This window comes from Ascaphus truei, unplaced genomic scaffold (genome assembly GCF_040206685.1).
Source record: "Ascaphus truei isolate aAscTru1 unplaced genomic scaffold, aAscTru1.hap1 HAP1_SCAFFOLD_894, whole genome shotgun sequence".
NCBI lineage: Eukaryota > Metazoa > Chordata > Amphibia > Anura > Ascaphidae > Ascaphus > Ascaphus truei.
In genome coordinates, this window is record NW_027457233.1 from 1 (window position 1) to 72,089 (window position 72,089).

General features: G+C 53.1%; 1 protein-coding gene across 1 annotated transcript; it reads right to left on the minus strand.

Annotated features, from left to right (window-relative positions):
* Nucleotides 1–3,577: 3,577 nt before the first annotated feature.
* Nucleotides 3,578–43,733, minus strand: LOC142486477 (calumenin-like). The gene is given in 10 exon segments (XM_075585065.1): nucleotides 3,578–4,001; nucleotides 7,211–7,271; nucleotides 10,209–10,375; nucleotides 20,606–20,645; nucleotides 20,647–20,694; nucleotides 20,697–20,751; nucleotides 20,753–20,773; nucleotides 33,441–33,455; nucleotides 33,539–33,771; nucleotides 43,476–43,733. Coding segments are annotated over 9 exon segments (1,023 nt in total). The 5' UTR covers nucleotides 33,757–33,771; nucleotides 43,476–43,733; the 3' UTR covers nucleotides 3,578–3,603.
* Between the last annotated feature and the right edge of the window lie 28,356 nt (nucleotides 43,734–72,089).

Genomic DNA, 72,089 nt, shown 5'->3' on the forward strand with positions numbered 1-72,089 from the left:
TGAGAGAGGATGGGAGAGAGGATGGGGGAGAGAGGATGGGTGGGGGAGAGAGGATGGGGGAGAGAGGATGTGGTGGGAAGAGAGGATGGGGTGGGAAGAGAGGATGGGGTGGGGGAGAGAGGATGGGGTGAGAGGGAGGATGGGGTGGGGGAGAGAGGATGGGATGGGGGAGAGAGGATGGGATGGGGGAGAGAGGATGGGATGGGGGAGAGAGGATGGGATGGGGGAGAGAGGATGGGGGAGAGAGGATGGGGGAGAGAGGATGGGGGAGAGAGGATGGGGTGGGGGAGAGAGGATGGGGTGGGGGTGGGAGAGAGGATGGGGTGGGGGAGAGAGGATGGGGTGGGGGAGAGAGGATGGGGTGGGGGAGAGAGGATGGGGTGGGGGAGAGAGGATGGGGTGGGGGAGAGAGGATGGGATGGGGGAGAGAGGATGGGGGAGAGAGGATGGGGGAGAGAGGATGGGTGGGGAGAGAGGATGGGGTGGGGGGAGAGAGGATGGGGTGGGGGGAGAGAGGATGGGGTGGGGGAGAGAGGATGGGGTGGGGGAGAGAGGATGGGGTGGGGGAGAGAGGATGGGGTGGGGGAGAGAGGATGGGGGTGGTGGGGAGAGAGGATGGGGTGGGGGAGAGAGGATGGGGTGGGGGAGAGAGGATGGGGTGGGGGGATGAGAGGATGGGGTGGGGGAGAGAGGATGGGGTGGGGGGATAGAGGATGGGGTGGGGGAGAGAGGATGGGGTGGGGGAGAGAGGATGGGGTGGGGGAGAGAGGATGGGGGTGGGGGAGAGAGGATGGGGGTGGGGGATAGAGGATGGGGTGGGGGATAGAGGATGGGGTGGGGGATAGAGGATGGGGTGGGGGATAGAGGATGGGGTGGGGGAGAGAGGATGGGGTGGGGGAGAGAGGATGGGGTGGGGGAGAGAGGATGGGATGGGGGGAGAGAGGGGATGGGGGAGATGGGGGGAGAGAGGATGGGATGGGGGAGAGAGGATGGGGTGGGGGAGAGAGGATGGGGTGGGGGAGAGAGGATGGGGTGGGGGAGAGAGGATGGGGTGGGGGAGAGAGGATGGGGTGGAGGAGAGGATGGGGTGGGGGGAGAGGATGGGGTGGGGGAGAGAGGATGGGGTGGGGGAGAGAGGATGGGGTGGGGGAGAGAGGATGGGGTGGGGGAGAGAGGATGGGGGTGGGGGAGAGAGGATGGGGTGGGGGAGAGAGGATGGGGTGGGGGGAGAGAGGATGGGGTGGGGGAGAGAGGATGGGGGAGAGAGGATGGGGTGGGGGAGAGAGGATGGGGTGGGGGAGAGGATGGGGTGGGGGAGAGGATGGGGTGGGGGAGAGAGGATGGGGTGGGGGAGAGAGGATGGGGTGGGGGAGAGAGGATGGGGTGGGGGAGAGAGGATGGGGTGGGGGAGAGGATGGGATGGGGGAGAGAGGATGGGGGAGAGAGGATGGGATGGGGGAGAGAGGATGGGGTGGGGGAGAGAGGATGGGGTGGGGGGAGAGAGGATGGGGTGGGGGGAGAGAGGATGGGGTGGGGGGGAGAGAGGATGGGGTGGGGGAGAGAGGATGGGGTGGGGGAGAGAGGATGGGGTGGGGGAGAGAGGATGGGGTGGGGGATAGAGGATGGGGTGGGGGAGAGAGGATGGGGTGGGGGGAGAGAGGATGGGGGTGGGGGATAGAGGATGGGGGTGGGGGATAGAGGATGGGGTGGGGGAGAGAGGATGGGGTGGGGGAGAGAGGATGGGGTGGAGGAGAGAGGATGGGATGGGGGGGAGAGGATGGGATGGGGGAGAGAGGATGGGATGGGGGAGAGAGGATGGGGTGGGGGGAGAGAGGATGGGGTGGGGGGGAGAGAGGATGGGGTGGGGGGAGAGAGGATGGGGTGGAGGAGAGGATGGGGTGGGGGAGAGGATGGGGTGGGGGGAGAGAGGATGGGGTGGGGGAGAGAGGATGGGGTGGGGGAGAGAGGATGGGGGTGGGGGAGAGAGGATGGGGTGGGGGAGAGAGGATGGGGTGGGGGAGAGAGGATGGGGTGGGGGAGAGAGGATGGGGTGGGGGAGAGAGGATGTGGTGGGGGAGAGAGGATGTGGTGGGGGAGAGAGGATGTGGTGGGGGAGAGAGGATGTGGTGGGGGAGAGAGGATGTGGTGGGGGAGAGAGAATGGGATGGGGGAGAGAGGATGGGGTGGAGGGAGAGAGGATGGGTGGGGGAGAGAGAATGGGGTGGGGGTGAGAGGATGGGGTGGGGGGAGAGAGGATGGGTGGGGGAGAGTGGATGGGATGGGGGAGAGAGGATGGGATGGGGAGAGAGGATGGGATGGGGGAGAGAGGATGGGATGGGGGAGTGAGGATGGGATGGGGGAGAGAGGATGGGATGGGGGAGAGAGGATGGGGATGGGGGAGAGAGGATGGGATGGGGGAGAGAGGTGGGGTGGGGGAGAGAGGATGGGATGGGGGAGAGAGGATGGGATGGGGGAGAGAGGATGGGATGGGGGAGAGAGGTTGGGATGGGGGAGAGAGGATGGGATGGGGGAGAGGGTGGGATGGGGGGAGAGGGATGGGATGGGGGAGAGAGGATGGGATGGGGGAGAGAGGATGGGGGGAGAGAGGATGGGGTGGGGGAGAGAGGATGGGGTGGGGGAGAGAGGATGGGGTGGGGGAGAGTGGATGGGGTGGGGGGAGAGAGGATGGGGTGGGGGGAGGTTCCCCACTTGTAATAGGAACGAGAGTGCAGTGATAAAGTTGAGCACGGTGGTTGGGACGGCGGACGGTGGTTAGGACGGCGGGCGGTGGTTGGAACGGCGGGCGGTGGTTGGGACGGCGGGCGGGTGGTTGGGACGGCGGGCGGTGGTTGGGACGGCGGGCGGTGGTTGGGACGGCGGGCGGTGGTTGGGACGGCGGGCGGTGGTTGGGACGGCGGGCGGTGGTTGGGACGGCGGGCGGTGGTTGGGACGGCGGGGCGGTGGTTGGGACGGCGGGCGGTGGTTGGGACGGCGGGCGGTGGTTGGGACGGCGGGCGGTGGTTGGGACGGCGGGCGGTGGCTGGGACGGCGGGCGGTGGCTGGGACGGCGGGCGGTGGCTGGGACGGCGGGCGGTGGCTGGGACGGCGGGCGGTGGCTGGGACGGCGGGCGGTGGCTGGGACGGCGGGCGGTGGCTGGGACGGCGGGCGGTGGCTGGGACGGCGGGCGGTGGCTGGGACGGCGGGCGGTGGTTGGGACGGCGGGCGGTGGTTGGGACGGCGGGCGGTGGTTGGGACGGCGGGCGGTGGTTGGGACGGCGGGCGGTGGTTGGGACGGCGGGCGGTGGTTGGGACGGCGGGCGGTGGCTGGGAAGGCGGGCGGTGGCTGGGACGGCGGGCGGTGGCTGGGACGGCGGGCGGTGGTTGGGACGGCGGGCGGTGGTTGGGGACGGCGGGCGGTGGTTGGGACGGCGGGCGGTGGTTGGGACGGCGGGCGGTGGTTGGGACGGCGGGCGGTGGTTGGGACGGCGGGCGGTGGTTGGGACGGCGGGCGGTGGTTGGGACGGCAGAAACCCCTCAGAAACACTGAGCTCGTTCACTTTAAAATCAGATGAAGATTTACAGTCCAAGAATGTAATAACTCCTCATATGGAAAAGCACCAAGTCGCAATAATCACTCCGCCGGGCTGAGCCGGGAGGCGCTGGAGTGAAGGGTAAGGTGCCTTATTGTTAGTAAATTGGGTGCCGCCAACAACAGACACAAGGGGGGAAATAATATCGCAATCCGACACATCTAGGAGCGCGCCTCCGGTCTCCATGGGAGATGTATTTTGGGGGATTACCTTGTTCTCGTCGGACTCGTACACAAGATGGCGAGCCTCGGCCTCGGCGTGATCGTAGTCGGACGGCAGGATCCAGTCCTTGGTCTCCTCCTTGTCCATTTTGCCGTCGCGGTTCTTATCTCTGAACTCCACAAACTGCTCGCGCTCCGTCTTCACCCACTCCGGCTCATCGGCGTCCCCGTCGTGGTTGTACATGTCACCTGCGGGTCGCGTTATTTAGTCAGCAGCGGCGCCAATGTGCGGTTTGGAGTTTGGCAGAATGTAGCTCGGCGCTGGGGTCAAATCAAAGTCCCGCTCTCAGTGACTGGTGCAAGACTGGTCCCGCCCCGGGACGCGCGCTCCCAGCCCCCCCGCCCCGGGACGCACGCTCCCAGCCTCCCGCCCCGGACGCGCGCTCCCAGCCTCCCCCGCCCCCCACCCACGCTCCCAGCCTCCCCGCCCCGGGACGCACGCTCCCAGCCCCCCCGCCCCGGGACGCACGCTCCCAGCCTCCCCGCCCCGGGACGCGCGCTCCCAGCCTCCCCCGCCCCCCACCCACGCTCCCAGCCTCCCCGCCCCGGGACGCACGCTCCCAGCCTCCCCGCCCCGGGACGCACGCTCCCAGCCTCCCCGCCCCGGGACGCACGCTCCCAGCCTCCCCGCCCCGGGACGCACGCTCCCAGCCTCCCCGCCCCGGGACGCGCGCTCCCAGCCTCCCCACCCCGGGACGCACGCTCCCAGCCTCCCCGCCCCGGGACGCGCGCTCCCAGCCTCCCCACCCCGGGACGCACGCTCCCAGCCTCCCCACCCCGGGACGCACGCTTTCAGCCTCCCCGCCCCGCCCCACGCTCCCAGCCTCCCCGCCCCGGGACGCGCGCTCCCAGCCTCCCCCGCCCCCCCACCCACGCTCCCAGCCTCCCCGCCCCGGGACGCGCGCTCCCAGCCTCCCCGCCCCGGGACGCACGCTCCCAGCCTCCCCACCCCGGGACGCACGCTTTCAGCCTCCCCGCCCGCCCCACGCTCCCAGCCTCCCCGCCCCGGGACGCACGCTCCCAGCCTCCCCGCCCTGGGACGCACGCTCCCAGCCTCCCCGCCCTGGGACGCACGCTCCCAGCCTCCCCGCCCGCCCCACGCTCCCAGCCTCCCCACCCCGGGACGCACGCTCCCAGCCTCCCCGCCCGCCCCACGCTCCCAGCCTCCCCGCCCCGGGACGCACGCTCCCAGCCTCCCCGCCCCGGGACGCGCGCTCCCAGCCTCCCCGCCCGCCCCACGCTCCCAGCCTCCCCGCCCCGGGACGCACGCTCCCAGCCTCCCCGCCCCGGGACGCGCGCTCCCAGCCTCCCCGCCCGCCCCACGCTCCCAGCCTCCCCGCCCCGGGACGCACGCTCCCAGCCTCCCCGCCCCGGGACGCGCGCTCCCAGCCTCCCCGCCCCGGGACGCACGCTCCCAGCCTCCCCGCCCCGGGACGCACGCTCCCAGCCTCCCCGCCCTGGGACGCACGCTCCCAGCCTCCCCGCCCCGGGACGCACGCTCCCAGCCTCCCCGCCCCGGGACGCACGCTCCCAGCCTCCCCGCCCCGCACGCTCCCAGCCTCCCCCGCCCCCCCACCCACGCTCCCAGCCTCCCCGCCCCGGGACGCACGCTCCCAGCCTCCCCGCCCTGGGACGAACGCTCCCAGCCTCCCCACCCCGGGACGCGCGCTCCCAGCCTCCCCGCCCCGGGACGCACGCTCCCAGCCTCCCCGCCCCGCACGCTCCCAGCCTCCCCGCCCCGGGACGCACGCTCCCAGCCTCCCCGCCCCGGGACGCACGCTCCCAGCCTCCCCACCCCGGGACGCACGCTTTCAGCCTCCCCGCCCGCCCCACGCTCCCAGCCTCCCCGCCCCGGGACGCACGCTCCCAGCCTCCCCGCCCCGGGACGCACGCTCCCAGCCTCCCCGCCCTGGGACGCGCGCTCCCAGCCTCGGGACGCACGCTCCCAGCCTCCCCGCCCCGCACGCTCCCAGCCTCCCCGCCCCGGGACGCACGCTTCCAGCCTCGGGACGCACGCTCCCAGCCTCCCCGCCCCGGGACGCACGCTCCCAGCCTCCCCGCCCCGGGACGCGCGCTCCCAGCCTCCCCGCCCCGGGACGCACGCTCCCAGCCTCCCCGCCCCGGGACGCACGCTCCCAGCCTCCCCGCCCCGGGACGCACGCTCCCAGCCTCCCCGCCCCGGGACGCGCGCTCCCAGCCTCCCCGCCCCGGGACGCACGCTCCCAGCCTCCCCGCCCCGGGACGCACGCTCCCAGCCCCCCCGCCCCGGGACGCACGCTCCCAGCCTCCCCGCCCCGGGACGCACGCTCCCAGCCTCCCCGCCCCGGGACGCACGCTCCCAGCCCCCCCGCCCCGGGACGCACGCTCCCAGCCCCCCGCCCCGCACGCTCCCAGCCCCCCCGCCCCGGGACGCACGCTCCCAGCCCCCCCGCCCCGGGACGCGCGCTCCCAGCCTCCCCGCCCCGGGACGCGCGCTCCCAGCCTCCCCGCCCCGGGACGCACGCTCCCAGCCTCCCCGCCCCGGGACGCACGCTCCCAGCCCCCCCGCCCCGGGACGCACGCTCCCAGCCCCCCCGCCCCGGGACGCACGCTCCCAGCCTCCCCGCCCCGGGACGCACGCTCCCAGCCTCCCCGCCCCGGGACGCACGCTCCCAGCCTCCCCGCCCCGGGACGCACGCTCCCAGCCTCCCCGCCCCGGGACGCACGCTCCCAGCCTCCCCGCCCCGGGACGCACGCTCCCAGCCTCCCCGCCCCGGGACGAACGCTCCCAGCCTCCCCGCCCCGGGACGCGCGCTCCCAGCCTCCCCGCCCCGGGACGCACGCTCCCAGCCTCCCCGCCCCGGGACGCGCGCTCCCAGCCTCCCCGCCCCGGGACGCACGCTCCCAGCCCCCCCGCCCCGGGACGCACGCTCCCAGCCCCCCCGCCCCGGGACGCGCGCTCCCAGCCTCCCCGCCCCGGGACGCACGCTCCCAGCCTCCCCGCCCCGGGACGCACGCTCCCAGCCTCCCCGCCCCGGGACGCGCGCTCCCAGCCTCCCTGCCCCGGGACGCACGCTCCCAGCCTCCCCGCCCCGGGACGCACGCTCCCAGCCCCCCCGCCCCGGGACGCACGCTCCCAGCCCCCCCGCCCCGGGACGCACGCTCCCAGCCCCCCCGCCCCGGGACGCACGCTCCCAGCCCCCCCGCCCCGGGACGCACGCTCCCAGCCCCCCCGCCCCGGGACGCGCACTCCCAGCCTCCCCGCCCCGGGACGCACGCTCCCAGCCTCCCCGCCCCGCACGCTCCCAGCCTCCCCGCCCCGCACGCTCCCAGCCTCCCCGCCCCGGGACGCACGCTCCCAGCCTCCCCGCCCCGCACGCTCCCAGCCTCCCCGCCCCGGGACGCACGCTCCCGCTCACCTATGTACTCCTCCAGGTCTATCACTCCATCTCCATTTTTATCAATATCTTCCATGGTTTCCTGCAGAGGGACAGAACCAGCGCGGTGAGAACAAGCCGAGCGCTAAATAACGGCGACACCGGGGTACGGGGCGATCAGATATCCGGAGATGTGGAAGCTTATCTTGCTGGCAACACCCCTCGTTCCTCTCCCTTTATGGGAGTGACAGTGACACAGAGGGGACACATCGCACGGAGTCTGCCCCTCCCACACCAGGGTGACAGTGACACATCGCACGGAGTCTGCCCCTCCCACGCCAGGGTGACAGTGACACAGCACGGAGTCTGCCCCTCCTACACCAGGGTGACAGTGACACAGCACAGAGTCTGCCCCTCCCACACCAGGGTGACCGTGACACAGCACGGAGTCTGCCCTCCCACGCCAGGGTGACAGTGACACATCGCACGGAGTCTGCCCCTCCCACGCCAGGGTGACAGTGACACATAGCACGGAGTCTGCCCCTCCCACGCCAGGGTGACAGTGACACATCGCACGGAGTCTGCCCCTCCCACGCCAGGGTGACAGTGACACATCGCACGGAGTCTGCCCCTCCCACGCCAGGGTGACAGTGACACATAGCACGGAGTCTGCCCCTCCCACGCCAGGGTGACCGTGACACAGCACGGAGTCTGCCCTCCCACGCCAGGGTGACAGTGACACATCGCACGGAGTCTGCCCCTCCCACGCCAGGGTGACAGTGACACAGCACGGAGTCTGCCCCTCCCACACCAGGGTGACAGTGACACAGCACAGAGTCTGCCCCTCCCACGCCAGGGTGACAGTGACACAGCACGGAGTCTGCCCCTCCCACACCAGGGTGACAGTGACACAGCACAGAGTCTGCCCCTCCCACACCAGGGTGACAGTGACACAGCACAGAGTCTGCCCCTCCCACACCAGGGTGACAGTGACACAGCACGGAGTCTGCCCCTCCCACGCCAGGGTGACAGTGACACAGCACGGAGTCTGCCCCTCCCACACCAGGGTGACAGTGACACAGCACAGAGTCTGCCCCTCCCACGCCAGGGTGACAGTGACACAGCACGGAGTCTGCCCCTCCCACACCAGGGTGACAGTGACACAGCACGGAGTCTGCCCCTCCCACACCAGGGTGACAGTGACACAGCACAGAGTCTGCCCCTCCCACGCCAGGGTGACAGTGACACAGCACAGAGTCTGCCCCTCCCACGCCAGGGTGACAGTGACACAGCACGGAGTCTGCCCCTCCCACACCAGGGTGGCAGTGACACAGCACGGAGTCTGCCCCTCCCACACCAGGGTGGCAGTGACAGCACGGAGTCTGCCCCTCCCACGCCAGGGTGACAGTGACACAGCACAGTGTCTGCCCCTCCCACGCCAGGGTGGCAGTGACACAGCACGGAGTCTGCCCCTCCCACGCCAGGGTGACAGTGACACAGCACAGAGTCTGCCCCTCCCACGCCAGGGTGACAGTGACACAGCACGGAGTCTGCCCCTCCCACGCCAGGGTGACAGTAACACAGCACGGAGTCTGCCCCTCCCACGCCAGGGTGACAGTGACACAGCACGGAGTCTGCCCCTCCCACACCAGGGTGACAGTGACACAGCACGGAGTCTGCCCCTCCCACGCCAGGGTGACAGTGACACAGCACGGAGCCTGCCCCTCCCACGCCAGGGTGACAGTGACACAGCACAGAGTCTGCCCCTCCCACGCCAGGGTGACAGTGACACAGCACGGAGTCTGCCCCTCCCACGCCAGGGTGACAGTGACACAGCACGGAGTCTGCCCTTCCCACACCAGGGTGACAGTGACACAGCACAGAGTCTGCCCCTCCCACGCCAGGGTGACAGTGACACAGCACGGAGTCTGCCCCTCCCACGCCAGGGTGACAGTGACACAGCACGGAGTCTGCCCTTCCCACACCAGGGTGACAGTGACACAGCACAGAGTCTGCCCCTCCCACACCAGGGTGACAGTGACACAGCACAGAGTCTGCCCCTCCCACACCAGGGTGACAGTGACACAGCACGGAGTCTGCCCCTCCCACGCCAGGGTGACAGTGACACAGCACAGTGTCTGCCCCTCCCACGCCAGGGTGGCAGTGACACAGCACGGAGTCTGCCCCTCCCACGCCAGGGTGACAGTGACACAGCACAGAGTCTGCCCCTCCCACGCCAGGGTGACAGTGACACAGCACGGAGTCTGCCCCTCCCACGCCAGGGTGACAGTGACACAGCACGGAGTCTGCCCCTCCCACGCCAGGGTGACAGTGACACAGCACGGAGTCTGCCCCTCCCACACCAGGGTGACAGTGACACAGCACGGAGTCTGCCCCTCCCACGCCAGGGTGACAGTGACACAGCACGGAGTCTGCCCCTCCCACGCCAGGGTGACAGTGACACAGCACGGAGCCTGCCCCTCCCACGCCAGGATGACAGTGACACAGCACAGAGTCTGCGCCTCCCACGCCAGGATGACAGTGACACAGCACGGAGCCTGCCCCTCCCACGCCAGGGTGACAGTGACACAGCACGGAGCCTGCCCCTCCCACGCCAGGGTGACAGTGACACAGCACGGAGTCTGCCCCTCCCACGCCAGGGTGACAGTGACACAGCACAGAGTCTGCCCCTCCCACGCCAGGGTGACAGTGACACAGCACGGAGTCTGCCCCTCCCACGCCAGGGTGACAGTGACACAGCACGGAGTCTGCCCCTCCCACGCCAGGGTGACAGTGACACATAGCACGGAGTCTGCCCCTCCCACGCCAGGGTGACAATGACACAGCACGGAGTCTGCCCCTCCCACGCCAGGGTGACAGTGACACAGCACGGAGTCTGCCCCTCCCACGCCAGGGTGACAGTGACACAGCACGGAGTCTGCCCCTCCCACGCCAGGGTGACAGTGACACATAGCACGGAGTCTGCCCCTCCCACGCCAGGGTGACCGTGACACAGACCGCACACGCGTGTGAGACTCACCAGTACCACAATTTCCTTCATGTAATCGTACTCCTCGGGGTGCAGGAATGCCGTGAATTCCTCCTTCGTGGTGATGAGGTCCCCGTCTCTGTCGGCCATTTTAAAGCGCCGCTCATCTCTCACCATCATCTGCTTGTAGTTAAAACTGTTATCGGGATCCGGATCATCTGAGACAGAATGATAACGATCGCTAATTACAGGAGGAAACGGGGCTAATTACAGGAGGAAACGGGGCTAATTACAGGAGGAAACGGGGCTAATTACAAGAGGAAACGGGGATAATTACAGGAGGAAACGGGGCTAATTACAGGAGGAAACGGGGCTAATTACAGGAGGAAACGCGGCTAATTACAGGAGGAAACGGGGCTAATTACAGGAGGAAACGGGGCTAATTACAGGAGGAAACGGGGCTAATTACAGGAGGAAACGGGGCTAATTACAGGAGGAAACGGGGCTAATTACAAGAGGAAACGGGGCTAATTACAGGAGGAAAAGGGGCTAATTACAGGAGGAAACGGGGCTAATTACAGGAGGATACGGTGCTAATTACAGGAGGAAACGGGGCTAATTACAGGAGGAAACGGGGATAATTACAGGAGGAAACGGAGCTAATTACAGGAGGAAACGGTGCTAATTACAGGAGGAAACGGGGCTAATTACAGGAGGATACGGTGCTAATTACAGGAGGAAACGGTGCTAATTACAGGAGGAAACGGGGGTAATTACAGGAGGAAACGGGGCTAATTACAGGAGGAAACGGGGGTAATTACAGGAGGAAACGGGGCTAATTACAGGAGGAAACGGGGGTAATTACAGGAGGAAACGGTGCTAATTACAGGAGGAAACGGTGCTAATTACAGGAGGAAACGGTGCTAATTACAGGAGGAAACGGGGCTAATTACAGGAGGAAACGGGGCTAATTACAGGAGGAAACGGGGGTAATTACAGGAGGAAACGGAGCTAATTACAGGAGGAAACGGGGCTAATTACAGGAGGAAACGGGGCTAATTACAGGAGGAAACGGGGCTAATTACAGGAGGAAACGGGGCTAATTACAGGAGGAAACGTGGGTAATTACAGGAGGAAACGGGGCTAATTACAGGAGGAAACGGGGCTAATTACAGGAGGAAACGGGGCTAATTACAGGAGGAAACGGGGCTAATTACAGGAGGAAACGGGGCTAATTACAGGAGGAAACGGGGCTAATTACAGGAGGAAACGGGGCTAATTACAGGAGGAAACGGGGCTAATTACAGGAGGAAACGGGGCTAATTACAGGATGCGATCCCAAAAACAGCATACTGAGAACTCGTTAATGTCGTGTCCACTAAACGTGGCTTTTTGAGTAAGGAGTCACGGAGCAGTCCCACGGAGCAGTCCCACGGAGCAGGACAGAGCGAGCATTGTCTATATGTGTATACACACACACACACACACACACACACACACCTGTGTGTAACCTCCCTGCTCAGAGATTGAATCCGGGTCATGTAACAGCCATCCTTCTATAGATCCTGCTAAATGAGACGCTTTCCCCTTCCTCCGCGGCCGCGGCCTGCGGCTCCTTGTGTGCGCGCGACTACTGAACGCGGCTCCTTGTGTGTGCGACTACTGAACGCGGCTCCTTGTGTGTGCGCGACTACTGAACGCGGCTCCTTGTGTGCGCGCGACTACTGAACGCGGCTCCTTGTGTGCGCGCGACTACTGAACGCGGCTCCTTGTGTGTGCGCGACTACTGAACGCGGCTCCGTGTGTGTGCGCGACTACTGAACGCGGCTCCTTGTGTGTGCGACTACTGAACGCGGCTCCTTGTGTGCGCGCGACTACTGAACGCGGCTCCTTGTGTGCGCGCGACTACTGAACGCGGCTCCTTGTGTGCGCGCGACTACTGAACGCGGCTCCTTGTGTGCGCGCGACTACTGAACGCGGCTCCTTGTGTGCGCGCGACTACTGAACGTGGCTCCTTGTGTGTGCGCGACTACTGAACGCGGCTCCTTGTGTGTGCACGACTACTGAACGCGGCTCCTTGTGTGTGCGCGACTACTGAACGCGGCTCCTTGTGTGTGCGCGACTACTGAACGCGGCTCCTTGTGTGCGCGCGACTACTGAACGCGGCTCCTTGTGTGCGCGACTACTGAACGCGGCTCCTTGTGTGTGCGCGACTACTGAACGCGGCTCCTTGTGTGTGCGCGACTACTGAACGCGGCTCCTTGTGTGTGCGCGACTACTGAACGCGGCTCCTTGTGTGCGCGACTACTGAACGCGGCTCCTTGTGTGTGCGCGACTACTGAACGCGGCTCCTTGTGTGCGCGCGACTACTGAACGCGGCTCCTTGTGTGTGCGCGACTACTGAACGCGGCTCCATGTGTGTGTGCGACTACTGAACGCGGCTCCTTGTGTGCGCGCGACTACTGAACGCGGCTCCTTGTGTGCGCGCGACTACTGAACGCGGCTCCTTGTGTGCGCGCGACTACTGAACGCGGCTCCTTGTGTGTGCGCGACAACTGAACGCGGCTCCTTGTGTGCGCGCGACTACTGAACGCGGCTCCTTGTGTGCGCGCGACTACTGAACGCGGCTCCTTGTGTGCGCGCGACTACTGAACGCGGCTCCTTGTGTGCGCGCGACTACTGAACGCGGCTCCTTGTGTGCGCGCGACTACTGAACGCGGCTCCTTGTGTGTGCGCGACTACTGAACGCGGCTCCTTGTGTGTGCGCGACTACTGAACGCGGCTCCTTGTGTGTGCGCGACTACTGAACGCGGCTCCTTGTGTGCGCGCGACTACTGAACGCGGCTCCTTGTGTGCGCGCGACTACTGAACGCGGCTCCTTGTGTGTGCGCGACTACTGAACGCGGCTCCTTGTGTGTGCGCGACTACTGAACGCGGCTCCTTGTGTGTGCGCGACTACTGAACGCGGCTCCTTGTGTGTGCGCGACTACTGAACGCGGCTCCTTGTGTGCGCGCGACTACTGAACGCGGCTCCTTGTGTGCGCGCGACTACTGAACGCGGCTCCTTGTGTGTGCGTGACTACTGAGCGCGGCTCCTTGTGTGTGCGCGACTACTGAGCGCGGCTCCTTGTGTGTGCGCGACTACTGAACGCGGCTCCTTGTGTGTGCGCGACTACTGAACGCTGCACAATTACTACACAAACAATGCAGGAAACAAAGCCCCGGCACCCCCGGAGGCCACAGTCTGATCACCAAAAGCCCCGACACCCCCAGAGGCCACAGTCTGATCACCAAAAGCCCCGGCACCCCCGGAGGCCACAGTCTGATCACCAGATAAAGACGGGGAAACCCTCAAAGTCGTTTACCACGGAAAAGATTCAATGTTCAAAAAAACCCACACGGGACCTTGTGTGCCACGAACAGCCCTCTATAAACCCTCCCCACAGGAACTGCCCCTTGTAACCCCTCCCCCCAGGAACTGCCCCTGTAACCCCTCCCCCCAGGAACTGCCCTCTATAGCCACTCCCCCAGGAACTGCCCTCTATATCCCCTCCCCCCAGGAACTGCCCTCTATAACCCCTTGTCCCCTATATGCATTGTTGTCCACTTTGTGCAGGCTAGTCCCTACCTGCGGTGCTGAATAACAGGAGCCGTTCCATTAAGACTGCTAATTTAGGAATGGAGTGAGCCAGCACCCTGATTTTTGGTGTGCAGCCTCAGTGTAACCCCCCAAGCACACACATCTTAAAAATATAACTTTGTCATAAGGGAAACATATATTTAAGATGAAGTGCCTTTCTGTTGCAGTTTTAAAATGTACCGGCAGGATGCTATTTTTTTCTGCCTGCCTTTGTAATGCATTAAGGAACAAATGTTATGCATAGATGAAAGACTCCAGATTCTTAAAGTGTCACTTAAAAACTTTAAAACTGGTGGCAGCGGTGGGATGGTTTTAAACGCTTGTCACGGGAGACGCATCTAATAACACATTTATATTTCGTGGATCCTGATTGAGCAGAACAAGTTGAGCAAAATAAACTGAGATTTATTCCCTTGATAGGCAAACACACGACAACTGCAGAATAAACGTAATAATTGCACTTACAGGTAGAGGAACAGAGGATAATGTCCAGAAAGGTGCAAAGCACCAGAAGATTGTCTTTTAAAATGTAGTCCTTTTGCAAATTGCCAAATAAATAGCCAGTCCAATCCTTCTGTGAATGTGCAAAGTCTTTTCTGGTTCTTGGGGGTTCGGTCTGGATCCCGGGGCTAATGAAATCCTGAAGCAGGGCAAGTTTCCTTGTTACGATGTTTTTAACCCCTTGCGTTCTGGAATCGTAGCCGCTGTACTTAGATCTTATCCGCTTGAAGAAATCAGGTAACAACAGCAACAGCAACAACACAGGAATGAGGGGTACAGGCCTTTTTAAGGACAAGGGCCTGTGAAGTGTTACATTAGCCTCAACCCATTGGCAAGGAATTATCTTCCTCCTATCAGAACCTGCCAGGTCACATGGGCAAATCCTACAGCCAGCCCAGGTAACTTTGAGCATGCAGTAAGCAGCTTGGTAGCACTGCTAAGAAAAAAGGGGCCACTCATTTCTGGGGACGCAATGTCTGGAGTTTGGTCTCAAGGTGTGAAATATCTAGGATGAGTAACAGGATCTATTACTCAGAAACATCCTGATTAAGTGACACTTTAAGAATCTGGAGTCTTTCATCTATGCATAACATTTGTTCCTTAATGCATTACAAAGGCAGGCAGAAAAAAATAGCATCCTGCCGGTACATTTTAAAACTACAACAGAAAGGCACTTCATCAAAAATATATGTATCCCTTATGACAAAGTTATATTTTTAAGATGTGTGTGCTTGGAGGGTTACACTGAGGCTGCACACCAAAAATCAGGGTGCTGGCTCACTCCGTTCCTAAATTACTGTAGCAGTCTTAATGGAACGGCTCCTGTTATTCAGCACTGCAGGTAGTGACTAGGCTGCAAAAAGTGGACAACAATGCATATAGGGGACAATGGTACAGGGGAACAGCATATAATATTAACCCCTTCATCCCCAATACGAAATACGGGTAACCAGCCGAGCCCACTGCCTTTATTAATGCGCTGATTACCCCCATTTTTGCCACACCCCTCCCCCAAGGAACTGCCCCCTGTAACCCTTCCCCCCCAGGAACTGCCCCCTGTAACCCCTCCCCCCCAGAACTGCCCCCTGTAACCCCTCCCCCCACCCAGAACTGCCCTCTGTAACCCCTTCCCCCCAGGAACTGCCCTCTGTAACCCCTCCCCCCCAGGAACTGCCCCCTGTAATCCCTCCCCCCTCCCAGGAACTGCCCCCTATAACGCTTCCCCCCTCCCAGGAACTGCCCCCTATAACGCTTCCCCCTCCCAGGAACTGCCCCCTGTAACGCTTCCCCCCCCAGGGACTGCCCCCTATAACACTTCCCCCCCAGGAACAGCCCTCTATAACTCCTCCCCAATAACTGCCCTCTAACCCCTTCCCCCCAGGAACTGCCCTCTAACTCCTTCCCCCCCAGGAACTGCCCTCTATAACCCCTCCCCCCCAGGAACTGCCCTTTAATCCCTCCCCCCCAAGGAACTGCCCTCTATAACCCCTCCCCCCCCAGGAACTGCCCTCTATAACCCCTCCCCCCAAGGAACTGCCCTCTAACCCCTTCCACCCCAGGAACTGCCATCTAACCCCTTCCCCCCAGGAACTGCCCTCTAACCCCTTCCCCCCAGGAACTGCCCTCTAATCCCTTCCCCCCCAGGAACTGCCCACTATTACCGCTCCTCCCCAGGAACTGCCCTCTATAACCCCTCCCCAGGAACTGCCCTCTAACCCCTTCCCCCCAGGAACTGCCCTCTAACCCCTTCCCCCCCAGGAACTGCCCTCTATAACCCCTCCCCAGGAACTGCCCTCTAACCCCTTCCCCCCAGGAACTTCCCTCTAACCCCTTCCCCCCCAGGAACTGCCCTCTATAACCCCTCCACAGGAACTGCCCTCTAACCCCTTCCCCCCCCCAGGAACTGCCCTCTAACCCCTTCCCCCCCAGGAACTGCCCTCTAACCCCTTCCCCCCCCAGGAACTGCCCTCTATAACCCCTCCCCCCCAGGAACTGCCCTCTATAACCCCTTCCCCCCCAGGAACTGCCCTCTATAACCCCTTCCCCCCCAGGAACTGCCCTCTAACCCCTTCCCCCCCAGGAACTGCCCTCTATAACCCCTCCCCAGGAACTGCCCTCTAACCCCTTCCCCCCAGGAACTGCCCTCTAACCCCTTCCCCCCAGGAACTGCCCTCTAACCCCTTCCCCCCCCAGGAACTGCCCTCTATAACCCCTCCCCCCCAGGAACTGCCCTCTATAACCCCTTCCCCCCCAGGAACTGCCCTCTATAACCCCTTCCCCCCCCAGGAACTGCCCTCTATAACACCCCCACCCCACCCCCCCCCAAGGAACTGCTTCTATAACCCCCCTCACCCCCCGCCAACTGTCTTCTATAACCCCCCCCCCACAAACTGCCTTCTATAACCCCCCCCAAACTGCCTTCTATAACCCCCCTCACCACCCGCAAACTGTCTTCTATAACCCCCCTCACCCCCCCAAACTGTCTTCTATAACCCCCCCCAAACTGCCTTCTATAACCCCTCACCTCCCGCAAACTGCCTTCTATAACCCCCCTCACCCCCCCCCAAACTGCCTTCTATAACCCCCCTCACCCCCCCAAACTGCCTTCTATAACCCCCCTCACCACCCGCAAACTGCCTTCTATAACCCCCCTCACCACCCGCAAACTGTCTTCTATAACCCCCCTCACCCCCCGCAAACTGTCTTCTATAACCCCACTCACCTCCCGCAAACTGCCTTCTATAACCCCCCCAAACTGCCTTCTATAACCCCCCTCACCCCCGCAAACTGTCTTCTATAACCCCCCCAGCAAATGTTTTACATAACCCCATCACACCAAGACATATTTTATATATATACACAGACCCGAGCCCTGCCCGTGGTGCCCCAGTCTGAGGGTTTGTACTGCGCTTTGCTGTACACTGCCCCATACTTCTTTAATACAAGCCGCTCATACGTATTTGCCAAGTCGTCGCCTGTCATAAGAAACGTGAAACATGTCCGAGCCTGCGGGACAACAGCGGGAGGCGTTTTATAACAAATAAAAACATCTCACATTATAAAAGGATCAGGCAGAGGAGCGGGGTGCTCTCTCCGACCCAACACCCCTCCCACAGAGAGCGCCGGGCGTCATTCCGAGTACTTCATACTACTGGTATTAAAGCGCCACTTCAAGCAATGTCCTACGTGTGCGGGGTTTTAACAATTCAGTTCTGTAATATGAAAAAATACCTGTAGCAAAGTCACACCCCCTTCCTCTTCTGAGACAGGCTCTGGCTCTTGAGCCCCGCCCTCTCTCTAGCAGTGCACCAATTGTACCTAGTGCCTGCCAGGTCACATGATCTTCCACACAGAACGTTGCACCGTGGGCACTGGTTTGCAGCAATAACTGAATTAAATATCCCAGAGCAAAGCGATCAATTACAGGAGAACGGATCGATCTGCAGCTCCGCTAATCACCTGTCAGTGCGCAGATTGTATTGATCTGCAGCTCCGCTAATCACCTGTCAGTGCGCAGATTGTATTGATCTGCAGCTCCGCTAATCACCTGTCAGTGCGCAGATTGTATTGATCTGCAGCTCCGCTAATCACCTGTCAGTGCGCAGATTGTATTGATCTGCAGCTCCGCTAATCACCTGTCAGTGCGCAGATTGTATTGATCTGCAGCTCCGCTAATCACCTGTCAGTGCGCAGATTGTATTGATCTGCAGCTCCGCTAATCACCTGTCAGTGCGCAGATTGTATTGATCTGCAGCTCCGCTAATCACCTGTCAGTGCGCAGATTGTATTGATCTGCAGCTCCGCTAATCACCTGTCAGTGCGCAGATTGTATTGATCTGCAGCCTAGCTAATCACCTGTCAGTGCGCAGATTGTATTGATCTGCAGCTCCGCTAATCACCTGTCAGTGCGCAGATTGTATTGATCTGCAGCCTAGCTAATCACCTGTCAGTAAGCAGATTGTATTGATGCACGTATTGATCTGCATCTTAGCTAATCACCTGTCAGTGAGCAGATTGTATTGATCTGCAGCCTAGCTAATCACCTGTCAGTGCGCAGATTGTATTGATCTGCAGCCTAGCTAATCACCTGTCAGTGCGCAGATTGTATTGATCTGCAGCTTAGCTAATCACCTGACAGTGTGCAGATTGTATTGATCTGCAGCCTAGCTAATCACCTGTCAGTGCGCAGATTGTATTGATGCACGTATTGATCTGCAGCCTAGCTAATCACCTGTCAGTGAGCAGATTGTATTGATGCACGTATTGATCTGCATCTTAGCTAATCATCTGTCAGTGTGCAGATTGTATTGATCTGCATCTTAGCTAATCATCTGTCAGTGCGCAGATTGTATTGATCTGCAGCTTAGCTAATCACCTGTTAGTGTGCAGATTGTATTGATCTGCAGCCTAGCTAATCACCTGTCAGTGAGCAGATTGTATTGATGCACGTATTGATCTGCAGCCTAGCTAATCACCTGTTAGTGTGCAGATTGTATTGATCTGCAGCCTAGCTAATCACCTGTCAGTGCGCAGATTGTATTGATGCACGTATTGATCTGCAGCCTAGCTAATCACCTGTCAGTGTGCAGATTGTATTGATCTGCAGCTTAGCTAATCACCTGTCAGTGCGCAGATTGTATTGATGCAAGTATTGATCTGCAGCTTTAAGTACTATTACTGAATCCCAAACCCCTGTCAGCGAAGGCACTGTACCCTCCTGCCCACGTGCCCTCCCTCCCCTTACCCAGGCACTGTACCCTCCTGCCCACGTGTCCTCCCTCCCCTTACCCAGGCACTGTACCCTCCTGCCCACGTGCCCTCCTTCCCCTTACCCAGGCACTGTACCCTCCTGCCCACGTGCCCTCCCTCCCCTTACCCTCCTCAGCTATTACGTTCGCTCAGGGTATAACCGCTCTATTTTTATATTACTAGACCCATTACACTGCCTGTTTTCCACAACTGTGCTCCCCCATCCTTTCTGTATTCATTGCTTACAAGGGTCCTGGATAGATCCTGCTGGGGTTCCGAGTCACAGGAGGACATCACTTGAAAATCACACTCAGGCAGTATCATACTCCGCTTTTTTATATTTCAGCTTATCTGACCTAGCTCTACAGAGATAGCGCCCGGGTACCCCCTCTAACTGTACCCTCCTGCCCACTTGCCCTCCCTCCCCTTACCCAGGCACTGTACCCTCCTGCCCACGTGCCCTCCCTCCCCTTACCCAGGCACTGTACCCTCCTGCCCACATGTCCTCCCTCCCCTTACCCAGGCACTGTACCCTCCTGCCCACGTTTCCTCCCTCCCCTTACCCAGGCACTGTACCCCTCCTGCCCACGTGCCCTCCCTCCCCTTACCCAGGCACTGTACCCTCCTGCCCACGTGTCCTCCCTCCCCTTACCCAGGCACTGTACCCTCCTGCCCACGTTTCCTCCCTCCCCTTACCCAGGCACTGTACCCTCCTGCCCACGTGCCCTCCCTCCCCTCACCCAGGCACTGTACCCTCCTGCCCACGTGCCCTCCCTCCCCTCACCCAGGCACTGTACCCTCCTGCCCACGTGTCATCCCTCCCCTCACACAGGCACTGTACCCTCCTGCCCACGTGCCCTCCCTCCCCTTACCCAGGCACTGTACCCTCCTGCCCACGTGCCCTCCCTCCCCTTACCCAGGCACTGTACCCTCCTGCCCACGTGCCCTCCCTCCCCTTACCCAGGCACTGTACCCTCCTGCCCACGTGCCCTCCCTCCCCTTACCCAGGCACTGTACCCTCCTGCCCACGTGCCCTCCCTCCCCTTACCCAGTCACTGTACCCTCCTGCCCACGTGCCCTCCCTCACCTTACCCAGGCACTGTACCCTCCTGCCCACGTGCCCTCCCTCCCCTTACCCAGGCACTGTACCCTCCTGCCCACGTGCCCTCCCTCCCCTTACCCAGGCACTGTACCCTCCTGCCCACGTGTCCTCCCTCCCCTTACCCAGGCACTGTACCCTCCTGCCCACGTGTCCTCCCTCCCCTTACCCAGGCACTGTACCCTCCTGCTCACGTGTCCTCCCTCCCCTTACCCAGGTAAGTGCCATAGGTGACATTTCTGTACTCGTCCCACGACAGGACGCCATCCCGGTCCTGTCAAACTCCTGCCACTGCTGCTCCACGTTGTCGTACACATACTTCTTCTGGCCTTTTTGATCCACGCGATCAGCTCCCCCTCCGTCACAAACCCATCCTTATCCAGGTCTATCTTACCTACAATCATTCTACAAAGACAAAATGGCAGCGTTGAGGGCAGCGCCGGGGAGCACGGCACCTACCACTGATATATCCGTAGGTGGCGTTTTTATATTCCTCCCAGGGACACCAGGTCGTCCCCATTGAGGTCGTGACCCTTCCACTGGCGCTCCCCACATCCTCATAAATCCAGCGGTTCTGGGCGGATTTTATCCAGTCTCTCAGCTCAGCCGTCCTTGTCTGCATCTATCCTACCCACATCTTTGGGGTAGGGACGGCAGTTGGCACCAGCAGAGAGGGGAGTGAGGAGGTGGGGGGCTTCTTCAGAAGGGAAACTATCCTACCCCACACCTCTGGAGACGCAGTGCCCAGAGAGGGGGAGAGAGGAGGTGGGGGGCGAGTTAGAGGAGGGGGGGTAGGGGAACCAGCTCCCCACAATCCTCAGGAGAGGAGAGGGGAGAGAGGAGGTGGGGGGCGTTAGAAGGGAAACCAGCTCCCCACCTGGAAGAGGAGAGGGGAGAGAGGAGGTGGGGGGGGGGGCGTTAGAAGGGAAACCAGCTCCCCACAGGAAGAGGAGAGAGGGAGAGAGAGATCGAGGGGAGGTGGGAGAGAGAGGGAGAGGAGGTGGGGGGCGTTAGAAGGGAAACCAGCTCCCCACAGGAAGAGGAGAGGGGGGAGAGAGGAGGTGGGGGGCGTTAGAAGGGAAACCAGCTCCCCACAGGAAGAGGAGAGAGGGGAGAGAGAGGAGAGAGGGAGGTGGGGAGAGAGAGGGAGAGAGGAGGTGGGGGGCGTTAGAAGGGAAACCAGCTCCCACAGGAAGAGGAGAGAGGGGAGAGGGGGAGAGAGAGGAGAGGTGGTGGGCGTTAGAAGGGAAACCAGCTCCCCACAGGAAGAGGAGAGAGGGGAGAGAGAGGAGAGAGGGGAGGTGGGGAGAGAGGGAGAGAGGGAAGGTGGGGAGAGAGAGGGGAGGGAGGAGGTGGGGGGTGTTAGAAGGGAAACCAGCTCCCACAGGAAGAGGAGAGAGGGGAGAGAGAGGAGAGAGGGGAGGTGGGGAGAGAGAGGGGAGAGAGGAGGTGGGGGGCGTTAGAAGGGAAACCAGCTCCCCACAGGAAGAGGAGAGGGAGGAGAGAGAGGAGGTGGGGGGCGTTAGAAAGGAAACCAGCTCCCCACAGGAAGAGGAGAGAGGGGAGAGAGAGGAGAGTGGGGGGCATAGAGGGAACCAGCTCCCACAGGAGAGGAGAGGGGGGAGAGAGGAGGTGGGGGGCGTTAGAAGGGAAACCAGCTCCCCACAGGAAGAGGAGAGGGGAGAGAGAGGAGGGTGGGGGGTGCGTTAGAAGGAAAACAGCTCCCCACAGGAAGAGGAGAGAGGGGAGAGAGAGGAGGTGGGGGAGCGTTAGAAGGGAAACCAGCTCCCCACAGGAAGAGGAGAGAGGGGAGAGAGAGGAGAGAGGTCGAGGTCGGGAGAGAGAGGGGAGGGAGGAGGTGGGGGGTGTTAGAAGGGAAACCAGCTCCCCACAGGAAGAGGGGAGAGGGGAGAGAGAGGAGAGAGGGGAGGTCGGAGAGAGAGGGGAGAGAGGAGGTGGGGGGCGTTAGAAGGGAAACCAGCTCCCCACAGGAAGAGGAGAGGGGAGAGAGAGGAGGTGGGGGCGTTAGAAAGGAAACCAGCTCCCCACAGGAAGAGGAGAGAGGGGAGAGAGAGGAGGTGGGGGGCATAGAAGGGAAACCAGCTCCCCACAGGAAGAGGAGAGGGGGGAGAGAGGAGGTGGGGGGCGTTAGAAGGGAAACCAGCTCCCCACAGGAAGAGGAGAGGGGAGAGAGAGGAGGTGGGGGGCTTAGAAAGGAAAACAGCTCCCCACAGGAAGAGGAGAGAGGGGAGAGAGAGGAGGTGGGGGAGCGTTAGAAGGGAAACCAGCTCCCCACAGGAAGAGGAGAGGGGGGAGAGAGGAGAGAGGGGAGAGAGGAGGTGGGGGGCATTAGAAGGGAAACCAGCTCCCCACAAGAAGAGGAGAGGGGAGGGAGAGGAGAGAGGGGAGAGAGTAGGTGGGGGGCATTAGAAGGGAAACCAGCTCCCCACAGGAAGAGGAGAGGGGGAGAAAGGAGGTGGGGGCATTAGAAGGGAAAACAACTCCCCACAGGAAGAGGAGAGAGGGGAGAGAGAGGAGGTGGGGGGCATTAGAAGGGAAACTAGCTCCCCACAGAAGAGGAGAGAGGGGAGAGAGGAGGTAGGGGGCGTTAGAAGGGAAACCAGCTCCCCACAGGAAGAGGAGAGGGGAGAGAGAGGAGAGAGGGGAGGTGGGGAGAGAGAGGGAGAGAGGAGGTGGGGGCGTTAGAAGGGAAACCAGCTCCCCACAGGAAGAGGAGAGAGGGGAGAGAGGAGGTGGGAGGCGTTAGAAGGGAAAACAGCTCCCCACAGGAAGAGGAGAGGGGAGAGAGGGGAGGTGGGGGGCGTTAGAAGGGAAACCAGCTCCCCACAGGAAGAGGAGAGGGGGGGAGGGGAGAGAGGAGGTGGGGGCGTTAGAAGGGAAACCAGCTCCCCACAGGAAGAGGAGAGAGGGGAGAGAGGAGGTGGGGGGCATTAGAAGGGAAACCAGCTCCCCACAGGAAGAGGAGAGGGGGGAGAGAGGAGGTGGGGGGGGGCGTTAGAAGGAAACCAGCTCCCCACAGGAGAGGAGAGAGGGGAGAGAGAGGAGAGAGGGGAGGTGGGGAGAGAGAGGGGAGAGAGGAGGTGGGGGCGTTAGAAGGGAAACCAGCTCCCCACAGGAAGAGGAGAGGGGGGAGAGAGGAGGTGGGGGGGGCGTTAGAAGGGAAACCAGCTCCCACAGGAAGAGGAGAGAGGGGAGAGAGGAGGTGGGGGGCATTAGAAGGGAAACCAGCTCCCCACAGGAAGAGGAGAGAGGGGAGAGAGAGGAGAGGTGGGGAGAGAGAGGGGAGAGAGGAGGTGGGGGGCGTTAGAAGGGAAACCAGCTCCCACAGGAAGAGGAGAGAGGGGAGAGAGAGGAGAGGTGGTGGGCGTTAGAAGGGAAACCAGCTCCCCACAGGAAGAGGAGAGAGGGGAGAGAGAGGAGAGAGGGGAGGTGGGGAGAGAGAGGGGAGGGAGGAGGTGGGGGGTGTTAGAAGGGAAACCAGCTCCCCACAGGAAGAGGAGAGAGGGGAGAGAGGGGAGAGAGAGGCAGAGAGAGGAGAGGTGGGGGGCGTTAGAAGGGAAACCAGCTCCCCACAGGAAGAGGAGAGAGGGGAGAGAAAGGAGAGAGGGGAGGTGGGAGAGAGAGGGGAGAGAGGAGGTGGGGGCTTTAGAAGGAAACCAGCTCCCCACAGGAAGAGGAGAGGGGAGAGAGAGGAGGTGGGGGGGCGTTAGAAAGGAAACAGCTCCCCACAGGAAGAGGAGAGAGGGGAGAGAGAGGAGGTGGGGGCATTAGAAGGGAAACCAGCTCCCCACAGGAAGAGGAGAGGGGGGAGAGAGGAGGTGGGGGGCGTTTAGAAGGGAAACCAGCTCCCCACAGGAAGAGGAGGGGGAGAGAGAGGGGTGGGGGGCGTTAGAAAGGAAAACAGCTCCCCACAGGAAGAGGAGAGAGGGGAGAGAGGAGAGAGGGGAGAGAGGAGGTGGGGGGCATTAGAAGGGAAACCAGCTCCCCACAAGAAGAGGAGAGGGGAGGGAGAGGAGAGAGGGGAGAGAGTAGGTGGGGGGCATTAGAAGGGAAACCAGCTCCCCACAGGAAGAGGAGAGGGGGGAGAAAGGAGGTGGGGGCTTTAGAAGGGAAAACAACTCCCCACAGGAAGAGGAGAGAGGGGAGAGAGAGGAGGTGGGGGGCATTAGAAGGGAAACCAGCTCCCCACAGGAAGAGGAGAGAGGGGAGAGAGGAGGTAGGGGGCGTTAGAAGGGAAACCAGCTCCCCACAGGAAGAGGAGAGGGGAGAGAGAGGAGAGAGGGGAGGTGGGGAGAGAGAGGGGAGAGAGGAGGTGGGAGCGTTAGAAGGGAAACCAGCTCCCCACAGGAAGAGGAGAGGGGAGAGAGGGGAGGTGGGGGGCGTTAGAAGGGAAACCAGCTCCCCACAGGAAGAGGAGAGGGGGGGAGGGGAGAGAGGGGAGAGAGGAGGTGGGGGGCATTAGAAGGGAAACCAGCTCCCCACAGGAAGAGGAGAGAGGGGAGAGAGAGGAGGTGGGGGGCGTTAGAAGGGAAACTAGCTCCCCACGGGAAGAGGAGAGGGGAGAGAGAGGAGGTGGGGGTCGTTAGAAGAGAAACCAGCTCCCCACAGGAAGAGGAGAGAGGGGAGAGAGGAGGTGGGGGGCGTTAGAAGGGAAGCCAGCTCCCCACAGGAAGAGGAGAGGGGAGAGAGGAGGTGGGGGGCAGTAGAAGGGAAACCAGCTCCCCACAGGAAGAGGAGAGAGGGGAGAGAGGAGGTGGGGGGCGTTAGAAGGGAAACCAGCTCCCCACAGGAAGAGGAGAGGGGAGAGAGAGGAGGTGGGGGGCGTTAGAAGGGAAACCAGCTCCCCACAGGAAGAGGAGAGAGGAGAGAGAGGAGGGGAGAGAGGAGGGGGGGGGGGGGGCGTTAGAAGGGAAACCAGCTCCCCACAGGAAGAGGAGAGAGGGGAGAGAGAGGAGGTGGGGGGCATTAGAAGGGAAACCAGCTCCCCACAGGAAGAGGAGAGAGGGGAGAGAGAGGAGGTGGGGGGCATTAGAAGGGAAACCAGCTCCCCACATGAAGAGGAGAGGGGAGAGAGAGGAGGTGGGGGGCATTAGAAGGGAAACCAGCTCCCCACAGGAAGAGGAGAGGGGAGAGAGAGGAGGTGGGGGGCATTAGAAGGGAAACCAGCTCCCCACAGGAAGAGGAGAGAGGGGAGAGAGAGGAGGTGGGGGGCATTAGAAGGGAAACCAGCTCCCCACAGGAAGAGGAGAGAGGGGAGAGAGAGGAGGTGGGGGGCATTAGAAGGGAAACCAGCTCCCCACATGAAGAGGAGAGGGGAGAGAGAGGAGGTGGGGGGCATTAGAAGGGAAACCAGCTCCCCACAGGAAGAGGAGAGGGGAGAGAGAGGAGAGAGGGGAGGTGGGGAGAGAGAGGGGAGAGAGGAGGTGGGGGCGTTAGAAGGGAAACCAGCTCCCCACAGGAAGAGGAGAGGGGAGAGAGAGGAGGTGGGGGGCGTTAGAAGGGAAACCAGCTCCTCACAGGAAGAGGAGAGAGGGGAGAGAGAGGAGGTGGGGGGCATTAGAAGGGAAACCAGCTCCCCACTGGAAGAGGAGAGGGGAGAGAGAGGAGGTGGGGGGCGTTAGAAGGGAAACCAGCTCCCCACAGGAAGAGGAGAGGGGGGGAGGGGAGAGAGGGGAGAGAGGGGAGAGAGGAGGTGGGGGGCATTAGAAGGGAAACTAGCTCCCCACAGGAAGAGGAGAGGGGAGAGAGAGGAGGTGGGGGGCATTAGAAGGGAAACCAGCTCCCCACAGGAAGAGGCGAGGGGGGAGAGAGGGGAGAGAGAGGAGAGGGGAGATGACAATGCTCTATTGTTGTTGGTGTGTGTGTGCTCGTGCATTCAATTAATTTTTGACTTGATAGGACATTAAAACAGCAATTCTTCCCCAAAATATTTTTTCCCTGATCCAGAGGGTCCCCGGGAGCAGATCAGTGGTCTCCCGACCTGCGGAGACCCCTTGTTACTGGTGAAATGGTTACTTTTTTGGACTTTCTTTGGAATACAGACATGGCCAAAAGGGTCACATCTTCCAGTGATGTGGCAACTTTCTATTGGCTCCCAGAGCCAGCTTGACCCCACGGCCATTTTGTGTCAGTGCTGCTGCCATCTTGGGATCCAAATCAGCCCCGGGAGACCTCATGGTTCAGGTAAGTAATAAATATAGCCGGTGTGACACCGTATTCCAGGAAGGCAGCAGGTGCTAAGGGGGTTATAGGACAGACCCCCAGCGAAGCTCAGGAATAAGGTGGTGCGGCAGGGCACAGGAGTGTGGAGAAAGATTGTGGCGAGGAGACGCTGGGCTTTTTGGTGGGGACAAGTTCCTAGATTACGAATAAAAGGTGTGAGCAGGGAGTGACAGGAAGACTTGTGTATTTGCTGGAAGGTTCGGGATGGATATAATGTCTGTGATAGAGATGGATGTTTGCTGGTAACTGGAAGGTTCGGGATGGATATAATGTGTTATAGAGATGGATGTTTGCTGGAAGGTTCTGGATGGATATAATGTCTGTGATAGAGATGGATGGTTGCTGGAAGGTTCGGGATGGATATAATGTCTGTGATAGAGATGGATGTTTGCTGGAAGGATCGGGATGGATATAATGTCTGTGATAGAGATGGATGTTTGCTGGAAGGTTCTGGATGGATATAATGTCTGTGATAGAGATGGATGTTTGCTGGAAGGTTCGGGATGGATATAATGTCTGTGATAGAGATAGATGTTTGCTGGAAGGTTCTGGATGGATATAATGTCTGTGATAGAGATGGATGTTTGCTGGAAGGTTCGGTATGGATATAATGTCTGTGATAGAGATGGATGTTTGCTGGTAACTGGAAGGTTCGGGATGGATATAATGTCTGTGATAGAGATGGATGTTTGCTGGAAGGTTCGGGATGGATATAATGTCTGTGATAGAGATGGATGTTTGCTGGAAGGTTCGGGATGGATATAATGTGTTATAGAGATGGATGTTTGCTGGAAGGTTCGGGATGGATATAATGTGTTATAGAGATGGATGTTTGCTGGAAGGTTCGGCATGGATATAATGTCTGTGATAGAGATGGATGTTTGCTGGAAGGTTCTGGATGGATATAATGTCTGTGATAGAGATGGATGTTTGCTGGAAGGTTCGGGATGGATATAATGTGTTATAGAGATGGATGTTTGCTGGAAGGTTCGGGATGGATATAATGTGTTATAGAGATGGATGTTTGCTGGAAGGTTCTGGATGGATATAATGTCTGTGATAGAGATGGATGTTTGCTGGAAGGTTCGGGATGGATATAATGTCTGTGATAGAGATGGATGTTTGCTGGAAGGTTCGGGATGGATATAATGTCTGTGATAGAGATGGATGTTTGCTGGAAGGTTCGGGATGGATATAATGTCTGTGATAGAGATGGATGTTTGCTGGAAGGTTCGGGATGGATATAATGTGTTATAGAGATGGATGTTTGCTGGAAGGTTCGGGATGGATATAAGGTCTGTGATAGAGATGGATGTTTGCTGGAAGGTTCGGGATGGATATAATGTCTGTGATAGAGATGGATGTTTGCTGGAAGGTTCTGGATGGATATAATGTCTGTGATAGAGATGGATGTTTGCTGGAAGGTTCGGGATGGATATAATGTCTGTGATAGAGATGGATGTTTGCTGGAAGGTTCGGGATGGATATAATGTCTGTGATAGAGATGGATGTTTGCTGGAAGATTCGGGATGGATATAATGTCTGTGATAGAGATGGATGTTTGCTGGAAGGTTCGGGATGGATATAATGTGTGATAGAGATGGATGTTTGCTGGAAGGTTCGGGATGGATATAATGTGTGATAGAGATGGATGTTTGCTGGAAGGTTCGGGATGGATATAATGTGTTATAGAGATGGATGTTTGCTGGAAGGTTCGGGATGGATATAATGTGTTATAGAGATGGATGTTTGCTGGAAGGTTCTGGATGGATATAATGTCTGTGATAGAGATGGATGTTTGCTGGAAGGTTCGGGATGGATATAATGTCTGTGATAGAGATGGATGTTTGCTGGAAGGTTCGGGATGGATATAATGTCTGTGATAGAGATGGATGTTTGCTGGAAGGTTCGGGATGGATATAATGTGTTATAGAGATGGATGTTTGCTGGAAGGTTCGGGATGGATATAATGTGTTATAGAGATGGATGTTTGCTGGAAGGTTCTGGATGGATATAATGTCTGTGATAGAGATGGATGTTTGCTGGAAGGTTCGGGATGGATATAATGTGTGATAGAGATGGATGTTTGTTGGAAGGTTCTGGATGGATATAATGTCATGTGATAGAGATGGATGTTTGCTGGAAGGTTCGGGATGGATATAATGTCATGTGATAGAGATGGATGTTTGCTGGAAGGTTCGGGATGGATATAATGTGTTATAGAGATGGATGTTTGCTGGAAGGTTCTGGATGGATATAATGTCTGTGATAGAGATGGATGTTTGCTGGAAGGTTCGGGATGGATATAATGTGTTATAGAGATGGATGTTTGCTGGAAGGTTCGGGATGGATATAATGTCTGTGATAGAGATGGATGTTTGCTGGAAGGTTCTGGATGGATATAATGTGTTATAGAGATGGATGTTTGCTGGAAGGTTCTGGATGGATATAATGTGTTATAGAGATGGATGTTTGCTGGAAGGTTCTGGATGGATATAATGTGTTATAGAGATGGATGTTTGCTGGAAGGTTCTGGATGGATATAATGTCTGTGATAGAGATGGATGTTTGCTGGAAGGTTCGGGATGGATATAATGTGTTATAGAGATGGATGTTTGCTGGAAGGTTCGGGATGGATATAATGTCTGTGATTGAGATGGATGTTTGCTGGAAGGTTCGGGATGGATATAATGTCTGTGATAGAGATGGATGTTTGCTGGAAGGTTCTGGATGGATATAATGTCTGTGATAGAGATGGATGTTTGCTGGAAGGTTCGGGATGGATATAATGTGTTATAGAGATGGATGTTTGCTGGAAGGTTCGGGATGGATATAATGTGTTATAGAGACGGATGTTTGCTGGAAGGATCGGGATGGATATAATGTCTGTGATAGAGATGGATGTTTGCTGGAAGGTTCGGGATGGATATAATGTGTTATAGAGATGGATGTTTGCTGGAAGGTTCGGGATGGATATAATGTCTGTGATAGAGATGGATGTTTGCTGGAAGGTTCTGGATGGATATAATGTCTGTGATAGAGATGGATGTTTGCTGGAAGGTTCGGGATGGATATAATGTCTGTGATAGAGATAGATGTTTGCTGGAAGGTTCTGGATGGATATAATGTCTGTGATAGAGATGGATGTTTGCTGGAAGGTTCGGGATGGATATAATGTCTGTGATAGAGATGGATGTTTGCTGGTAACTGAAAGGTTCGGGGTGGATATAATGTGTGATAGAGATGGATGTTTGCTGGAAGGTTCGGGATGGATATAATGTCTGTGATAGAGATGGATGTTTGCTGGAAGGTTCGGGATGGATATAATGTGTTATAGAGATGGATGTTTGCTGGAAGGTTTGGGATGGATATAATGTCTGTGATAGAGATGGATGTTTGTTGGAAGGTTCTGGATGGATATAATGTCTGTGATAGAGATGGAGGTTTGCTGGAAGGTTCGGGATGGATATAATGTCTGTGATAGAGATGGATGTTTGCTGGAAGGTTCTGGATGGATATAATGTGTTATAGAGATGGATGTTTGCTGGAAGGTTCTGGATGGATATAATGTCTGTGATAGAGATGGATGTTTGCTGGAAGGATCGGGATGGATATAATGTCTGTGATAGAGATGGATGTTTGCTGGAAGGTTCGGGATGGATATAATGTCTGTGATAGAGATGGATGTTTGCTGGAAGGTTCTGGATGGATATAATGTCTGTGATAGAGATGGATGTTTGTTGGAAGGTTCTGGATGGATATAATGTCTGTGATAGAGATGGATGTTTGCTGGAAGGTTCGGGATGGATATAATGTGTTATAGAGATGGATGTTTGCTGGAAGGTTCGGGATGGATATAATGTGTTATAGAGATGGATGTTTGCTGGAAGGTTCGGGATGGATATAATGTGTTATAGAGATGGATGTTTGCTGGAAGGTTCGGGATGGATATAATGTGTTATAGAGATGGATGTTTGCTGGATGGTTCGGGATGGATATAATGTCTGTGATAGAGATGGATGTTTGCTGGAAGGATCGGGATGGATATAATGTCTGTGATAGAGATGGATGTTTGCTGGAAGGTTCGGGATGGATATAATGTCTGTGATAGAGATGGATGTTTGCTGGAAGGTTCGGGATGGATATAATGTCTGTGATAGAGATGGATGTTTGCTGGAAGGTTCGGGATGGATATAATGTCTGTGATAGAGATAGATGTTTGCTGGAAGGTTCTGGATGGATATAATGTCTGTGATAGAGATGGATGTTTGCTGGAAGGTTCGGGATGGATATAATGTCTGTGATAGAGATGGATGTTTGCTGGTAACTGAAAGGTTCGGGGTGGATATAATGTGTGATAGAGATGGATGTTTGCTGGAAGGTTCGGGATGGATATAATGTCTGTGATAGAGATGGATGTTTGCTGGAAGGTTCGGGATGGATATAATGTGTTATAGAGATGGATGTTTGCTGGAAGGTTTGGGATGGATATAATGTCTGTGATAGAGATGGATGTTTGTTGGAAGGTTCTGGATGGATATAATGTCTGTGATAGAGATGGAGGTTTGCTGGAAGGTTCGGGATGGATATAATGTCTGTGATAGAGATGGATGTTTGCTGGAAGGTTCTGGATGGATATAATGTGTTATAGAGATGGATGTTTGCTGGAAGGTTCTGGATGGATATAATGTCTGTGATAGAGATGGATGTTTGCTGGAAGGATCGGGATGGATATAATGTCTGTGATAGAGATGGATGTTTGCTGGAAGGTTCGGGATGGATATAATGTCTGTGATAGAGATGGATGTTTGCTGGAAGGTTCTGGATGGATATAATGTCTGTGATAGAGATGGATGTTTGTTGGAAGGTTCTGGATGGATATAATGTCTGTGATAGAGATGGATGTTTGCTGGAAGGTTCGGGATGGATATAATGTGTTATAGAGATGGATGTTTGCTGGAAGGTTCGGGATGGATATAATGTGTTATAGAGATGGATGTTTGCTGGAAGGTTCGGGATGGATATAATGTGTTATAGAGATGGATGTTTGCTGGAAGGTTCGGGATGGATATAATGTGTTATAGAGATGGATGTTTGCTGGATGGTTCGGGATGGATATAATGTCTGTGATAGAGATGGATGTTTGCTGGAAGGATCGGGATGGATATAATGTCTGTGATAGAGATGGATGTTTGCTGGAAGGTTCGGGATGGATATAATGTCTGTGATAGAGATGGATGTTTGCTGGAAGGTTCGGGATGGATATAATGTCTGTGATAGAGATGGATGTTTGCTGGAAGGTTCTGGATGGATATAATGTCTGTGATAGAGATGGATGTTTGCTGGAAGGTTCTGGATGGATATAATGTCTGTGATAGAGATGGATGTTTGCTGGTAACTGGAAGGTTCGGGATGGATATAATGTCTGTGATAGAGATGGATGTTTGCTGGAAGGTTCGGGATGGATATAATGTCTGTGATAGAGATGGATGTTTGCTGGAAGGTTCGGGATGGATATAATGTCTGTGATAGAGATGGATGTTTGCTGGAAGGTTCGGGGTGGATATAATGTCTGTGATAGAGATGGATGTTTGCTGGAAGGATCGGGGTGGATATAATGTCTGTGATAGAGATGGATGTTTGCTGGAAGGATCGGGATGGATATAATGTCTGTGATAGAGATGGATGTTTGCTGGAAGGTTCGGGATGGATATAATGTCTGTGATAGAGATGGATGTTTGCTGGAAGGTTCGGGATGGATATAATGTCTGTGATAGAGATGGATGTTTGCTGGAAGGTTCGGGATGGATATAATGTCTGTGATAGAGATGGATGTTTGCTGGAAGGTTCAGGATGGATATAATGTCTGTGATAGAGATGGATGTTTGCTGGAAGGTTCTGGATGGATATAATGTCTGTGATAGAGATGGATGTTTGCTGGAAGGATCGGGATGGATATAATGTGTGATAGAGATGGATGTTTACTGGAAGGTTCTGGATGGATATAATGTCTGTGATAGAGATGGATGTTTGCTGGAAGGTTCGGGATGGATATAATGTGTGATAGAGATGGATGTTTGCTGGAAGGTTCGGTATGGATATAATGTGTTATAGAGATGGATGTTTGCTGGAAGGTTCTGGATGGATATAATGTCTGTGATAGAGATGGATGTTTGCTGGAAGGTTCGGGATGGATATAATGTGTGATAGAGATGGATGTTTGCTGGAAGGTTCGGTATGGATATAATGTGTTATAGAGATGGATGTTTGCTGGAAGGTTCGGGATGGATATAATGTCTGTGATAGAGATGGATGTTTGCTGGAAGGTTCGGGATGGATATAATGTCTGTGATAGAGATGGATGTTTGCTGGAAGGTTCGGGATGGATATAATGTGTTATAGAGATGGATGTTTGCTGGAAGGTTCTGGATGGATATAATGTGTGATAGAGATGGATGTTTGCTGGAAGGTTCGGGATGGATATAATGTCTGTGATAGAGATGGATGTTTGCTGGAAGGTTCGGGATGGATATAATGTCTGTGATAGAGATGGATGTTTGCTGGAAGGTTCGGGATGGATATAATGTCTGTGATAGAGATGGATGTTTGCTGGAAGGTTCTGGATGGATATAATGTCTGTGATAGAGATGGATGTTTGTTGGAAAGTTCTGGATGGAATAACGTGATTGAATTCTGCCGTTCCCACACACTTTTTATTGGATTTGTTCGCTCTTTGTTTTGCGCTAAACGGAGAGCCGGTGGAGTAGAAATGTTTCTATTGAACAGTTATATACAATCTGATTTCAAAATATAAAACAAATGAGTGAAACAAGATGTCTGGCCAAGATATATAGTGTGTTCATTAAAGAAGGAATGTTATTGTGACATTTATTCCGTATGTGGAATCTGCATTGACCATATATTCGTTTTATTTTCCTTTTTAGGGGTTTATCTAGAGTATTGATGTGATATAACTGAATACCTGCTTTATTGTATGTTCACTTGTAATAAAGAAATGTATGTATGTATATGTAAGGATGAATAATGGCACTGTGGTACCCCTTTCCTTGTTACGGGACAGGTTTATATACTGGAAATAAGTCCGAGCATTGCATTGAAGAGCCTGAGTTGGTGTGAACGTGTCCCTACCCCAGCCTCTCCTTGCTCTCCTCGGGTGTCAGCTGGTCGAACGTTTTCGCCTCTTCGGCTCCCAGGAAGGCATCGTGATCGTAGTCGAAGCTCTGCGCGTCGTCGTGCATCTTGTCGCTGAGCTGGGGGTCGTGGTGCACGCGCTCTTTCTTCTCGGTGGGTTTGCACAGAGCACAGGCTGCCCACAGGCAGAGGCACCACAGGAGTTGCATGTCCATCCTTTACAGCGTAACCTGGAAGACAAGAAGGGACGGCAATCTTAATCCGCGGGCATGGTCAGCGCCGTGCTGAGCAGCGCTCACGCACAGCAGTGAGCCCCTGCAGCCGCAATGAGAGCGGCTTTAGCAGGGGCTCGCGCACGCTTCCGCAAGCGTGCGGAAGCGTAGTCGACATTATTTTTTTAGTTTGAGCGCTGAGCGGTTCGCCCTCTGTGATGTAACTGGCCCGCCCCCCGACACGCCCCCGGATGGCGCGTGAACTAAGGCCAGGGAAAGCACCCGCTTTCCCTCAGCCTCAGCGCGCCTCCGCACGGCTGAAGTCACCATGGACTCAGCCTTAGGCCTGGGACATAGTAAGCGCTTAGGTGCTGCTGCTCGCTCTGCCAGGAGCTTTTTGCTGTCCTGGCAGAGGAGACATCAAGCGCGCTTGGGAAGCGGGTATCACTGTGTGTGTGTGTCACTTGGTAGCTGTCAGTGTGTGTGTGTGTCACTTTGAAGTGGTCTGTGTGTTTGTGTGTCACAGGGGAACCTGTGTGTGTGTTTGTATATGTGTGTGTGTATATTATATAATATTTTAAAAATTAAAAAAAAAAGACATGTTGTGAGAATAAATTATTTATTAACATTGTGCAACTTTGATAAATATATTCACGCACGCGCGCACATGCACGCACACACATGCACGCACACACATGCACGCACACACACACACGCACACACACAAATACAGACACACACATACACACACACAGACACACACACAGACACACATGCGCAACACCCCTCCATCTCCCGCGCGGGCAGGGAGACAGGCACAGGGATCGGGGCAGAAGGGGGACACATCACCCGCTCCCCCTTTCCCCCCTCCCACGGGGGCAGCGCAACAACCCTCCATCTCCCGCACTGGCAGGGAGACAGGGATCGGGGCAGAACGGGGACACATCACCCGCTCCCCCCCCCTCCTACACACACACACACACACCTCTGTGCTGCCTGTGTAGGACCGGCTGCAGCCCCATTGGATGGGAGCGGTCACGTGACCGCTCCTCCGCTTCCCCGAGCGGCAAATTTCAAACCTGCCTGTCTCGGGGAAGTTTCTCCTCCTCCGCACGCATCAGCGCGCATGCGGAGGGAGAAACTATAGCCGCGCTGATAACAGATGCAGGGGCTTTGTGCATCTGTTCAGCGCGGCTCAGCGCACGATGTCCTGGGCCTTAGTGTGTGTCAGGAGGCGGGCACGGGAACCCAGTCCTGTTACCACGAGGAGGAATTCCTGCTCTGTGCCGTTTCCATTCAGAGTAATTAGCAATGTGTGTTTTCTACTTTTAAAATGCCTGGTGTTATCTGTAAAAAAAATAAAAAGAAAGAAATCCTGATCCTTAATTGGGGGAGTGTTTGTCAAAGTGCTTCCTCTGCCATTACCCAAGTCTGTCCTCATCAGATTCGGATAATGGTCACTCACCTGCTTTACAAACTACTTTATGTCGGTTAAAAAAAAAAAAAAAAAAAAAACAGAAGCCGCACGATCCAGATTTAAACAAACAAAAAATATATATATTTCCCAGAATCCCTTGCTGCAGTGGAAGCACCGTATGCTGGGTGATAATGGTGAAAGGCAGAGGTGCAGACCTGTCTAAGACATGCAAATGAGCACACAGTAATATTTCCATTTGAGATAGATATACACATGATAGATAGATCGATAGATATACACATGATAGATAGATCGATATAGGGCCATAAAAGTATCAACCACTGAAGACGGTCCCTTTGGGGACCGAAACAGTGGGATCCTGTGTGTTATGGGTCAATAAACACCCTCTATTTTGTCTGGTGCAGATAATTAGACCATTCTGGTCTTTTCTTTAATTTAATATATAAAGGGCTATAAAAGTATCAACAGGTATAATAACTATTTCATATAACACTTCTCTCCCAATGGGACACACAGCGCGCCACAATGACAGTACAGCGCGCGGTACGCAGCACATAGGAATGTTACAGACACAGTCCCTGCCCACATGAGCTTACAATCTATTATTTTGGGGCCTGAGGCACAGGGAGATAAAGTGACCTGCCCACGGTCACAAGGAGCCGACACCGGGATTTGAACCAGGTTCCCCTGTCGTTATCAGAGTCCGTGCCTTCACGTACTGAGCCGCGCCTTCATCCCTGTGGGTGGTGTATGTTTCAAACAGTGCGACGGCAACACACAGATCCATTACAAATACAAAGAACTCGCCAGAAACCTGGCTCTCACAACAGGACTCTGCTGTGTGTCTCATACACTCCGAGCCCCAATGGTCGGGTGGAGGGGTAGGTCTCCTCCCGTGGCCAATATCAGCTCCGCCCTATGTCTCCATCTGTTTCTCTCTCTTCCTTTGAGGTTCACTGTCCAGCTTTTCTACCCTGTCTCTCTGCACGTGGCAGTCACCTACAGACCGCCGACCTCTACAGCCCCTACCTCTATCTTCCTCGGACTGAATCCCTGCTTTGTCATATTGATCATCCCTCAGTCTGGTGGGCATCTTGCCTTCTCTCATTAACTTCCTCCTTTGGTCTCCACCCATGGACCAATTCCAGCACCCACAAAGATGGTCACTATCTAGACATGGTCTTTACTATAAAATGTTCCCTTTCCGATTTCTGTCTCCCCCTTTTTGCTCTATCACCTCCACTCATTCTCCTCCTCCCCTCCTACCTGTTCTACTCGTTACTCTCGAGACCTTCGCTTCAGTGACCTCTCTGCTCTGACATCTACCCTGAACGCTAACCTCTCTTCTCTCCCGCCTTCCTCTGAACCAGGCAATCTTGTCTACTGTTATAACTCTATCCTCTCCTCCTCTCTTGATCTATATACCCCTTCTCGGCTCCGGCACACCCGCCCCTCTAACCCACGGGCTTGGTTAAATTTACAAACATGCCTCCTTCGCACTTGCACTCGCTCCTGAACACCGTCGGAAGAAATCTCACACTCATTTTCTGCGCTATAAATGTCTCCTCCCGTTTTAACTCCGCGCTCTCTGAGGCCAAACACTACTTTTCCTCACTCAACACTCACAAATCCAATCCACGCCGTCTCTTCTCTGTATTTGATTGTCTCCTCCCTCCCATCCTTCCTTACTTCCCTTCTCATCAAGCCTTTGCCGACCACTTTGCCATCCACAAGGAGATTCCTTCTGTCCCTCCCCCTCCTCTCTGCTTCTATCCAAACCTCCTTCCTCCACTCAACTCCTTTTCTCCTGTTACAGAGTTGGAAGCTGATCTCTTCCCTGCCACATGCCCTCTCTGTCCTATCCCCTCACACCTTATCAGAACGCTTACTCCTGCCTTGGTTCCCACTTTCACCCATATCTTTAATTCCTCCCTGTCCTCTGGCATTTTCCCCTCCTCCTTTACACATGCGGTGGTCACGCATACGTCTCATGTTATCCCATATGATCAACTTTCTTCATTCCAATGCCCTCCTGGATGCTTTACAACATGGGTTTCATACGGCTCATTCAACAGTGTTCACTAAAGTAGCCAATGAACTACATGAAGTCACATCCCATGTTCACTTTCCCTACTAAGGCTGCGCCGATAGTGCCGGCGACACTGATGTCACGCTACGGTCGCAGGAAAAATCAAATTGAAGGGACTTCCAGCGATCGCGACCAATCCGTCGCCTCGCTCCTACTATAAGCACACGCGACGGCTTCAATACATTTGTTTTGAAGCGACGTCGTGTCGCCGGCACTATAAGCGCAGCCTAATCCTGCTCTATCTCTCTGCTGCCTTTGATACAGTTGATCACCCGCTTCTGCTTCCTATTCTAAACTCTTGGTATCCGCAACAAAGCTCTAACCTGGTTCCCATCACACCTCTCCCATCGTGCATTCTCCGTCTCTGTCTCCAACATGTCTTCGTCTCCTATTGATCGTCGACCTACAGACGTTGGTTTTACCGTAGGGCTCTGTTCTGGGACCTCTCCTTTTCTCCCTCTACACACTATCACTTGGTGACCTCAGGTATCAGCTCTATGCAGAGATATCTATCCACCTCTACCCTCACACCTGCAATTCCGCCCCAAGTCTGGGTTGCCTCCTGGCTATATCCTCATGGATGGCGCTCCGCCACCTTAAACTTAATATGGCTAAAAACGGAGCTCCACATATTTCCCCTTAAATCTGGCCCAATATCCCCCTTTTCCATCACTGTAAATGGTTCTACCCTCTATCCTGTCACCAAAGCACATTGCCTAGGAGTGACATTTAACTCCTCCCTTTCCTTCTCCAATCATGGCATGTCTAAAAGTTGTTGCTTCTGCCTACGTAATATTGCCAAGATCCGCTCTTTCCTGTCACGCTACGGCTAAAACACTAATACATGCCCCTATCCTCTCCCGCCTGGATTACTATAACATACAGCCAACAGGCCTCCCAACTGTCTCCTTTATAATCTATCCAAAATTCTGCTGCTAGAATAATTTCCCTTTCTCCCAAAACAGCCTCTGCTCCTCTCCCCCTTAAAGTCCTCTCCTGGCTTCTCATCATGTTTCAGATCACCTACAAAGTTCTCCTCCTTACCTTCCAGGCTCTCCCCTCATCTGCTCCTCCTTACATATCTGCTCTGATCTCTCGTTATGCCCTGCTGGTCTCCTGCGCTCTGCTCATACCTATCTCCTTTCCACCTCTTTCACCTCTACGGCTCTGTCGCTTTAAACTTTTTCCCCTCACTGCCCCTTACCTGTGGAATTCACGCACCCTCCGCATACGCCAAGCACCTTCTCACCGCTCATTTAGGACAAATCTAAAAAACCTCACCTCTTAACTGAAGCGTTCCTTTAGCTCAGACGCCTGGCTGCTGTCCCACAGCCACAGTCCTTCCTACCAACGACTGCCATCTACAGCACTTACTCCCTCACCTGCAGTTTCTACGTTTCTCATCATACCACTTAGATTTTAAGCTCCCTGGGGCAGGGGTTTCTTTTCCTATTGTCTGATCTTATTTGTTGCACTTATTGTGCTATAATATTCCCTGTATTGTATGGTCTCTCTTGTAAAGCGACAAGTACAGCTGTGGGCGCTATATAAAGATATACATACATACATACATACATACATACATACATACATACAAGACCAATGCAGTGCAGCACAGGAACAGATGTAGGATACCAGAAAGGGTAGATGTAACCCAATCATCAGGTCACTGCCGTTAGTGCTCTTTGGTCCCAGGAAGGACTGACCGTTTGGGCTGCAGACTCCCTTCAGTATTGGAAGCAAACACTGCCCCATGTGGGACTGGACTCTGTCCAAGTAATGGGCTCACACAGACGTATAATATACCTCTCTCAATACCAACAGATTTTACCAGGAAAGATACTAAAATACACATCTTATTTTCCATCAATCTGGGGAGGGCAGAAGGAGATCAGGTAGTGTGACCCTAATAATATACAATGTAAAGGGCCAGTCCCCTGGAGAGACAAATTAAACTAGTGACCGACAATATACGCTTCACACGGTTTAATACATTTACCACAGATCATTAACACATTAAATAAAATCTGATAACTATAGGTAATTATTTATGAAAGTTTTCCTGGCGATGTTAGCTCCCTTGTCTCGGCCCCTATAGATATTTATCCCACAGGGGTTTGGCCATACATCAGATAACCTTACCACTGGGATGAAGCCAACAAGACTGGCCAACCACCCACACACACTTCATTTCCAACCGAGGAAAAACAGAGAAACATGTCCAGGCGTAATACATATTCTGGCCCATTCTTTCTTAATAAAGACGACATGAATGTCTCCATTTAAGACGATTAAAACAACAATGCTATTACTGTAGAGGGGAAGTCCTCCCCTTAAAACAAGTCGATGGCAGCAACAAGTACAAATAGGTGATGGTTACTTTTTAAGTGCAAGTCTTCTTAAACCTTCTTCATGTCTTTAGATTATCTGTACCTGTTACATAGAGATGCTTCAAAACGTACAAGTGATGTGGGACTGCCCCTTTAAGTATGGCAATAACTAAACAATGCTTCACAACGCATTGCAGGCTGCAAGAGCTATGATCTGAAAAACAGCTGGTTTCCAAGATGTAACAGCTGGGAGACTCTTCCAGGCAGGAACAAGAGTCTCGCCCATCCCGATGGGAAACCCCGATAATCTCAGTCAGAAGGCGCGTAACCAGGGACAGCAAGAAATGCAGAATACACCCTCTAAAACACAGGCCTTATACAGGCTGTTTAACAATATCCCACCTCGCTGATGCTACAGGCAACAGATTACGGACGCCTGCTTTCTCCAATTACATGTTGGGTCCAACAAGGCTGCAACGTTCAAAACCGTATCAGAGCTGATTTAATGCTTCCCAAACCCTGGTGTCTGCATCCGTCATGGGCTGGGACCTCCTGGTTACAGAGATATTCGCAGTTTTACAGCAGGAAGAATACTAGTTGGGGGGACACACATAATGGACGCTGGCGTCGGCCTCGCTCTGGGGGCCGCAATGTCATCGGGAGATCACAAGTTTTTTGCGTCAGGAAGCGGCACACAAAAAAACTGCAACTCTCATGAAACGGGGGTCCCAAGTTCTGGTGTGTGTACGAGTGCGTGTACGAGTGTGAGTGTGTGTACGAGTGCGTGTACGAGTGCGTGTACGAGTGCGTGTACGTGTACGAGTGCGTGTACGAGTGCGTGTACGAGTGCGAGTGCGTGTACCAGTGCGTGTACGAGTGCGTGTACGAGTGCGTGTACGAGTGCGTGTACGAGTACGAGTGCGTGTACGAGTACGAGTGCGTGTACGAGTGTTTCCTGCATCACGTCCAAAGGAGACCTCAGTGATCCGCAAATGTACATTATTCCTATAATTAAATGTACAACAAAACAATAATTTCTACACAGAATCTGTGATCATCCTACAGCAAATAGAGAGAAAGTGACAGCAAACATCATGTGTATACTAAATGTGTCTGATCGAGGAAGACTTACATGCGAGTGCTATTATTTCTCACAACTGGAACAGACTTACAGCAAGTCTCTGGTAATAAGCTACGTTTAATACTGTGGGGAATGTTAGAGGAACGTTTTGTGCGGCTTGTGATGCAGTCGTCTTTACCACACAGGGAACAAATGCATAACTGCAATAACAAGCCAGAAAGAACACCCAGGAACATAGCGGAACAGGTTTAATTTACTGCAAGCAGTTCCTCAAAACTAAGTGCGCAAGCTGAAAAAAATTAATTATATATATACATATACACAGTGGTTGACAAATCACCAAAAAATCTACTCGCCACCTAGTACCAAACGTGTGCTGCTTGGGCCAATATTTACTCGCCCGGGGGTTAAATCCACTCGCCCGGGGCGAGCAAATGTATAGGTTTGTCGAACACTGTATATATATATATATATACTGTATGCTCATTTGCATGTCTTAGACAGGTCTGCAACCCCGCCTTTCACCATTATCACCCAGTACACAGCACTTCCACTGCAGCAAGGGATTCTGGGAAATGACATGCAAATGAGCACACACTGCCACTTTTTGCTTCAAAAACCATTTTATATATGGTTTCCTATAGGCTTAAGCTTGCTGCATGGTCACAGCTTTGAGCACAGCCAGGGTAAAGATGCATAGCCAGAAAACCACCCACAGACAGCTGTTTCGACCTTAATGGGTCTCATCAGTGTGGGGTTGGTTAACTGGCTATGCAATGAAGCGAAAGGATGGGGTTTACCATACTGAGTTAAGTTATGGTGAGTAAAAAAAGTGACAAAAACCCTCCACAGCAAAGCATATAGCAAATGTAAATATACTGTATGCTCATTTGCATGTCATATATCTATATCTATATCTATAATAAAAAATTAATAGACAATACCGTTCTGTGGCTAACGAAATGCTTTTATTTGTGCGAGCTTTCGAGATACACTGATCTCTTCTTCCGGCGATGTTACAATGGATAAAGCAAGAAAGGTTTAACTTAAAAACAGTGCATCCTGGAATGTATCTGTGACTGGAACCTATCCCTCCCCTGTTTCTTGCTGAATGCAATTTATGACTTAAGGTGTTAAATGTTCCCTGAATGTTAGTGGTGTGTGTATATAAATTTATACAGCGCCCACAGTGTATACAGCGCTTTACAAAAAGTGTGTGTGGAGTGGGAGTGTATACCAGTGGTGTGGGTAGGTGTGGAAATGTGAGAGGGTGTTCAGTGCATCTGGAAAGCTCGCACAAATAAAAGCATTTCGTTAGCCACAGAACGGTATCGTCTATTCATTTTTGATTATTAAGCTCGGCTAACACGGTACAGATATATATATATATATATATGTTATACAAAAAAAAGTGTAATAAAGAGGATAAGCAGGAGCGAAGATGCTCAAATTGAGGAAAAATACGAAGAGCTGGAGGGCAAAGTGAGAAAATCTGTATTAAACATAAAAAACGGACTAAACAGAAATCCCTCACTCGCGTTTCGCGCTAACAAGCGCTTAGTTAAAGAGGAGATTTTTCCGTTAGTGCGTGCCCTCCAGCCCTTTGTTTTTTCCGCCTGCGTCTCTACCTCCCGGCTGGGAGCACGCCAACGCCTCCCTTCAGCAGCTACGATATACGTACGTTTTCTTCAATCCAGCGACTGTGGACTGCGTTTCTTTAGTTAGCAATGTGGTGTAATACAGGAGCGGCTGCAGACATGCGGGGAATGAGACCGCGTGGGCTCCGTGCTCCAGTCGGGCTGCGACCAGGGTAAAGCGTAGCGCGATCAGAGTGATAACTCTGAATGCCCTCGTCCAGGGTGCGTGCGCACGTGCCTGTGCGCTTGCTGCTTGGCGAGACAACCAAATTTGATTTGGCTGCTTGCTGATGCATCACGTGAGCGGGACGCCCAATAAGGGCAAACCAGCTCCGTGACGTCATGGCCACGCCCCCCGCGCACACAACTAGCTGGCCAGAAATTGCCCGGTAAAGCGCATGATGTCACGGCGCTCGAGCGCCAGCGCGCCGCTCCCAGTCTGGCCGCAGTCCAAGTCTCCGTGGTGTTTTTCATACCAGCCCTACGAGACTTACTCATATGACATATTAAAGTAAAGTATAGTGACTCAACAAACTAGCCACCCGCTGAAGGGGACACGAGAACCACGTGTGTGTGTGTGTGTGTGTGTGTGTGTGTGTTATATATATATATATATATATATATATATCTCACAGGGCTGCTGTGGATGTGGTCAGCACTGACTTTTGGATTCCTTTGTATTTCATATAGCAATCTCCGATCTATACAGCGATATACAAGTGAGTGTATATACACATATCGTACGCAAAGAATACACAATATACACATAGCTCTATGTCAATGATCAACATACTAAAGGAAGTCTGCACATATAATAAAAGGTGTGTGTATACACATATATACACACACACATTATACATATATATATATACACACACATTATACATATATATATATATATACACACACATTATACATATATATACACACACACATTATACATATATACACACACACATTATACATATACACACACATTATACATTTACATACTTATATACTATTACAGGCATATTTCTGAGACACACAGACACACACAGACACACACAGACACACACAGACACACACAGACACACACAGACACACACAGACACACACAGACACACACAGACACACACAGACACACAGACACACAGACACACGTTACCTTCTCTCTCTTGTCTCTCGTAGGCTCCGCCCCCTCTCTCAGGCTCCGCCCACTTTCCCTCACACGCCGACACCGGAAACAGCGGAAAGGCCCATAGAAATCCCGCCCCTTCCTCCGTTGACGTCACTACCACGCGGCCTCTCCCTCCGTCGCTCAGCGCTCAGCTCCGCCCCGCTGCTTGGTGTTGATTGGTCGGCATGGCAGGAGGGCGGGAGGGGGCAACCACCGGCGCGCGGTTGGTTGGAAACCGCCACGTCCACACGGGCGCGCGCAGGGCCTGTCAGGGGCACGAGCACAGCGCGAGGGTAGGCGGATCCTGTAAGGGCACGAGCAGAGGGCTGGGCGAGGCCTGAGGGCAGCGCGCGCGACAGTTGGCGGGAAATTCCTGGCTATGTGGCAGAGTGTGTTACTAGATATACACACAGTTACTATAAAGTATATTACACATTTATATACACACTAATTGTGTGTATATATTACACATTTGTGTGTATATATTACACATTTATATACACACTAACTGTGTATATATTACACATTTATATACACACTAACTGTGTGTATATATTACACATTTATATACACACTAACTGTGTGTATATATTACACATTTATATACACACTAACTGTGTGTATATATTACACATTTATATACACACTAACTGTGTATATATTACACATTTATATACACACTAACAGCGTGTGTGTATATATTACACATTTATATACACACTAATTGTGTGTATATATTACACATTTATATACACACTAACTGTGTGTATATATTACACATTTATATACACACTAACTGTGTATATATTACACATTTATATACACACTAACAGTGTGTGTATATATTACACATTTATATACACACTAACAGCGTGTGTGTATATATTACACATTTATATACACACTAATTGTGTGTATATATTACACATTTATATACACACTAACTGTGTGTATATATTACACATTTATATACACACGAACTGTGTGTATATATTACACATTTATATACACACTAACTGTGTGTATATATTACACATTTATATACACACTAACTGTGTGTATATATTACACATTTATATACACACTAACTGTGTGTATATATTACACATTTATATACACACTAACTGTGTATATATTACACATTTATATACACACTAACTGTGTGTATATATTACACATTTATATACACACTAACAGTGTGTGTATATATTACACATTTATATACACACTAACTGTGTGTATATATTACACATTTATATACACACTAACAGTGTGTTATTTATTTTATTTATTTATAAAATATTTTACCAGGAAGTAATACATTGAGAGTTACCTCTCGTTTTCAAGTATGTCCTGGGCACAGAGTAAAACAAAATAATACATGGTTACAAGTACAGTTACATAAATGAACAGGGTATACATTATATACTATACATTGCATGCACAGTTAGAGATAATATATATTATGAGCGTATGAGACAGTTACAGACCAGATTAAAATGTGAGACAGCCTTAGATTTGAAAGAACTTAAACTGGTGGTGGGTGTGAGAGTCTCTGGTAGGTTGTTCCAGTTTTGGGGTGCACGGTAAGAGGAGGAACAACCGGATACTTTGTTGAGCCTTGGGACCATGAATAGTCTCTTGGAGTCTGATCTCAGGTGATGAGTGCTGCATGTGGTAGGGGTGAGGAGCTTGTTCAGGTAGCTGGGTAGCTTGCCCAGAAAGTATTTGAAGGCAAGACAGGAAAGGTGAACTTTGCGCCTAGACTCTAGTGATGACCAATCTAGTTCTTTGAGCATTTCGCAGTGATGTGTGTTGTAGTTGCATTGGAGAACAAAACGACAAATTGAATTGTAGAGGGTGTCAAGTTTGCTAAGGTGGGTTTGAGGTGCCGAGCCATATACTATGTCTCCATAGTCAATAATTGGCATTAGCATCTGCTGTGCGATACGCTTTCTGACCAGGAGACTTAGGGAGGATTTGTTCCTGTAAAGTACCCCTAGTTTGGCGTAGGTCTTGGTTGTCAGGGTATCAATGTGCATCCCGAATGTTAAGTGGGAGTCAAACCATAAGCCCAGGTATTTAAAACTAGTGACAGGTGTTAGGGTGGTGTTAGCGTTGGTTCTAATCAGGAGCTCAGTCACTGGAAGCTTTACAAATTTAGTCTTGGTCCCAAATACCATTGTTACAGTCTTGTCAGTGTTTAAAAACAGTTTGTTTTGGGAAATCCAGTTTTCGAGTCTCAAAAAGTCAGACTGAAGTATGTGTTGAAGGTCAGAGAGGCTATGGCTGTGTGCATATAGGATTGTGTCATCTGCATACATGTGTATTGAGGCTTCCTTACAAGCTGTGGGAAGATCATTGATGAACACTGAGAAGAGTAGGGGCCCCAGAACAGAGCCTTGCGGGACACCACAGGTGATATCCAGGGGTTTGGAGTTAGAGCCTGAGATGGACACATATTGGGATCTTCCTGATATGTAGGACTGAAACCAGTTTAAAGCATGTTTCCCTATTCCAGAGCTCTGGAGTTTGTTAAGCAGGATAACATGATCAACTGTGTCAAAAGCCTTTGCAAAATCTAGGAATACTGCACCAGTGAGTTGTCCCCATTCCATTCCACACTGGATTTCATTGCAAACTTTTAGCAGGGTAGTCACGGTGGAGTGTTTGGGACGAAACCCAGATTGGAATTGGCTCGGGAAATTTGTCTTGGTATAGAAATCGCTTAGTTGGGAGTGGACACATTTTTCCATGACTTTGGATAGAATTGGGAGAAGTGAGATTGGCCTGTAGTTTGAGACAGTGTTTTTGTCCCCACTTTTGAAGATTGGGACAACTCTGGCAGTTTTCCAGGTCTTAGGGATATGGCCTGCAGACAGGATAGAGTTGACTATGGACGCAATTGGTTTGGCAATGGCTGGGGCACCAAGTCGTAGGAACCTAGATTGTAGTAAGTCGGGTCCACATTGGCTGCTTAGTTTTAGTTTGAGGAGCGCTTGTGTAATCTCCTCTTCAGATACTGGGCTAAATTGAAAATTGTGGGCAGCGTTGGGAGGGGGTGGGACTGTAGGGATACTCCCAGGATGAGATTCATGTTTGGGGTTTGTGCTGCGTTTCGCTAATAAGTTAGTGGCACACCCCACAAAGTAATCATTGAATGCATTTGCAATGTCAGTGGGGTTTGTCAGAGTAATATCCCCCTTAGTGATATTACTTGGTTGTTGATGGTTAGGAGCCTGGAATATATTGTTGATAACCTTCCAGAAGTTAGCTGGGTTTGATGTATTTTGGTGGAGATTGTCAGAGTAATATTGTGCTTTTGCGTGCCTTGTTTGCCTTGTGCACACGCTCCGCAGGCATCTGTAGTGATTGAGATCCTTGGTAGTGCCAGTTACTTTGTGGCTTTTCCACAAGGCATCCCTGAACTGGTAGAGTGCTATAAGGTCAGGTGTAACCCATGGAAGGTGGGCCCCCCGTACCCTTATTTTGCGTAGTGGAGCATGGGTATCGCAGAGTTTTAAGAACTCGGATTGGAAATAGTCGAGCGCAGAATCAGGGTCGGGAATTAAATCGATTCTGTGCCATGGGCAGTTGGTAAGGTCATCCAGAAACTGTTGTGGGTTAAAGTTTTTTAATGTTCTAGTGAGGAGAACTTTAGGGCTTGAATGGGGCGGTTTAATTTTCCTTACACAGTACACTATTGCATGGTCACTGAAAATATCAGGAAGGATGCCAGAGGATTGGATTCTGCTGGGGTTTGAGGAGAGAATCCAGTCTAGCAAGGAATGGTTGTGCGATTTCAGGTTTGTCCGTGTGGGTTGGGAAATGAGTTGCGATAGGTTAAGTGACTTGAGTTGTATCTGGATTTTGTGGTTTTTAGGGTCAAGCCAATTGAAGTTGAAATCCCCTAGAACTAGCAGCTCACTCTTCTCATTCAGAGAGGAAATGGAGGCAAGAAATTGGGTGATATCAGTCAATGATTGTAGAGGGGCTTTAGGGGGGCGGTAGATGCCAGCAAGCAAGATGGGCTTAGAAAAGGGAGGCAGATTTTGCCAACTAGAGTTTCAAAAGAGGGTGGACTTGGTGGGCAATGTAACAGTGTAAATTGTAAGGTGTCTGCAATATAAAATAACACCCCTCCTCCTCTCTTTGACCTATCTCTCCTAAAAATGGAGTATCCCTGAATGGCGATATTTGCATCAGGGGTTTTAGAGGATAGCCATGTTTCTGTAAGAACGATGGCTTTGGGTTTATGCATAAGGCACCATGTCCTTAGTTCATCCAGTTTGGGCAGCAGGCTCCGGATGTTTATATGGGCGACAGATAGCCCTTTTTGGAATTTAAAGGTGGAATTCTCAGGGGCATGGGACAGAGCTGAAATGGGAGGACCTGTGTTAGTTTCAACATCACCTGCTAGAGAGAGTAATAGTATGAGTAGAAATTTGGGTAGTTGTTTGCAAGTTGTAAATTTGTGGTGTTTTCCATTAGAGTGAGCAGGTTGGTGTGCTGGTTTTTAGAGTTCTCCACCAACATTCAGTAGATAGTGCAAGGCTTTTGAGTAGTCCAGGGTGTATGGTGATGTTGGGTGTGGGCCAGGATGGAGGAGTTTGTAGTGGATACAGGGAGTAACATGTCCATGAGGCCAGGAGAAAGAAAAAAGTTAGAAGACATAGCAGGTTCATGATGCCAGAGGTAGGCAGTGCTGCAAGGAGCTGTTGTGAGCAGAGTGAGTGTGTGCAGACTAAACAGCAGGGGTGGGCCTGTACCTTTTCAAGTGTTTTGCTGCATTGCAATGCTAGGGTCAATTCAGGGTTTCAGTGTTTTGTGCAGTCAGTTTTGGGAGAGGCTGCAGTGAAAGAAGTTGTAAAGGGGTGGGGGGTTAAACTATGCAGGCTAACAAGCATGGGATCATAGTGTGATCTGAATAGCTTACCGTTTGTTGTCTTGAGTAAAAGAGTGTGCAGTAGATGCAGTCCCCAGTCACCTCTAGTCAAACTGTAGTCTAACTGTATTTATCACTTAAAAACCTCACTTTAAATGCCTCACTGCCTAATGCAGTTCCTGCCCAATGCAGCATATGTGTGTATATATTACACATTTATATACACACTAACAGTGTGTATATATTACACATTTATATACACACTAACAGTGTGTGTGTATATATTACACATTTATATACACACTAACAGTGTGTGTGTGTATATATTACACATTTATATACACACTAACAGTGTGTATATATTACACATTTATATACACACTAACTGTGTGTATATATTACACATTTATATACACACTAACAGTGTGTGTGTATATATTACACATTTATATACAAACTAACTGTGTGTATATATTACACATTTATATACACACTAACTGTGTGTATATATTACACATTTATATACACACTAACAGTGTGTGTGTATATATTACACATTTATATACACACTAACAGTGTGTGTGTATATATATTACACATTTATATACACACTAACATTGTGTATATATTACACATTTATATACACACTAACAGTGTGTATATATTACACATTTATATACACACTAACAGTGTGTGTATATATTACACATTTATATACACACTAACAGTGTGTGTATATATTACACATTTATATACATGTAACGGGTGCTCCCTATGAATACCGCCGCTACTACTTGCTGTGCAACCTGTGTGGCTCTCAGGAGCCTAAGCCTCCGCTTGGGGAACCTGGGGTACATACATATCATACATCTCTAGGTGCAACGCCTCCACCTGGGAGGGATCCCAACGGAGTGGGAGGAGGCCCTCACAGGAAACAACCACACAACCCTACCGAATATAAAACAGGACTGGCTTTACTGCATGGAAACACACATATCACGTAACATCATAACAGCATAACAACATAACCTCATCATGCGCCACGGCTGGCGCTAACCACTCTGGGTGTCACGGCGGACACTAACCACACTTAGGCGTCACGGCGGACGCTACCACCTTTAGGCGTCACGGCGGCGCTACCACCTCTAGGCGTCACGGCGGACGCTATCACCTCTAGGCGTCACGGCGGACGCTATCACCTCTAGGCGTCACGGCGGACGCTAACCACCCACAATGTGACCCCACCCTGTGTCCAGTAACCCCCACCCAAATGTCTCGTGCTCCCGAAGTCAAATATCACTGTACATGTGTATGTGTGACTGCGCAGCCACTATGTTGGGTGATAGGCCTGGTTGGTGCACGTGAGTTGCAGGTTACCTGCCCGGGCTCCAGCCACGGGTACCGCGATATAAATCCGCACGATCCGACGTGGTCCTCCACACCGCGTGGGTTGAATGTCCAGCGCGAACAATGTCACTCCTTGTCGCAGGGTCTTTGGTGGTGTCCTGAGCCCAGAACCCACCTCACAGAGCCGCACGGCTTCAACACTGTGTCCCTGTCTATTCAACCAATAAATGGGGCAGTCCCTATCTAGGGCCTGTCCCTAAGCTCCACAAGCTACTAGATGACTCAGGACCTAACTGGGACCTTGGGGGCTGCTGGCCTAATGCAGAGGGTCACTGACCCCTGCATCCACCTCTTACCCCTATCTGGTCCGGATCCTGACTGCCTGCGTGGCTGCAAAACACCGCGAAATGTAGCAATCTCTCCCCAGGCAAATCCCTCAGCCCTATTGGTTCCCTGGCGTCAGGTGTCTCTGCCCCTATGCACCCTGGGGGCTGGCATGCTCATCTCGCGCATGCGCGAACTATCTGGTCCTCCCGCGCTGGGTTGGGGCACTGCGCATGCGCAACAGCCCTAACATGGCGGCGCCCTGCTTCCCGAGCCGCCGGGCCGGTAGCAACGCGATCGCGGCCTTAGCGACGGCCCGATCGCGTCCCCGGCAACCGGCCTGCTCGCCGCTCGCGTCCCTAGCTACCAGGGATCGCTCCTTCGCGCGCGCGGCCCCCCCTCACTCCCTCGCACACAGCGTCTGCCGAAAGGGAGGAGGGGGTCAGCCATGACAGGGGGAACCTGGCTACATCCTCCCCCTGGTGAGAACTCCAACGTCCTCGCTTGAACCACATAACCTTCCAACATTGTACAAAAATTATATAATAAAAATGCAGTGTTAAAGTACAACTTAACGATTACTCTAAACGAGATTGTACAGTTCAACAAACATATTTATAACTGAGGCTAGCTTGGCTTTAGCTTGCTGCTGAGACTCATAGTGAGGTGCCCCTAATAAATCATAAGCCACTCTAGTGGGAGGGCGTCTCACTCGCTGACTCCTGCGAGTCTCAGTCTCCATTTCTTCCTCTTGAGACAGACCATCGTAGGCTTGAGGCCTAGACTCTCTGGCAGAGGGTGAACCAGTTTGGGGAAAGTCTCTTTGCAACTGAACATTGTCTCTTTGAGGCACAAAACTCGGAGTGGTAGGATCTAATGATTGATTACTTGGTGAAAATTCTGATGAAGGTACTTTGTCAACCGGCCCCTTACTTGTTGCTCCTTCGGGAGGTGCCCACCAGTCTCTGTTGGATGTTCCCTCCAAAGGATCCTGAATTGTCTCATCTGTGGGCCCTGGATTCTCAATAGACTCTTCAGGCTCACTGTCGTTCATTACTGTTTCTGTTTCGGGTTCACTTTCTCCCAGTTGGGAGATAGGTAACAAGTGGTTTCGGTGCCAGACTTTTACTCTGCCATTCACGTCACGTATGCGATAAACAGGGAGGCCCGGCATTTGGGACTCTACTTGAAAAGGCCCCTCTCTCCAGCGATCAGCTAACTTGTGCTTGCCTGGAATCCCTAAGTTGCGTAGGAGAACTGCGTCTCCCGGTTGGAGCGCTCTATAGCGTACTTTGTGGTCGTACCGTCTTTTATTATTGGCATTCAGTCGAGCGGTGGCTCTTTCAGCTAACTGATAGGCACGGTGCAGACTGTCCTGGAGTCTCTGCACATATCGATAATGAGCCATGTTGGGTATCCCGTCGGTAGATACCCGTAGGCGGATGTCGATTGGCAGTCTGGCTTCTCTCCCGAACATCATGAAGTATGGGGTGTATCCGGTGGACTCGTGCCTAGTGCAATTGTAGGCATGCACCAAGGCCTCAACATGTTTACTCCATTCTCCTTTTTGGGAATTTTTCAGAGTGCCTAGCATGTCCAGCAATGTCCGATTAAATCTTTCAGGGAGCGCATCTCCCTCTGGGTGGTAGGGAGTAGTCCTGGACTTTTGAATGTTCAACAGTGTTAGTAACTCTTTGATCAGCTTGCTCTCAAAATCCCGTCCCTGGTCAGAGTGCATCCTGCTGGGCAGACCATAATGCACAAAATACTTCTCCCACAGCACTTTAGCCACTGTGGTAGCTTTCTGGTCCTTCGTGGGGAAGGCTTGAGCGTATCGAGTGTAGTGATCTGTCACTACTAGCACATTTCCTATACCCTTTGAATCTGGCTCTATGCATAAAAAGTCCATACAAACTAAATCCATAGGCCCAGCACTTTTGAGATGGCCCATTGGAGCAGCCCGGGTGGGAAGGGTCTTCCTATGAATGCACCGTAGACATTTTCTGCAGTGTTGTTCAATTGACTCCCGCATTCTAGGCCAGAAGAATCGGTCTCGCACTAAACCCAAGGTCTTATCCACCCCCAAATGTCCATGATCATCATGTAGTGATCTTAAAACGAGGCCTTGCATACGCCGAGGTAGAAATAGTTGTCGACGGTCAGGATGATTGTGGAATTGAACAACCCTATAGAGTAGGCCGTTATTCATCTCAAACTTATCCCATTCTCTCATGAGAAGACTCACATCCTCGCGAGGAGCCCGTTTCACCAGTGAAGAGTCATTTTTGTGTAGGGCCTCTCGGACAGCCTTAGCCGCAGGATCATGTGTCTGCGCTAGTACCAGTTCCTTCACCGTGAAGATAACGTCTTGTGTTAGACCCATGCCATCGGGGTGGCAGTAAGCTTCTGGAAGGGCTTGAGGTCGACACCCTAAAGAATCCACTACTCGTAGCTCGGAGAATGCCACTCGGTCGTTTACAATAGCAGCAGTGGAACACATAGCTCTCATTCCTGGTCCTGGAATTTCTTCCCACGGGCCATCGTCGGCGGTCTCGCCCAGTCCCGATCTCCTAGATAGAGCATCGGCTCCTATATTGAGAGGTCCAGGCTTATATTTCATAGAAAACTGGTAATTGGCAAGGGTGGCCAACCATCTGTGACCGGTCGCATCTAACTTGGCCGTGGTTTGTACATAGGTCAGCGGATTGTTGTCTGTTCGGACCTCGAAGGTGACCCCATATAGGTAATCATGTAGCTTGTCCGATATGGCCCATTTGAGGGCGAGGAACTCCAATTTGTGAACTGGATAATTCTTTTCACTGGGAGTCAAACTTCTACTTGCATATGCCACAGGACGAAGCCCAGAGGGGTACTTCTGGTGTAGCACAGCTCCCAATCCGTTGAGGCTGGCATCCACGTGCAGAATGTAAGGCTTCTCCGGGTCAGCATATGCTAGAACGGGAGCCTCTGTTAAACTATTCTTCAGCCTCTTAAATGCTTCTTCACAAGCGGGCGTCCACCGATCCCCGAAGGGGGTCCTCTTCTGCTTGGGTTCCTCTGGATAGACCTTCAGCAGATCGTTCAGCACAGCTGCCTTCTTGGAGTATCCGTCCACGAATCGTCTATAATATCCACAGAACCCGAGAAATGACCTCAGCTCCATCACATTCTCGGGTCTTGGCCAATTCACCACCGCCTCCACCTTGGCCGGGTCAGTGGCCACTCCGTCTGCGGACACGATATGACCCACATAAGTGACCGATGTTCGACAGAAGCGGCACTTATCCAAGGAGAGCTTCAGGCCTTCTTTCCCTAAGCGATCCAACACTTTCATCAGCCTAGTCTCGTGTTCTTCAAGGGTGGCTCCGAACACAATTATGTCGTCTAGGTAGACCAAACACTCACGCGGACACATATCTCCAATCGTCTTTTCCATAAGCCGTTGGAAAGTGGCTGGAGCGCCACAGATACCTTGGGGCATCCGAGTGAACTGATAAAATCCCAGAGGACAGACGAACGCCGTCTTCTCTTGATCAGTGGGGCTCATCGGAACCTGGTAATACCCAGATCGAAGGTCCAACACGCTAAACCACTGGCTTCCGGACAGTGCGCTGAGGATCTCCTCTATTCGGGGTAGCGTGTATTGGTCAGGCACAGTACGTCTGTTCAATGTTCTGTAGTCCACGCACAATCGAACAGACCCATTCTTCTTTCGTACCACCACAATCGGTGAGGCATAGGGACTCCGAGATCCGGTCACTATGCCGGCCGTTTCCATCTCATTCAGGACACCCCGCACATCGTCCACATCTCTGGGAGCTAAGCGGCGCGACCTTTCCCTAAATGGCGTGTCATCATTCAGACGAATCGTGTGCTGAGCACTTCTGCTGCATCCCACGTCCATCTCACTAGTAGAGAACACATCTCGTCTCTCTCTCAACTGAGCACGTAGCTTCTCTTTCCATGCTTCCTCCAGGGGAGACTCTCCGAAGTCGAATTGTAGTGCCTCGGCCTCTTCTCCCACACGGGCAGTGTGAACGGTCACTGGGTCGTCTACAGGATCCACAGGATAAATTCTACCCAACCTTTGTCCTACTTCCAGCGGCACGGTATGGAGAGACATGTTCTGGATAGACACGGTAATCTTCCTGGGGACAGTAGATGGCCAATCCCGTACTTCAGGTATCATTCGGTATCCCCACTGATTCTCAGACTCGGGGAGGGTCTCCAGCGAGAAGTATCGGTCGTGTTCGTGCCGACTGGGGTACTTGATCAGCGCTGTCACGTGCCTCACTCCCCCTGGTGGAATCTGCAATAACCCTCGCTCTTGATTAAAGATTTCACCATACTCTTCCTCATACGCCACCCTATAGCATTCTTCCCGCAGGCCAGGGGCTATATTCAGGGATGACAACGGTAGCTCGCCGGCTTCTTGTAGGAATGAGCGAATCACCGACCTCACAATATCTGCATTCGTGCCTAGTATGATGGGGGCACTGGGATGTTCTCGAGCCTCCGGACAGACCAAAGCTTCCACCAGCATGGGATGCGACTTGTTAGTGTTCAACTGCAAGATATCCAGCTTGACCGCCACTATTCCGTCTATGGGATAATCATCTTTACTCAGTCCCCATAACTTCATCTTTTCGGCTGACTGCAAGGGAAGATGGCTGAGGTGCTGGTCGTAGAATGGACGGTAGATGATGGTCACTTGTGATCCAGTGTCCAGAAGTGCTGAAGAGTATATTCCCTCCACGACGACTCTTATTACAGCGGTGGGCCCTACTCGGCAGTAAGCATCGGCCGGGGGCGTCTCCTCCGTGGAAGGCCTTCCCGACTCCTCGGCAACATCCTCGGGTACGGTTGATAGGGACGAGATTGCCTTCCGCACGGTCACTGTGTAGGTCTGGGCCTTAGTGGGGTTCGAACAGTTCCTTGCAACATGGCCCTGCTCGCCACAGTTGAAGCAACGGAAGTCTGGGCGGGGACCCGGACCGTCAAGTGACCTGGGAGCGGACCTAGGCACCTCCGGGGTGGCCGTATCCTTACCGCTCTTGCTTCCCTTTGCTTTGGGCACTGTTGCTTCCTTGGTCTCATCCTTGCGAGGGTCTTTGGCCTTCTTGGGCGTATGCAACCTAGTATAGGCCTCATGACCCTTCACCTCATCCAGTAGGTCTTCTAGAGTAGGGGGGTCCCCCTTCTGTAGCGTGCATCTGATCATTACCACGATATGGTGCGTGGGTATGGCTCCCCGCAGGAATTGAGTGCGCCTATACTCATTTACTTCTGAGGCCTTGATGACTTGGCGGGAACGTAGCTCCCACAAGAGCAATTGGATCCGTTGTATGAACTCGGATAGGTCTTCCCCCTCTTTCTGGCGGAGATTGTAATACTTAGTCCATACACTGGCGACACACTTTATTCGAGCTCGGCTAGTCCCACGAATTCGGGTATACCCGGGTGTATTGAGGTTTGTGACTGTTTTCTGCCCGAGTGCATTGAGGTATTTTCCGGCAGGGATTGAAGCATTTTATCTCCGCTGGCTGCAATACTGCACAGTATATATATATATATACTGCATTACAATTCATGAATTTATGCCATCTGGTAGACACGCGAAGCATTGCAGCCTATTAAATCCTAATCATTATCATTTAACAGATCAGCCGCCCATCAGCCAGGCATGAACCCAGGCTGGAAAGGCAAACGCAACGGGGCTTGTCAGAGGTGAGGAGCGGCGCATTCCAGGTATCTGCCAGGTACATACCGGGTATTTGCTCGAATAAAGTGTGTCGGTGCAGTAACTCACTCACATCATTCATCTTCCTTACCATATGCCCGGGTAAGCGACTCCATCATCTGATGTGCGGTAACCTCAGTATGCTGATCTTTATACATCTTGATGGTAGTGGACGCAGGCGGGCGCAGGCACTCCATGATTCGTTGTCTTTTCACCTCATCAGGACAGGTCCACTCTTCCAGTACCTGTGAAGCATATTCCTTCCAAACATCAAAAGCCTCTTCACCAGTGGGAGTAGGGTTTACCCCTGAAAAGAGCTTTAACTTGCGATATGGCTGAGGGGAAGGGGATTCGTGCTTGGGCCTACCCAGTTGTTGGATGGCCTGGGCTAGTAATTGGATTTCTCCCATTCTACTGGGGCTACAGGGTTCGGGTTTTATCGGCATTTCAGGATATATAACAGGACACCCTGAGCTGAGGGCCCCGTGGAAACGCAAGTTGGATGGGCCTTGCTGTGGCGACAATTCACATCCCCCAGTGATTAATACGGTGCACCATGACCCGTCGGGGTCGGAGCGGCGACCCAAGATTCTGGCATCTTCTAAGCCTGGGTACTGCATTAGGATTAAACATAGTTCATAGGATGAGGCATTGGCGGGAACTTGTCCTACAGCAAGGGTTTGTGAGGGCGGGACTTGCCTTTTTACCGCCCACGTGTACACCTCTTGGCGGGAAGGTAACGTGTAACCTAACGACATTTTTACTGAGTTCGGGCACCCCAGGTCTGAATCTCAGCAGCGCCTCCAAATGTAACGGGTGCTCCCTATGAATACCGCCGCTACTACTTGCTGTGCAACCTGTGTGGCTCTCAGGAGCCTAAGCCTCCGCTTGGGGAACCTGGGGTACATACATATCATACATCTCTAGGTGCAACGCCTCCACCTGGGAGGGATCCCAACGGAGTGGGAGGAGGCCCTCACAGGAAACAACCACACAACCCTACCGAATATAAAACAGGACTGGCTTTACTGCATGGAAACACACATATCACGTAACATCATAACATCATAACAGCATAACAACATAACCTCATCATGCGCCACGGCTGGCGCTAACCACTCTGGGTGTCACGGCGGACACTAACCACACTTAGGCGTCACGGCGGACGCTACCACCTTTAGGCGTCACGGCGGACGCTACCACCTCTAGGCGTCACGGCGGACGCTATCACCTCTAGGCGTCACGGCGGACGCTATCACCTCTAGGCGTCACGGCGGACGCTAACCACCCACAATGTGACCCCACCCTGTGTCCAGTAACCCCCACCCAAATGTCTCGTGCTCCCGAAGTCAAATATCACTGTACATGTGTATGTGTGACTGCGCAGCCACTATGTTGGGTGATAGGCCTGGTTGGTGCACGTGAGTTGCAGGTTACCTGCCCGGGCTCCAGCCACGGGTACCGCGATATAAATCCGCACGATCCGACGTGGTCCTCCACACCGCGTGGGTTGAATGTCCAGCGCGAACAATGTCACTCCTTGTCGCAGGGTCTTTGGTGGTGTCCTGAGCCCAGAACCCACCTCACAGAGCCGCACGGCTTCAACACTGTGTCCCTGTCTATTCAACCAATAAATGGGGCAGTCCCTATCTAGGGCCTGTCCCTAAGCTCCACAAGCTACTAGATGACTCAGGACCTAACTGGGACCTTGGGGGCTGCTGGCCTAATGCAGAGGGTCACTGACCCCTGCATCCACCTCTTACCCCTATCTGGTCCGGATCCTGACTGCCTGCGTGGCTGCAAAACACCGCGAAATGTAGCAATCTCTCCCCAGGCAAATCCCTCAGCCCTATTGGTTCCCTGGCGTCAGGTGTCTCTGCCCCTATGCACCCTGGGGGCTGGCATGCTCATCTCGCGCATGCGCGAACTATCTGGTCCTCCCGCGCTGGGTTGGGGCACTGCGCATGCGCAACAGCCCTAACATGGCGGCGCCCTGCTTCCCGAGCCGCCGGGCCGGTAGCAACGCGATCGCGGCCTTAGCGACGGCCCGATCGCGTCCCCGGCAACCGGCCTGCTCGCCGCTCGCGTCCCTAGCTACCAGGGATCGCTCCTTCGCGCGCGCGGCCCCCCCTCACTCCCTCGCACACAGCATCTGCCGAAAGGGAGGAGGGGGTCAGCCATGACAGGGGGAACCTGGCTACATCCACACTAACTGTGTATATATTACACATTTATATACACACTAACAGTGTGTGTGTATATATTACACATTTATATACACACTAACTGTGTATATATTACACATTTATATACACACTAACAGTGTGTGTATATATTACACATTTATATACACACTAACAGTGTGTGTGTATATATTACACATTTATATACACACTAACTGTGTGTATATGTAGCCCCAGTCTATTTTCAGCCTCAAGAGACCACCATGTCGGCGCGCCGAGCGGTCGTGGGTGCCGCCGGAGGCAGCAACGGACCCGCCGGCTCGCCGAGAAGGTGGGGGCCGGAGCAGGGAGCGCTCCGAGGCTCTGCGGCGCACCCGGCTAGCGGGGGCCGCCATTGTGTCGGCTCGCGCATGCGCAGTAGGTACGCAGGAGTTGCGGCGGCCATTAGGGAGTCGCGCATGCGCAGGACAAGTGCGCACGTGTCCCCAATGTTACAGCAGCCTCCGCGGGACTACAGTTCCCATGAGGCTTAGGGCCAAATGCATCAGGTGTCCGAGTGGCCAATGAGGGCCAAGGATTGCAGAGAGGGGAGATTGATACATTTCGCGGGCTGAGGAGAACGTCAGTTGAAGCTGGGATCAGGAAGGGTGTAGGGAGCAAGTGACTCCTACACCAGGTCAAGTAATCCCCAGGTCGGCCCCAATCCCCACTAGGGTAGTGGGTAGGTTCTGAGGGAAGGCCTCTAAGGTAGGGACCCTGCCCTTAGGTGTGTGTGTGTGTGGTGTGGAGTCTTGTCAGTGACACGGCTGTCAGTGCTGTGTGCGCTGACAAGAAGGACACCGTGCTGTGAGCGGTGCAGCTGCAGCAGTTAATTAAGAGAAGCTAGTTAGAGGGGATCCGGAAGGTGAAGGAAGAGGTAGTGTGGGTGCAGGGGGTCAGTGACCCGCCTGCATAGGACAGTTCTTTCCCGTAGGCCCTTAGGAGAATCCCTGAAGTCACCGTAGGTTGCAGTGCTGCAGGGAAGCCCTAAAGTGATAGGAACGTCATCACCCTTACTGAGTACCAGTTAGGGACAAAGCACAGAGTTGCGGCGGTTGCAGTCATCTGGGACCAGACGGCTGGACACCGTGATATCTGGAGGCCACGTGTCGGATCGACGGATCCTTTTTGAAGCTGTTGCCGGTCACCGCCGTGACCGGAAGGTATTATTTACATCAAGTGCACCAACACACCGGTCAACAGGCGCTGATCCCGCCTTAGGCGTAACTCTTTGGGGACACTGAGCGAGTGGCCAAAGGACTGGGCCTATACAAATATAGTACCATACATGGACACGGTGTGTGGGGCACGCGGTGAGGGGACGGAGACGTTACTCCTGATGAGTGGCCGAGCCACTAGTGTTATGAGCGTTATAGTATAAGTATATGTGTTATTGCCACGGTTCATTATAAAGTGATAAGGTATTGTTGCGTTACAGAAAAAAACAGTTACAATCATAAGGTGTTGTTATGTTTCTTGCCCAGGGGAATCTCACTGTATATCTTACACATTTATATACACATTAACAGTGTGTGTGTGTGTGTGTGTGTGTGTGTGTGTGTGTGTGTGTGTGTGTGTGTGTGTGTATTACACTAACAGTGTGTGTGTATATATTACACATTTATATACACACTAAGTGTGTGTGTGTGTGTGTGTGTGTGTGTGTGTGTGTGTGTGTGTGTGTGTGTGTGTGTATATATATATATATTACACGTTTGTACACACTAACCGTGTATGTGTGTGTATTGCACATTTATATACACACTAACAGCGTGTGTGTGTATATTACACATTTATATACACACTAAGTGTGTGTTTGTATATATTACATGTTTATACACTAACTGTGTCTGTGTGTGTGTGTGTGTGTGTGTGTGTGTGTGTGTGTGTGTGTGTGTGTGTGTGTGTGTGTGTGTGTGTGTGTGTGTGTGTGTGTGTGTATTGCACATTTATATACACACTAACAGTGTATGTATGTGTGTATATATATATATATATATATATATATATATATATATATATATATATATATATACTAGCTGAGAGACCCGGCGTTGCCCGTGAGTTAAATTTCCTGCTCCCTCCTCTCCCCCCTATTTGTGTGCTCCCCCTCTCCCACCCCCCAGAGGGAAGGAGGGACAGTGGACAGGAGGGGGAGGGACAGTGGACAGGAGGGAGGGGGGTCAGGAGGGAGGGAGGGGGCAGTGGACAGGAGGGGGGGACACAGTGGACAGGAGGGGGGACGACAGAAGACAGGAAGGGGGGGACAGTGGGAGGTGAGGTGAGTGAGCGCTGGGGAGGGAGGTGAGGCCTAGCCTGAGGAAAGAGAGAGCGACATATGGTGGGAGCAGCTGCAGGAGGAAGAGGGTCCTTCCGGAGGCTGCCTGGCCACTGCCTGTCCCCCCGCCGGGAGGGAGGGAAGTGAGTGCCGGGAGGGAGGGAGGGAAGTGTGTGTGTGTGTGTGTGTGTGTGTGTGTGTGTGTGTGTGTGTGTGTGTACACACACAGGGGTGAGAGTGTGAGATGAACTTACCAAGGACTCTGCAGGGCTTCTTTGGGGGTATGCTGTCAGTGCAAGTGTGTGACAGTGAAGTAGGTGTGTGTAGCCTCTCTGATAGAGGGAGCAACCGTTACGCGCCAAGGGCGGGAGGGGGGAGGGGGCAGGGGGTGAGCGCCCGGACAGTGACGGGTCTTTGGGCGGGAAAACACGCACCTGACAGGAGCTGGGCGGGAACAGACCGCCTCACTATTGCCAACGCCGCCATCTTGTGTGACATTACGCGAGTGCCCAGCAGAGGGGGTGAGCGCGCGGACAGTGGCGGGTCTTTGGGCGGGAAAACATGCACCTGACAGGAGCCGGGCGGGAACAGACCGCCTCACTATTGTCAACGCCGCCATAGCCTGAGGAAAGAGAGAGCGACATCTGGTGGGAGCAGCTGCAGGAGGAAGAGGGTCCTTCCGGAGGCTGCCTGGCCACTGCCTGTCCCCCCGCCGGGAGGGAGGTGTGTGTGTGTGTGTGTGTGTGTGTGTGTGTGTGTGTGTGTGTGTGTGTGTGTGTGTGTGTGTGTGTGTACACAGGGGTGAGAGTGTGAGATGAACTTACCAAGGACTCTGCAGGGCTTCTTTGGGGGTATGCTGTCAGTGCAAGTGTGTGACAGTGAAGTAGGTGTGTGTCAGTGATGTCGCTGTAAGTTTTGGCCAATGACAGTCGTGTGGGCGGTGTGTGTCACAGTGGGGCGTACCTCTTGGGCAATGACAGTCGGGGTGGCCACGGACCAATCACATTCACCGCAGCTAGTACCAACCTTTGATTTTATATATTATAAGATATACACACTATTACACATTTATATACACACTAACAGCATTTGTGTATATATTATACATTTATATACACACTAACAGCGTGTGTGTGTGTGTGTGTATATTACCCATTTATATACATGTAGCGGGGTATCCCCTTCTATTATTCTACCCAATGGGCTGGCAGTAAACCCTGGTATTTACAGGCTTGCCAGTAGTTATAATGGGATTTTCCCCCTCACCTTTGGTACTGCACTGTAGTCACAGCAGGGGGTGATACATCCTGTTGTAGCTGGGACAACGGGGTGCCCGCCTTCTGGCTGTACTTAAGGGCAGGACTGCCCTATATTTGGAGGTTGTTCCTTCCCTCTGAGGAAGGCAGGTCACACAGCTGGTAGCCTGAGATTGGGGCCTACCCATGTGCTCTTCCCTCCGGGGAGGAGTGAGTGTGATTCTGCCTCTGCTAGGGAGGTGGGGAAGAGATAGGGCGGCTGCCCTTGCCCTGTAGTGACTGTCCAGGGACTATCTCCAGTGATAGCTGCGAGTAAAGAGACTGTAACCGGCAGAAGACTGCTGAGTACCTGTGTATTACTGCAAAGTGTGTAGTAATAAACCGTTCCTATTTGCAATATACTTCCGACCTGGTGTGTGAACTAACTGGGGGGAGAGTACAAGTTCTACCGTGGGAGATGATCTCCATACTTCCCTGGAGTCTACGGCAGATGGAGGCGCTGCACTGCTAAGTATTACATGGGGTATGGACCCCAGAAGCCTGTTCCTGTGTCCCAAAGTCATCGCGGATGTCTCAGCCCTCCTGTTACCAGCAGGTATGCACCACACATACCCCGTAATGGCCCCTATCTGCGATTGGGGGTGGGGGGAAACACCGTTACATTTGGAGGCACTGCTGAGATTTGATAACAGGACAGGCTTACAGCGAAACAAGATATTCTTAGAGAAAAAGAACCCAACAGATAGCACTCACATTCCCGTTCTGAATGATTGGTGTTAATATTAAAAATTCAACTTTAATGGCAATAAATGTTCAAATAAAGGTGGTAAAATAGACATATAATGGATGCACGCTATTGATCCTAAGTCGGGTGTAGTGTGGCACCCTGGATCGATAGTTTTAAAAGTTAATTGAGATTAATTGGATCAATTAACACTGAGGATATCTTGTACAATGATCCCTAAGTAGAGAATGCAGAAGGGCATGGATAAAGTATGTTGTTTATTCAAATATTGTACACCCAATATACCTCTAAACAAGTGAATTGTTAGAAGGGTATGTAGCGGTCATGTAAAATGGGGAAAAAAGATTAGTAATATAAAAGGCGCCAACAAAAAAGGATATAGTCACCACCAGGAGGAGACCGATGAGGATTCCAGGTGATAGAGATGTGCTTAAAAACAAAGTAAAAAAACACAAAACATAGTGTAATACTGTATAAACAAACAACATTAATTATATATCAGCTGAGATCAAGGGTGAATTGAAAATAACAACATTTAATAAAATGATTAAAACACTGGACATACAAAACATATACAAATGAAAAATACAATGGGTAACAGTTAATAGGACAATTAATATGGGACCATGTTTTGTGTTTTTTTACTTTGTTTTTAAGCACATCTCTATCACCTGGAATCCTCATCGGTTTCCTCCTGGTGGTGACTATATCCTTTTTTGTTGGCGCCTTTTATATTACTAATCTTTTTTCTCTTTCTTGATATCTGACCAGGGGGTCAGTTTTAGTATTTAGGCAGCCCCCTAATTTAGGGATTGATTATTCATATAGTTAGCGCTACCTAATCTATGTTTTCATCTGTTGTTCTTCCCCCTAAGGCTAGCAGCTTTCTATATTATTATGTCTATGTTATTTGCACAAAGAGTTACCAGAAATATTGACATTAATCGCATATTTTCTGATGATGAAGTTCCAATTGTTGTTGACACTGTCCAAAATGATATACAAGAAATGGCAGATAAATTGGAAAAACTCCTCATTAATGAGAATAAACAATTGTGGGATGCCATTACAATAGAAAAATATGTGGAGCAAAAACGTATTCCACGTGGGTTGAGATTATTCAAAAAACCCACAAGCGATTTTCAAAGTGAATCATTCATTCTTGAATGGAATCGCATCCTTGACAATTGTTCCTTCGAATTAATGCGTCTTTTAATATCAAAACGTAAAGTATGCCTTGAAACATTAGATAAGGAAATCAATGACATGAAAGGATATTTTGAAAAATACAAAGACCACAGTGAGTTACCCATGTTAGAGTCTAGAATTAAAAACAGAATGGACAAATTGCAGAATGAAACTATCACCTCTAAACAGGTGAAGTTTCAACGTGACAAAATAGATTATGCCACTGGCCGTTATAGAAACTGGAAAAAAACTAAACAAGATTTTGATAGAACAAAATCTAATAAAGATAAATTTCCAAAAGATTATTCACATAAGATTCCATCTACATATAGGAAAATTATCCCAAGTAACAAAGTTACATCGAACGAGCCAGTGCAATTTATGTCACCAAAACCACAGAGAAAATCATACACACAACCCAAACCCAATTTGGCTAGACAAACATCCAGATCCAACGTACCATTAGCAACCACTAGTTCCTCCAATGCACCAAGTACAACAATTGTTTCTTGTAATCAATTAGAGAAAGATATGGATAATATCTTTGATCAATATAACCATCACAATAAATACCAGCCTCTAATTGATTTAGATAGAGAACGGCGCCCCACTGCCTCTGGTCGTGAAGAAGAGAGGGCAACGTTCTCTTTTTTAGATTGGAGACAGTCCAAGGACACCAAGAATGCCAAAGAAGCAATAAGGGACCTACTGGGGAGAGATGGGCCCACACGAGACACACACAACAAAAAGCGAAAAAACACCTTAGAGGAACGAGAGGAGGGCGAAAGAATGGAAAAGGTAACAAAACACTAAGAAATAAACCTTTAAACAATAATATATTTAATATTAGTAAATACAAAGTCACAGCAAAGGAGAAAAACTTATTAGCTAAAGGATTATCCTTTGCTCCAGTGACAGGCCCTGATAGCTTTAAGTTGTACATAGATATCCAACGCTATGTACGAAAGCTATGCCTCAAGAAATACTTTCTAAGGGATGCGCTCACTAGATTAGATGGAAATAGTCAACTACCCATCTCTGCTGCACCCCAAAAAAATAAAGTATTTAAAAATCCATCAACGTTCTTCCCGAAATTTGTGAGTGGTCCATTTGTGGATACATTTGCCCAAATGGTCACTGATGACATTGAGGTTCAAAGCCGTAATTTTAAAATCAAACATGATAATCTAAGTGTGGAAGATAAAAATATTCTACGTGCACTTGAGGAAAATGATACAATAATCATTAAACCTGCTGATAAGGGGGGGGGTTGGTAATTATGGACAAATCATATTATATCGAGGAGTCTCTTAGGATTCTAGGAGATGTGTCCACATACCAACCCCTCCCCACTGACCCCACTATTCCGTATCAACAATCACTATGTAAATTACTCACTACAGGTTTAGACCAACAAATCATCACTAAACATGAATTTGATTTTCTTTATAATTTACACCCACGTATTCCTTTATTTTACATCATACCCAAAATCCATAAAAATTTAAATTTTCCCCCCGGCCGACCGATAATATCGGGAATACAATCTTTAACTTCACACTTATCCCAGTATATTGACAATAAACTCCAGCCATACGTTGTGCAGTTGCCCTCCTATGTTAGGGACACTACCCACATATTGCAGACCCTTAAAGACATCCAATGGAAATCACATTATTATTTTGTCACAGCTGACGTAAGTTCTTTATATACAGTTATTAATCATAACCAAGGGTGCAAAGCAATCTCTGATACATTAGATAAAGATATAACCTTATCAACAGACCAAAAGGCATTTATTATTTCTGGCATTCAATTTATTTTAAAACACAATTTTTTTAATTTTATGTCTAAGTATTATTTACAGGTATGTGGCACCGCCATGGGTACCAAATTCGCTCCCAGTTATGCAAATTTATTTATGGGTAGCTGGGAAGAACATCATATATGGTCCAGTTGCCCATTTGGAGCGGATTTGGTCCTGTGGCGGCGCTACATAGATGACATTATTTTTATATGGTCAGGCACTTTAGAGCACCTAGAAGAATTTAAAAATTACATGAATCATAACACATATAACTTATCATTCACTTTTAATTCTAGTTCGACATCTATAGAATATTTAGATTTACTCATTTCGGCCAATCATGATCAAATAGCAACTTGTACCTATTTTAAGCCTGTACAGGCAAATAATTATCTCCATGCACGCAGTCACCATAATCCCTCTTGGGTTAAAAACATACCCAAAGGACAATTTATCAGACTAAAAAGGAATAGTTCATGTGCCAAAACATTTCAAAGTCAAGCTAAAGATCTAAAGCAAAAATTTCTGGATAGAGAGTATTCCTCTAAAGATCTTGACAACACGATAACAGAAGTGGCAGCGATGGAAAGATCTAATCTTTTACAGTATAAGAACAAAGATAAAAATTAAAATGCTAATATTAGTTTTATAACACAATACAATCAGATGGCACCAAATATAAGGAAAATATTCAAAAAAATATTGGCCCATCCTCAAAAAAGATAAAGAACTTGAAGGTATATTGCCAGAACATCCTCAGATAGTATTTACTAGAGCTCCAAACATCGGACGCAAATTAGCCCCCAGCTGCCCATCTCTACAACCAAAGTTACGTAATAATGTCACAAATAAAGGTTACTTCCCATGCCATAGGTGTACTGCGTGCAAATATAGTACTAAAACATCCCAATACACATCTAATAAGACATCCAAAAATTATATTATTCAACAACACATCACCTGTAAAAGTTCATTTGTAATATATCTTTTGGAATGTCCGTGTGGTCTGCAATATGTGGGTATGACTACTAGACCCGTCCAAAGACGCATATATGAACATATATATAACATCAGGAGAGGGTTAACAACGCACAACGTATCGCATCATTTTCAAGTGCATCAACAAGTGCACAACCAAGATCCCACTGGTTTGAAATGTACGGCAATTGAGACCATCACCCCAAACTGGAGAGGAGGAAACGCTGTGAGCCAATTGGGGAGACGAGAGTCTTATTGGATTTACGAGCTAAAGACCCTATCCCCACTTGGCCTCAACGTTGACTTCGATTTGAAATCCTTTTTGGTCAATTAATTCAAGAAGTAAATTGTCCATTCTGTTTTTATTCTTGATTCCTATATTAAAGGGTGCAATAAAGATGATAAATATTAATGTATACATATTGTACTGCATACAATTTTTATTAATTAGTGTAATTTTTATTTATGTAAAATATTGGTAGAAACATTAAGTCCCCACATTATATTGGTAATAAATACTGTCACTTTATAAGCATATATATTTATTGATAAATTAAAAAATCTTATATTTTTTCACTATGAAGTTTTTATACACCATACACATATATTCATTATTATTTTTGTTATACACTTGTAAATCAGTATACACTTTATATTATCACATACATATTATATAATGTATATATCATAGTTTTTTACACATTTATAATACTCAATCACATATCCTATAGAAAATATATTCTTTAACACTTATATTATTCCAACCACAAATTAAGATATAGTATAGCACAAAAAAACATGTTTTATACACATATATTATTTTACAGTTTAGTTTAGAATTTCTTTTATTAACACTCATTTCAGTGCTACTAATCACACAGCACTCATTATAATATATTATATAAATATACACTTCACAGTTTGGTTTATATTTTTATTTATTAGTACCAATTCAGTGCTATGATTCATCAAGCACATATTATAGTAAGTCTATATATATATATTCAGCTGAGATCGTTATTTTTAACATCTTATAATATATAAAATCGAATGGTTAGTGGGGTTAGTGCTATCTGCGGTGAATGTGATTGGTCCTCAGCCTCTGGCCAATCAGATTGCTGTGTGTGACGTCACCCAACTGCACACACACACACACACACACACACACACACACACACACACACACACACACACACACACACACACACACACACACACACACACACACACACACACACACACACACACACACACACACCACACACACACACACACACACACACACACACCTCTCCCCCTCCAACTCCAAATCACCTCTCCCCCCTCCCCAGCGGCATCACCTCTCCCCCCTCCCCAGCGGCATCACCTCTCCCCCCTCCCCAGCGGCATCACCTCTCCCCCCTCCCCAGCGGCATCACCTCTCCCCACTCCAAATCACCTCCCCCCTCCCGGCTCCAAATCACATGTCCCCCTCCCCAGCGGCATCACCTCTCCCCGCTCCCCAGCGGCATCACCTCTCCCCCCTCCAAATCACCTCTCCAAATCACCTCTCCCCGGTCCAAATCACCTCTCCCCCTCCCCGGTCCAAATCACCTCTCCCCGCTCCAAATCACCTCTCCCCGGTCCAAATCACCTCTCCCCCCTCCCCGGTTCAAATCACCTCTCCCCCCTCCCCGGTCCAAATCACCTCTCCCCCCTCCCCGGTCCAAATCACCTCTCCCCCCTCCCCGGTCCAAATCACCTCTCCCCCCTCCCCGGTCCAAATCACCTCTCCCCCCTCCCCGGTCCAAATCACCTCTCCCCCCTCCCCGGTCCAAATCACCTCTCCCCCTCCCCGGCGGGGGAAGAGGCAGCTGCCACGCGGCGCCTAAGATGGCGGCGCCTGGAAAGACCCCCTTCCTCCCTCGCGGCGCCGAGTCAGAAGATGGCGGCGCCCGGAAGTACAGGTAGGTGTCGCTCCCCCACCTCCGGCGCCAAACGGAACTGAGAAAGGGCGCATCAACTGAGACACGTGTGTGTGTGTGTGTGTGTGTGTGTGTGTGTGTGTGTGTGTGTGTGTGTGTGTGTGTGTGTGTGTCCACTGCCCCCCCCTCCTGTACACTGCCCCCCCCTCCTGTCCACTGCCCCCCCCTCCTGTCCACTGCCCCCCCCCTCCTGTCCACTGCCCCCCCCCTCCTGTCCACTGCCCCCCCCCCTCCTGTCCACTGCCCCCCCCCCCTCCTGTCCACTGCCCCCCCCTCCTGTCCACTGGCCCCCCCCCCCTCCTGTCCACTGCCCCCCCCCCTCCTGTCCACTGCCCCCCCCCTCCTGTCCACTGCCCCCCCCCCTCCTGTCCACTGCCCCCCCCCCTCCTGTCCACTGCCCCCCCCTCCTGTCCACTGCCCCCCCCCTCCTGTCCACTGCCCCCCCCCTCCTGTCCACTGCCCCCCCCCTCCTGTCCACTGCCCCCCCCTCCTGTCCACTGCCCCCCCCCCTCCTGTCCACTGCCCCCCCCCCTCCTGTCCACTGCCCCCCCCCCTCCTGTCCACTGCCCCCCCCCTCCTGTCCACTGCCCCCCCCCTCCTGTCCACTGCCCCCCCCCCCTCCTGTCCACTGCCCCCCCCCTCCTGTCCACTGCCCCCCCCCTCCTGTCCACTGCCCCCCCCCCTCCTGTCCACTGCCCCCCCCTCCTGTCCACTGCCCCCCCCCTCCTGTCCACTGCCCCCCCCCCCTCCTGTCCACTGCCCCCCCTCCTGTCCACTGCCCCCCCCTCCTGTCCACTGCCCCCCCCCCTCCTGTCCACTGCCCCCCCTTCCTGTCCACTGCCCCCCCCTGTCCACTGCCCCCCCTCCTGTCCACTGCCCCCCCTCCTGTCCACTGCCCCCCCTCCTGTCCACTGCCCCCCCTCCTGTCCACTGCCCCCCCCTCCTGTCCACTGCCCCCCCCTCCTGTCCACTGCCCCCCCTCCTGTCCACTGACCCCCTCCTGTCCAATGCCCCCCCCTCCTGTCCAATGCCCCCCCTCCTGTCCAATGCCCCCCCCTCCTGTCCAATGCCCCCCCTCCTGTCCAATGCCCCCCCCTCCTGTCCAATGCCCCCCCCTCCTGTCCAATGCCCCCCCTCCTGTCCAATGCCCCCCCCTCCTGTCTACCGCCCCCCCCCTCCTGTCTACCGCCCCCCCCCCTCCTGTCTACCGCCCCCCCCCCCTCCTGTCTACCGCCCCCCCCCCCTCCTGTCTACCGCCCCCCCCCCTCCTGTCTACCGCCCCCCCCTCCTGTCTACCGCCCCCCCCCTCCTGTCTACCGCCCCCCCCCTCCTGTCTACCGCCCCCCCCTCCTGTCTACCGCCCCCCCCCCTCCTGTCTACCGCCCCCCCCCTGTCTACGGCCCCCCCCCCTCCTGTCTACCGCCCCCCCCCCTCCTGTCTACCGCCCCCCCCCCTCCTGTCTACCGCCCCCCCCCCTCCTGTCCACCGCCCCCCCCCCCTCCTGTCCACCGCCCCCCCCCCCTCCTTTCCACCGCCCCCCCCCCCCTCCTGTCCACCGCCCCCCCCCCTCCTGTCCACCACCCCCCCCCCCCTCCTGTCCACCGCCCCCCCCCCTCCTGTCCACCGCCCCCCCCCCTCCTGTCCACCGCCCCCCCCCCCCTCCTGTCCACCGCCCCCCCCCCTCCTGTCCACCGCCCCCCCCCTCCTGTCCACCGCCCCCCCCCCCTCCTGTCCACCGCCCCCCCCCCCCCTCCTGTCCACCGCCCCCCTCTCCTGTCCACTGCCCCCCACCCTCCTGTCCACTGCCCCCCCCCCTCCTGTCCATTGCCCCCCCCCCTCCTGTCCATTGCCCCCCCTCCTGTCCACCTCCCCCCCTCCTGTCCACCTCCCTCCCCTCCTGTCCACCCCCCTCCCCTCCTGTCCACCCCGCCCCCCTCCTGTCCACTGTCCGTCCCTCCTGTCCACTGTCCGTCCCCACCCTCCTGTCCACTGTCCGTCCCCACCCTCCTGTCCACTGTCCGTCCCCACCCCCTTCTGTCCACTGTTCGTCCCTCCCCTCTGGGGAACACGGAGAAAGAGGGAGAGAGAAGGGAGCTGGAAATTTAACTCACGGCCAACGCCAGGTCTCTCTCCAACTCACCTCTCCCCCTCGGCGCTACAACTCACCTCTCTCCCTCGGCACTACAACTCACCTCTCTCCCTCCACGCCGACGCTCCAACTGGAACAGATGGCGGCGCCCGGAAGGACCCCCTTCCTCCCTTGCGGCGCCCAGTGAGAAGATGGCGGCGCCCAGAAGTACAGGTAGGTGTCGCGTGTGTCGCTCCCCCACTTCTCCCCCCCCACTTCTCCCCCCCGCCCCCCCCCTTTCCCCCCCGCCCCCTCCCCCCCCCTTACATCCCCGAGGAGCAGGAGGAGGGCGGCAGGGACTTAATGCTGCCAGGTGAGGAAATGCAGGGGGAGGAATCCATGCCTTTGACGCCCCCCCCCCCTGCCTTTGACACCACCCCCCCTCCCTTTGACGCCACCCCCCCCCCTCCCTTTGACGCCCCCCCCCCCCTCCCTTTGACGCCCCCCCCCCCTCCCTTTGACGCCACCCCCCCCTCCCTTTGACGCCACCCCCCCCTCCCTTTGACGCCACCCCCCCCCTCCCTTTGACGCCACCCCCCCCTCCCTTTGACGCCACCCCCACCCCCCCTCCCTTTGACGCCACCCCCCCCCTCCCTTTGACGCCACCCCCCCCCCCTCCCTTTGACGCCACCCCCCCCCCTCCCTTTGACGCCACCCCCCCCCCCTCCCTTTGACGCCGCCTCCCCTCCCTTTGACGCCCCCCCCTCCCTTTGACGCTCCCCCCCTGCCTCCGGCCAACGCCGGGTATACACACACCTCTCCTCCCCCCCATCACACTCACCTCCCTCTCCGGCGCTGACTCCCCTCCCCGGCGCTCACTCCCCCTGCCTTTCACGCCCCCCCCTCCCTGCCTCCGGCCAACGCCGGGTATACACACACACACACCTACACCCCCATCACACTCACCTCCCGCCGCTGACTCACCTCCCCTCCCCGGTGCTCCCCTCACCGGCGCTCCACTCACATCACCTCCCACACACTGACTGACACACACAACTTACTGACACACACACGCACACTGACTGACTCATGCACACACACACACACTGACTCACTCACGCACACACACACACTGACTCACTCACGCACACACACACACTGACTCACTCACGCACACACACACTGACTCACTCACGCACACACACACACTGACTCACTCACGCACACACACACACTGACTCACTCACGCACACACACACACTGACTCACTCGCACACACACACACACACACACACACTGACTCACTCACACACACACACACACACTGACTCACTCACGCACACACACACACACACACACACACACACTGACTCACTCACACACACACACACACTGACTCACTCACGCACACACACACTGACTCACTCACGCACACACACACTGACTGACACACACACACACACACACTGACTGACACACACACACACCGACTGACACACACACACCGACTGACACACACACACACACCGACTGACACACACACACACACCGACTGACACACACACACACCGACTGACACACACACACACCGACTGACACACACACACACACCGACTGACACACACACACACACACCGACTGACACACACACACACACACCGACTGACACACACACACACACACCGACTGACACACACACACACACACCGACTGACACACACACACACCGACTGACACACACACACACCGACTGACACACACACACCGACTGACACACACATACACCGACTGACACACTGA